Here is a 71,433-nt window from a genome sequence, read left to right on the forward strand (position 1 = left end):
TTCCCCCGCAGTGATCAGGACCTGCCTTTCCACTTTTTGCAACACTCTCCAAGGTAAATCAGAGCATCAGAGTCTAAATACTCAGTTGTATACAGTTAATTATATTATACCCTCCCTGACTACACGCTTCTATTTGACATCCCACTCTAAGGGATATGCAGACCTTCTCTGGCCAGAAGAATAAAAAAAAAAATCATATCTTACCAAAAACCTGCAGATCCCATCCCATGTGCTGAAAGTCATTCCTGGGAGACTAATTTTCCCTCTCACAACTATTCTGCCGACATGAGTTAAGGCAGAATTCATAGTTGCTGCATAGTAGGAAATGTTCGTATTGGAAATTCTGAATTTCACTCTGTTCAGCCACCTGTTAGCTAATCCAGAGATCTGAATGTCTGAGTAGCCCCCCATGGAGGCATTTGACATACGCTGATGTGACACCTGCCCTCTGGGCTGACAACCTGGAGACTGAACTGGGGACCCTCACTGCTAAAATCGTGAGTTGCTACAATTTGAGCTACAGAGCTTTGTTCTCAAGTTAAGAGCGATAACAGACCCATATCCTCTGCAGAACAGGCATGGAGGGGGTCACGTAACATGCCGGCCATTGGGTCACATCTGACATTAAGTATGTTTAAATCTTTTGCTTTATCAGAGCCATAAAGAATAAAGCCACCCATCTGATTATGATTGTTGCCTTCTTGTGAAAATAGGACCAACTGATGCAGGAAAGGCAGTGATTTTCTTTGATCTCTGAGTTTCCATCCACATACAGTTATGTGCTCTCCAGAGTCCCACAAGCATTCAGTTTTTCCCTTGAAATAGCACAATATACATACTGCTTCCACATAACCACCACACAGCTGTGTGTTACTCAAGCCTGGTTTAATAAGTTCTACCTGCAGAACGAGAGAGGCACATACACCAACTTTACAGCAGGAACAAGTCAGGATCTGTGCTGCTTCTCTGGGCTAAGAGACAACGGTCATTTCTAAGGTATGACCTGGCCTAGCCAGCGATGTTCTTGGGATTCTCTTCACAGCTGGAGTTCACTTGGCATACTTTCCTCTTTCAAGCCAGCCAGAAGGTTGTTAGCAGCCAGCACAGACATGGCGCTTCTGGTGGCATAGGTAGCACTTCCAATGTGAGGCAAAATCACTATACAGGGGAGAGAAGACGTATTTCAGAGACTGGTCTGTGCACCAAAGCAGTGTGCTTGTTTACTCTAGCACGTACACTTTCCTTTTGTGGTGGCACCCTTGTGCCACGTCTCTGTAACAAGTACTTGTAACAAGTAACAAGCCAGGATTTCACCCCAGGTTTCCAGAATTACATCATCTCCCCAAACCATAGTCTATTAGCAGCGCTGGCTGTAGCTTCACCCGTGAACAGAAGAGCAAGGTGTTTCTGGTCAAGAGAGCGAGTGAAAGTGAAAGCCAACTCCAGAATGTCCTTGCTTTTGTTGGTGTCACGGCTACATGCCAGATGGGTTTGGTATCTGAGCAGCTCTGTCAATTAAATTAATAATACATTTTAAGCTTAATGCTTTTATAGGGGAGAGGAAAAGCATTTGTGATCTTGTACCCTTTATGTAGTATAAAAGCTACCTCTTTAAAACTAAATATTAGAAAGCGTAAAGTCATGACCTCTTGTTCCTAACACAGAATCACAGAACTGGAAGGGACCTCGACAGGTTATCTAGTCCAGTCCCCTACACTCAAGGCAGGACTAAGTATTATCTAGACCATCCCTGACAGGCGTTTGTCTAGCCTGCTCTTAAAAATCCCCAGTGATGGAGATTCCACCACCTCCCTAGGCAATTTATTCCAGTACTTAACCACCCTGACAGTTAGGAAGTTTTTCCTACCATCCAACCTAAACCACCCTTGCTGCAATTTAAGCCCATTGCTTCTTCTCCTTTCCTTAGAGGTTAAGGAGAACAGTTTTTGTCCCTCCTCCTTGTAACAACCTTTTATGTACTTGAAAACTTATGTTCCCTCTCAGTTTTCTCTTCTCCAGACTAAACAAACCCAATCTAACATCTCACAGTTTGACAAGAACATAGGACTGGAAGGGTCTTCCTGGCTCACTAACTCAAGTCCCCTGCTATCCCATTCCTGAATTTAGGAAGGGTTGTTTTTATATAACATAAAGGAACAAATTATAACCATAAATAGTTTTAATTAGGGCTGTCAAGCGATTAAAAAAATTAAAAAACTGTAACAATAATAGAATACAATTAAATATTTTTGGATGTTTTCTACATTTTCAAATATATTGATTTGAATTACAACACAGAATACAAAGTGTACAGTGCTCGCTTTACATTTAGTTTTGATTACAAGAACTTTCACCGTAAAAAAACCAAAAGAAATAGTATTTTTCAATTCATCTAATACAAGTACTGTAGTGCAATCTCTTTATCATGAAAGTTGAACTTACAAATGTAGAATTATGTAAAAAAAAATAACTGCATTCAAAAATAAAACAATGTGAAGCTTTAGAGCCTGCAAGTCCACTCAGACCTACTTCAGCCAATCGATCAGACAAAGAAGTTTGGTTACAATGTGCAGGAGTTAATGCTGCCCGCTTCTTGTTTACAATGTCACCATCTGAAAGTGAGAGCAGGCGTTCTCATGGCACTGTTGTAGTTGGCGTCACAAGGTATTTACATGCCAGAGGCACTAAAGATTCTTATGTACCTTCATGCTTCAACCACCCTTCCAGGGGACATGCGTCCATGCTGATGATGGGTTCTGCTCGATAATGATCCAAAGCAGAGCGGACCGACCCACGTTCATTTTCATCATCTGAGTCAGATGCCACCAGCAGAAGATTGATTTTCTTTTTTGGTGGTTCGGGTTCTGTAGTTGCTCTTTTAAGACTTCTGAAAGCATGCTCCACACCTCGTCCCTCTCAGTTTTTGGACGGCACTTCAGATTCTTACACCTTGAGTCAAGAGCTGTAGCTATTTTTAGAAATCTCACATTGGTACCTTCTTTGTCAAATCTGCAGTGACAGGGTTTGTAAATCAAACAACGTGTGCTGAGTCAGCATCCGAGACTGCTATAACATGAAATATATGGCAGAATGCGGGTAAAACAGAACAGGAGACATACAATTCTCCCCAAAGGAGTTCAGTCACAAATTTAATTAACGCATTTTTTTTTTAAACGAGCATCACCAGCACGGAAGCCTGTCCTCTGGAATGGTGGCCGAAGCATGAAGGGACATATGAACGTTTAGCATAATTGGCACGTAAGTACCTTGCAATGCTGGTTACAAAAGTGGCATGTGAATGCCTGTTCTCACTTTCAGGTGACATTGTAAATAAGCAGGCAGCAGTATCTCCTGTCAATGTAAACAAACTTGTGTGTCTTAGCAATTGGCTGAACAAGAAGTAGGCCTGAGTGGACTTGTAGGCTCTAAAGTTATAAAGTTTTGTTTCAGTGCAGTTATGCAACAAAAAACAAAAAAAAAAATGTATCTTTGTAAGTTACACTTTCATGATAAAGAGATTGCACTACAGTACTTGTATTAGGTGAATTGAAAAATACTATTTTTTTTTTTTACAGTGCAAATATTTGTAATAAATAAATATAAAGTGAGCACTGTACACTTTGTATTCTGTGTTGTAACTAGAAAAGGAATACTTTTGGCACCTTAGAGACTAACAAATTTATTTGAGCATAAGCTTTCGTGAGCTACAGCTCACTTCATCGGATGCATTCAATGGTTTTTCCACTGAATGCATCCGATGAAGTGAGCTGTAGCTCACGAAAGCTTATGCTCAAATAAATTTGTTAGTCTCTAAGGTGCCACAAGTCCTCCTTTTCTTTTTGCGAATACAGACTAACACGGCTGCTACTCTGAAACCTGTGTTGTAACTGAAATCAGTATATTTGAAAATGTAGAAAACATCCAAAAATATTTAAATAAATGGTATTCTATTATTGTTTAATAGCGCAATTAATTTTTTTAATCACGCAATTAATTTTTTTATTGGCTTGACAGCCCTACTTATAACACGCTCATCACCTCGGTATCTGAGCACTAAGGTCCCAATCCATTGATGTTAATGAGACTACTCATGCTCAAAGCTAGACAATGTGCTTAAGTCCCTTGCTGCAATGCGATCTAAGTTCTCTGATGGAATACTGAGATCAGTCAGTGAGATGTTTGCAAATGAGCAAATACATTTTAATTAACACACACACAGCTGACAAGGTTTTCCCTCCTCAATGCCCCTCATATCACACTGCCTTGCTATGGCTCAATGCTATGAGCAGCTTGCTTAAGGACACATGGTTTGACTTTCCCTCGCCTGTGACTAATTAGCCCCTCATATTAAACCCTTGCTAGACATGAACCATGCCAAGCTCACCAGGACTGAAATTCCTTGTCAGGTCAGTGTGGCAAACAGAATAGCAAGAACTACATGAGCCCCCACCTCTAGCCACTAGAAGCCACTGCCTCCCCATTAGAAGTGCAGGAAGTGGAATGTAAGAGAAGGTGCAAACAGCTGCTGTTTGCAAAGACGGTGGCTTACCACAATTCTTCAGGGAAAGGAGAAGGTGGTCAGTAGGCAGCGGCTCCGGGGTTGTGACATCCAGACCAGCAGCTGCAATCTGGCCACTAACCAAAGCCTGGTATAGATCTTCCTGGTTCACCACCGCTCCCCTAAGAAACATAGTTTAAGCTATACAAGAGCTAGATATTGTTACTAGTAAGCCAGACAAGCATGGGATACAAACACTGCCACGTGCTTAACTTTACACACTCGAGTCATCCCACCGGCTTCAGTGGAATGACTCACCTGCCTGAGCGTTTGCCCCATCAGGGCCTTAGGCATGAATAATCAGCTCTGTATGTCACTCTGTGCCCCCTGTTCCATACCACTAACCATCAGGTTCTGCTTAACTGTTCTCTCCATGCTCTGTACCGGGTTATTGTAACAGTCACTGTACTCAGGTACAAACCTGGCTGTAGACCAGGGGTTCTCAAACTGGGGCTCAGGACCCCTCGGGAGGGTCACAAAGTTATTATATGGGGAGGTCGCGAGCTGTCAGCCTCCACCCCAAACCCCGCTCCGCCTCCAGCATTTATAATGGTGTTAAATATATAAAAAAGTGTTTTTAATATATAAGGGGGGTCGCACTCAGAGATTTGCTTTGTGAAAGGGGTCACCAGTACAAAAGTTTGAGAACCACTGCCGTAGTTGCCCATTGCATTCTAATCCCATTTGGACACACATAATTTGAAGTGTGTTTAAGCACCGTATTAACCCTCAGCTGTAACATCCATGTAGATGGGACCGTAGCATCTGGCCAAACCCAGGCGGCTCCTATCTTCCCTGGTGACAGCCCGCACACCCATTCCTGGGAGAAAGGCGTTTGAGTGTCACCATCAACACACACAAAGCTTTTCCACCCAGGAGAACAGCCGCAGCCACTTCCTCCCAGGAAGGAGAGACTCTAAAATGGCACCCACTTTGCAGTGTTTAGAGCGGCAATAATCCCATGATGTTCGCTGAACTCCACCCTAATGGGGAGAAAAGTTACTTTCTTGTGTACATTAATATAGAATATCCATTTAAAAGATAGTCGCAGCAGGCCAAGCTACAAGGCTAGCAAGCACAAGCTCAGAGCTGGTGCCACAAGCCAATACTTGCCCCCCATGGCTATGGCAATTTCAGCATAATCCCTTGACCTCCATAACACCCGTGTATCAGGTACCTGAATATCACCCGCTTTTCCTTTTGCGCCCACAATCTAGTCTTGTTTAAGATGACAGTGAAGACTTTCACCTGCTTGTGTTGATAAACACAGACGTTTTCTTCATTCGGCTGAAGAAATCCTTGTTGCACACTCCTTTAGTGTCAGGAGTTAAGGAACAGGTAACAACCACAAAGTCTGACTCCTCTGCTAGCTTGGCGAGTGGGACTGGGGGGAAAAAAACCCAAAAAAACCCCACATGTAATGAGTTTCCTGGGGGGAGGGAGGGTCTTGTTTATTTTCACTAGTTTGGGAACTACCCAATGTCCATTAAATAGTCATTTGTGAGGGACTATTGCTTCAGGAAGACCTTGCTAACCTCACCCCATGACTGGGTTGCCAAACCCAAACAAAAACAACATATAAACAAGGTGCCATATTTTAAAGGACCTTTAAAAAGAATAGACCAGGTTTCATCAACCAAAAGAGGAAATTTACCTATGCTTAGCAAGTCCGTCTTCTACCCCAGAGGTGGCTGCATTGTGCATTTCAGGGGTGGTACAGATTAGTTAGCAAAATATTACCATAATATTTTAAACGAACATTTAGAAGTTTAGGGATCTGGGGCAAAAATTGGGGATTGGTCCTGCTTTGAGCAGGGGGTTGGACTAGATGATCTCCTGAGGTCCCTTCCAACCCTGATATTCTATGATTCTAAGTTCTGTAAGGCCTGAAGACAGATTTGACAACTCTTTCAGCTTTCACCCAAGGAAGGGAGGAGAGAAATAGGTAGAGTTCCCTGGATTTACAAACCCAAAGATTGACCCCAACAGAAATTGATTTTTTTGGAACCGTTTATTTTTCAAACACAAGTCACAGCTGGGCAACAGCTTGGGACTTTGCAGGAAAAAGTCTATCAGTGAGTTTGAACATGCAGAAAGGCACAGTACAGAGAATGTGCATTATTATAGGTAGGAAAACAAATACTTGATATAAACGAGACTATATCTGAAGAGAGTCTCATTTGGGAATTGCCAGTTATTTCTAAGAGGTCTGGGATGAAATCTTGGCCCCACTGAAGTCAGTGGGGTCCAGATTTCACTCATGACATTGTCACCACTTTCAATCAACAACATACGAAATGTGGTCGTGCTCTACACTCAAACACCAGCCACTCTTTGGGGCCTTAATAATAATTCAGCACTGCTACACTGCGCTTGAGGAATCCTTCAAGTTTCCAATCACCACACCCAAGGACAAGATCTTCCCTGCATCAACTCATTTGTACGCTTTGTTATTCTGCACTTACGAAGAAAGTTTTGTTTCCAGAGCTGTGTTTCCAGCTTCATTTATGTCTCTTACCAAACTCGGCTTGAAACTCCACGGCGTTCTCCGGTTTTGGGCGACTTCCCGTATACAAAAATTTCTTGACCCCGAATGGCTTTAGACGGCGCGCCACTGCCTGTCCTAAAAACAAGACAAGGTCACGTCTCTGCACACTGAGATCATGCACTGCAGGAGGTATATCACTAACCCTGCAATCTGACAGCCCAAAACCGAGCGTATTGCTTCTGCATCTTTCAGCAAGGCCGCAGAATGCATCCACTATTCACTCAACTGCAATGAAACCTGCCACTTTCATTAAGAGATTACTGTAACTTCCCCAGCTAGGATTGTCACTGAGGTTTCCCATTCATTTTGGAGGGAACATGCTCTCATTCACTCCGTGGGAAGTGAAGGAATTTTTGATTGGTAGGGCGGCTGCAGCAAAGGGAATGATGGGACATTAAATCTGAAGTGACATTTTGGAGAGAAAATTTAAGGGAGATTAAAAACAAAAACAAAAAAAACCACAACTGAACATTGACCAATTCAACAAGCTAATAGACAAGCCAGCACTCCCGTACACCATGGACTTTGTCTGGGATATTTGTTTAACTGAAATAAAGCAAGAGAAAGTCCAGTTTGCTTTAGGAGTCTGATAAGGTGGAAATATGTGCATGTTTTACAAATTAAGGTCTAAGCCTGATTGCAATCGCACGCTAACTGGTAGGATGGAGAGATGCATTCCTGCTTAGTCAGCCTCGGGCTCCTGGCGGGGGGGCAGGTGAATGGGGGAGTGTCCCATCAGCCACTGGTTTGAATGTCCTCAGAATCTTTTGTCCTTCACAGTTCTCTTTATTTATTTTGCAGTTTCTGTGAATGTGCTCAGCACCGCTACCACGGGGCAAAGTTAAACACAAAATTGTTACCATAACCAAAGAATGAAGTAACTTGTGAACTCCCCACCTAATGGGTGAGAGCATAAATGTCTGCTCAGCAAAAGCCTGTGTGAACACAGGGGCTGAAAGCTACACCCAGGATTCATCGGATTCTATGAATAACAAGAAAGAGAACACTTGAGTCATGGGTTGTTCCCTGCAGGAAAGGGGGCTGGAGACAAGTTCACATGCACACAAAAAACAGAGGCAGAGAGAAGAAAGTTTCTGGCGACGATAAAATTGAGTAAAATATTAAAGCTACAGACAGTACACACTGGAGATCTAAACATCAGCTTACTGATCACTGAGTTCGTTATTTTAATCAATCATTCTATTCTATACAGGTAGTTGTACTGTGCTCATCACCACAGTAACTGAGCGCCTTCCACAAGTGCATTAAGTAATGACAGCTGGTCTGTATCTGTTCTCTCATCCTCTCCCCAGAGGGAGAAGTGTGTGCAATGAAGTGTCTTCCTTTGGAAAATTATATCTTACACACACACACACGCGTTGCTATGTCAGTCAACAGTGCTCACATTATTGGGAGATAAATACTAGTATATATCTACACAAAAGAATACACTCACCTATTCTTCCCAGCCCTATGATTCCTACAGTGCTACCGGACAGCCCGTATCCACACATCCACAGAGGCTTCCATGTTGTCCAACCACCACTACAAAAGGAAGTGAAATACAAACAGATGTTAGACCGATTCCATTTTCCAGGTTGGCTTGGAGTCTGGATATGGACCCAACAAATTACAAATGGCACAAATACTTCACAACCCATGTGTCACATACTGGTAGAAATGATTTAACACCCTAGAAACAGGTATGAATGGTGCGAACATGCAGCGACGGGGTCTATAATGTTCCTGCTTTAAGTCACCTTAGCATTAATTAGAGCAGCCTCAAGACTGATCTAACTTTTGTTCCACTCCCCACAACCCCTGGGTGCAGCCTTTGTGCAGTGAACTCTGGCCATACCCACAACGTCCTTCCCATACTGGGAGCAGGTCCAGTGCAGGGCCCTTCTAGCTGCTCTCTTCTGGCCGGGGAGGCCCCATGCACAATCTAGGGGGCTCTTCAGGGGGCCATTTTCACCTCCTTTAAGGCCCCTTTATACTGCTACACACGCTCTAGCTGGATCACTGCCCAAGCACACAGAGTTATGCCTTAGATTTAGGACTTAAAACTGCCTCTTTGTTAAGGTGCAAGATAACTGCATTTAACTCACTGGGCTCATAGAACGATGTTGATCTCAGCTAGTTCAATGCAAATCCAGAGTAACTGTAACTGCATCCACTTAAACTTCCCAAGGCAGGGACTGCCTTTACTTTGGTGTATTCGGGTCCAGGATTGATCAAGCACACAGTCTATGGAGTTACTCCAGACTCACACTGACATCACACAGCTCAGAAGCCAGTCCTAAATTGTAAATACTCACTTCTTCACTTCCTCCACTGACTCCGGCAGCCTGCGACACGTAGCTAAGAGCAAAGCTACCGAGAGCTCAGCCGTGGCATCGGTCAGGATGTCCGGGGTGTATCCCACACGGATTCCACTGTAATTTAAACACAGCATTTCAGTCCTCAAGTGTTAACACATGAAATGCTTGTTTGTTTACATTTGGATGAAATCCTGTTTGTATTACACTGCATTCTGCTGGGCATTTTTTCTACACGTGTTCTTATATCACCATCTTTTCGGAGCATCAACCAAACCATAATTAATCAATCACTGACCCTCACAACCCCGCTGGGAGCTCAGGCAGTACAGATGGGGAACTGAGGCCCAGAGAGACTGAGGGTCACGTTTTAAAAGCTATCTAGGTGCGTAAAGATGTAGACAGGTGCCAAATGGGATCCTGTAAAAATCTGGTCCTTATGCTCAGATCCTCAAAGGTATTTAGGTTCCACTGAAATCAATGGGAGTTAGGAACAGACATACCTTCAAGGATTTGGCCCTAAGTGGCTTTCCCAAAGCTGGGAGCTGAACCAACATTTCCCGAGTCCCAGTGCAATGCCTTACCCCCAAGCCGACCCATCCTCTGTTCCAATTGGTTTCTCTCAATTAACAGTTCGCCATTTCTTTCACCCAAGAGAATGGCAGGGGACATAGAAAATAGCAGAAGAAAATGCATTCCATGGTTACGAGTGAGCACACAAAGGAGCAAACAATACCGCTTTTTAATTTCTTCTAGAGCCAGATGGTCAACACCCACAGACAGCGTGCTGATTGTTTTAAGGTTGGACCCTGCAAAACATGAAGACAGAACCCTCAAAACCTACAGAGCTTAAAAAGACCGAAACACAACAACAGAACAAGGGAAAAATTAAAGGATAAAAATGTCTTACAATTACTGGTTTGTAATTGTCTGAATCTTCGGAATCTATTCTAATGACCAGAAACACCTAACAGGGCTGAAACTGAAGGAGGTCAATACTACTTTCTCAGGCAGCTGACTCTGGACATTTGACAGTGCTTTGTGTCTAGTCAGTTTCATGGTTTCCCCCTCACAGCTGGTCAGTTTCCTCCTTCACTGAGATTCACAGAGTTAGGCCAGAGTGACCATTATGGCCATTTGATCTGATCTCCTGTTAACACAGGCCAGGGAACGTCACCCAGTTATTTCTGCATCAAGCTCATAACTTCTGTTGGATGAGAACAGATTTTTTTACAAGACACCTTGTAAACATTAACTGGGAAGGGAAGCAGAAAATCCCTTTAAAGAATTGAAACCAAAATCAGGAGGATTTGCCAGAAATAGGATTTTTTTTAAATGCCAAAAACATCAAAGAAAGTTGACAGTGTTCCGTCAGCTAAGGAAAAGTCTCTTTAAAGATGCTGTATCTATATTCCTAGCTTCTTCTCCTTGGCTGGGATGGGAACAAGTCATTCTTTAGTGGTCATTTTCTGAGGAACTCTACCCTAGGCAGAGAAGTTTCTTTTTGCAGGGAAAAAACACACACCCAAAAGGGACTGACAGTGAATTCTGGCTAGTGAGGTTCACTGGACCCTGAATTTCTGGCCAGCGGACATCAAGGAGCTAGACACATCTCTTCATGTCTTACAACTCTGTGCCGCCGTGATGGAGGGACACAGTGTGAGGTGGAATTGAAGTGGAAGATTCATATTAATGCATGGCAGCAAAGGAAGGCTCAGCCAATCCGCTTCTCAGGGCTGTGAGGGCGAGACACCGGGACTGAGATCCAGGCAGCACGGACACAATTCTGTATGTCCTCTCTTTCTTCGATGACAAAGGATCAGTTAGAGCCATTCACAAGAGAGCCGCCGCCCATACCCACCTGCTGCATCGAGGACCTCTTTGTCTATCCGGTCAGACAAGACACAGAGCAGTCCATGCTTCCCAGCCACCCCCGCCAGCAATTCTGACCGCGGGATAGGTTCGTCCGAATCCCATTGCTGGATGCTGCAGCTACAAGGATACAGGAAAGTCACAATCACATTAAAGCAAGAGAAAGAGGCCCCCTTCAAGCCAGCACTCCATACTGCCCCAGGTATTCGTACCGTTTTGCCAAGGGAAATCAACAAAATGGAGTGAGAAACACACTCTTATTTTAGGCAGGGAGATTAGGATTCCCTCTTTTCCTCCCTTGTGGATTGCCCTTTCACATCCAGGATGGTGGCACACAGTTGCTAAAATACAGCCACATGGTGTCCTGTGTAGCACACGCAAGCCACCTGTGAACTGGTATATGAAAGGTCCAGCACCTTCTTTCAATAACTGCAGCGGCGGAAGGAGGAAGAATAGTGGCGGGATCTCTTCAGACATAGAGCAAAAAACATTAGTCTTGCAATGACCTGACAACACATGCACGCTGCTCGCTTGGAACACCTTCTGAGCTCTGGCATCACTTTCAGCTTGGTCAAACCTTGCCTCAAGCCTGCATCAGCTGGGATCACTGCATACTGGTCTGGTGTTCTTTACACAGGCTGTCTAACGTGGAAACCTCGGTTTTTAAAGCTCCAAATGGTACAGACATTAGGGCAGGTCAAGAACTTCCCCTTGAGCCTCAGCCTGGACGGTATCTGTGCTCAGAAGTGACCCATCTTTCAGGGATCCTCCCAGCTGGACTGCATCAGCAGCCCTTACTGTGGAGAGTCCTGGGATGCAGAACTGGCTTTCCCTTAACCTTTGCCCCAGTTCATCCTTCCAGTTTTAAACAGCAAATGAAACTTTCCCTGGGTGGCACTTGCCTTTCTAGGTTCTTATATGGCTCTCCCATCACTGGAATATCCGAGCACCTCCTAATCAACAATGAATTTATCTCCACAGCACCCCCATGAGGCAGGGAAGTATTGTCATTGCCATTTTACAGATGGGAAAACTGAGGCACGGACAGACTAAGTGATTTTTCCAAGGTCACATAGGGCAGTCTGCAGCCCTAGCCAACCCCTTAATCACACAAACCTAATTGCCCACTCCTTTCTGAAGGCCTTGTTTTGGATGCTGGTCGATTTGCTCTTTTCATTTTACTGCCCTCGGTGTCCCAACAGTGCTCTGCGAACACACTTCTGCAAATCAGCGTGGGGGCCTACAATTTTACAGAAGGCCTAGAATGCTGCAGGCAATTTAAACGAAGACACCACACAACCACTTACTGCCCAGGCACTAGCGTGGGGGGGGGGGAGGGGCGCCCCAGGGGTCACTGCATTTCCGTAACCCCAGTAACTGATATTTTGTCATATGTGAAAGTTGCTTGTTTTCTTAAAGAACAAAAACAGGCACAAAACACAACGTAACTCATTTTAGCACATTCAATGCACGAAACGACGCTGAGCTGTCGGAACCTATGCGCCAGGAGAAGCATAATCCAATGGCAGCCACAGCAGAGCTGGGGGCGGCAGAGGTTAATTCTTTTAAGGCACTGTTTGCCCTTTGGCTTTGCATAGGCAAAATAATGAAGGGGGAGGAGGGTCAGCTGTAGTTAGGAAAACAACTTTCAATACAAGACGCAGGTTTTGTTTCTGAATGTTTTGCCTGGGAAGTACTGGAAGGTCAGAGATAGTTAAACTGGTGATCTGAGGAAAACGTTCAATGTCAAACTAAGGTTAAAACATTCAGGTAACCCATAGCCAGAGAGAGGGAGGGAGGACACATAACAGGCCTCCTTCTGCTCCCATTGAAGTCAGTGGCAAAACTCCCATTGATTTCCCTGCTGCAAAACATAGGCCCTGATCCTACCAATACCTAGGCATGGCCTTAATTTTACACACGAGTAATTCCACTGATGTCAACTGGATTAACCAGGTGCATAAAATTAAGGATATACACAAGTGTTTACACAATTGGAATTGGGACCTTAGCTAGCTATATTCTATGCACAGCATAGTTATTGTTATTTCAACTTTTTGCTTCCTGGAATCAAAGGCACCAACCAGCATCAGAGATCAATTGTTTACAAAATAGTTTGGCATTTTTAAATTTTTTTTTTTTTTTAAAGCAAAGTCTTTTCAAGTCACAGGAAGGGGGAAAAAAGGATTCTGGGCACATTTTTCAAAAGTGCCATATATCCCAAAATCAAGGGGAGTTAGACCCCCCAGATCCACAGAGATAGTTATACACCTAAGTGATTTAGGAGCCCAAATCTTATCGAAAGTCAGTGGGACTCAGAGGCTTCAAAGGACAACATTTTCAGAAGTGCCTAACACAAGAAGGGCACAGCAGTTTGTTTCTTTCCTTGTAAATAACCACTAGCTCTCTGTCCCCCAGGCCTCAGCCTCTGACGGGTCATTTGCAAGAAAAAAGGAAATTACCACCCTTCTATAAACGCCTCTGATCATCCGAGTTTGCCATGGAAAGGGTCAGAAACGGACGGAACTGCCGTAAAATAGATGGCACCACAATAATCCGCATTGTAAACACCTGCCCTTGCCCTCTGGGACACGGAACACACCGGCGCCCACCCTAGATAATCACTCTGTGTATCTCGCTGTCTGAAACAGGCTGTGAACTCTTCAGGGCTGGGTCTCTTGTCTTTTTACTAGGGCTCCAGGTCCACTTACAGAGCGACAAGTGATGAACTCAGCGACTACATCTGGACCCAAAAACCTTAATTTCCCTTCTGGATCCTTCTCTCTAGAGCAGCATCCGAAGGTTCTTATTCTCGGGCTGGCAGCTCCTGGGGGCAGGGGCGTCTCTGTTCGGTGTTTGTACAGCGCCCAGCGCAAGGGGCCATGGCGGGCGCTGCGGGGCACCATGGCCACACGCAGAGCAGATAACACCGCAACAAGGACCATTTGACAAGGCGTCTTCCGCCTGCCCCTGGCTGTCGGTGGCAGCAATGGGAAGAGGACCCCAGCGCATTTCAGGGGGGCTGTGCGCCCGTCACAGGCGCTGGTGACGGACTCCTCAGCCCCCGGGACGCGGACATGGGGCCTGCCTTTCCAGAAGCAGCGGCTAATCCTGGGTGCCCAGGCTGCCACCCCTCCGAGGCGCTGCCCGGGCCTCCCAGCAGGGCCGGGGCTGCTCAGCACCGCTCAGGATCGAGCCCCGAGTCGGGCAGCCCCCGCCCCCCGCAGAGCCCCACTGGCCACGGCACCCGCCTGCCGCGACGGGCCCAGCAGCCCCCGAGGCCGCCGCACGTGAGGGGAGCCCAGCGCCCGCCCGGCCCCGCCGCCGCCCGCAGACCCCGCCCGGGGGGCCCCGGCCCCGGCCCCGCCGCCGCCCGCAGACCCCGCCCGGGGGGCCCCGGCCCCGGCCCCGCCGCCGCCCGCAGACCCCGCCCGGGGGGCCCCGGCCCCGGCCCCGCCGCCGCCCGCAGACCCCGCCCGGGGGGCCCCGGCCCCGGCCCCGCCGCCGCCCGCAGACCCCGCCCGGGGGGCCCCGGCCCCGGCCCCGCCGCCGCCCGCAGACCCCGCCCGGGGGGCCCCGGCCCCGCCGCCGCCCGCAGACCCCGCCCGGGGGGCCCCGGCCCCGCCGCCGCCCGCAGACCCCGCCCGGGGGGCCCCGGCCCCGCCGCCGCCCGCAGACCCCGCCCGGGGGGCCCCGGCCCCGCCGCCGCCCGCAGACCCCGCCCGGGGGGCCCCGGCCCCGGCACCGCCGCCGCCCGCAGACCCCGCCCGGGGGGCCCCGGCCCCGGCACCGCCGCCTGCAGACCCCGCGCCCCGTCTTACACGCCGGCCTGGCTCAGGGCCGCCAGCCCCTCGCGGGGGATCCGCCGGGTGACAAACGCCTGCATCAGCCCCGCAGCCGGCCGAGCGGAAAGCGGGGGCCGCCCCGGCTTCCCTGAACCCTCGCCTGGCTGCCCCAGCGGCCCCCGCGGCCTCTCTCCGCCTGGGCTGCCGGCCTCCTTCCCCGCCTGCGCGCGGCTCGCTCCGGCCTGTCTGCCCGGCGGACCCCGGGAGCAGCCGGCGGGTGCTTTGCGTGGCCGGGAGCGGCGGGGCCTTTGCCTCTGTCTGGATCGTTCGCTGCACGCTCCGATCACGGGCTCCTCCCCCAGGGCAGGGGCAGGGGCAGGGGCAGGCGTGGCTAGACGGGAGCAGCCTCCCCCGGCAGGTAGTTAACCTGGAAGAGCCATTTTGGGACGCTTCACAGAGTGGCAAAGCACACGTGGGACCTTCCATCCAACTTCTCTTTTCTCTTGTCAGAGGTTCCCTCCCCAGCAGCAGCGAGAGGGAAAGCTCCTGAAGGTGCATCCCTGGTTCATACTAAATTAAAGCGATTCGCCCGCCAAAGGGGTGGCTGGAAGGGTGTGACACCCGGCTCCAGAAGGATCAATGGAAGTGCTGTTGGACACTGCAGTTTCATCAACCTGAGAATTGCACCCTGGCCAGCAATCCATGGAGCGACTGGTCTAGCCTGTTTTAGGAAAGGATCAGCTGTTTACCTCCAAGAATAACATTGTCAGATGCAGAAACTAAGTCATAAAGTTACAAGGGATCCCAGTTCGATAGCTTCAGAGTCCGGAGCATGCACTGATCGGCCGGGGGGTTCAAAAGGAATTTCCCACCACTACAAAGGATTGTAGAGTCCAATAGGTACATTATGGGTTAGTTGTTTGTTCCTTCCTCTGAAATATCAGGGATAGGCCTGTTGGGGACACTGGGGTATGGCCACTAGGTAACTCGAAGGGATGGAAGACCACGAGTGTCGATGAAGCCCCCTCGCACTAGGCCCAAGTGTCCTTGCCCCCTCCTCCCCCCCGCCCAGAGGCACTCGCAGCAGCTCTGTGTACTAGGCCCAAGTGTCCTTGGCCCCCCCGCCTGGAGGCACTCCCAGCAGTTATGCTGAGGATCTGCAACAATATGTTGCAGAGTCAGACTGCCTGAAACTAAACAAGGCCAAACAGGGCGTATATGGAAGAAAAATGCTGAATAAAGCAGCTTTATGTATAGTTTAACAAATGATACAAAAAACAAGGGAACTAGCTGGTAACTGGATTGGCTGGCTGTATGGATACTTAGGGCAGCTTGCTGTTGGATAAGTATGCTGAAGAAAGGATGTATAAAAGCCTGTGTAACTTCCTGCTTTGTGTGCAGGATTTGAGATTCTATTCTCCCTGTACCTTTTTGAAGCTTCAAATAAACTTTTCTGCTTCTCCACCCCATTGTGATTACTGGGTGAAGCACACCGGGTAGCGAACCAACCCCCTGCTGTTGTTTTGCCTCTCGGCACTGGGTGCCGGCAACAGGCCTGAGACAGGTTATCAGACCACTTCAGTGTTTCACACATTAAAGCTGATTTCCCTTGGGCGCTGCAAATAAGTCAAGCGGGAACGGGGAAAAAAATGTATTTCTTTATGGCATCCTCATTTTCAGTAGCACGCTGTGAAAGCTGGCCCGGCTTTCCTAACGCAACAACGATGGGTCAGCAGTTGGTACCTTGGCAGAACGCAGCAGGGATTTCTGAACCCTGTTTCCGGGGCAGTCCCGGGCAATGGCTCTGCGTGTGCGTTAACTTGCATTTATGGCGTCTCTGCTGATATGTGAGCGGAGTGTGCTTCTTCAGCCGGAGTTTGACCCAGAACAGTCCCCTGGAACTCCAAATGATAGGAACTAACTGACTAACTTCTGCCCTGAGCAACCCCACTGTTTACAGAGCCAGGGGTACAAGGCAGGGTAGAATTTGCTTCTCCACAACTAACTAATGAATTAATTCTGCTCTTAGCAGCAGCAACATAATTCCAGAGGTGTCTTCAATGGCTTCCATGGAGTTACTCTGGATTCACACGGTTGTCAGCGAGGTCAGACTCGGTCCCTAACAAACCTATCTAACTAACCAGCAAACAAACAAGCAACAGTATGTTTTGCAGGCAGCCATTCCCCCAGGATGTATGTATGACCTTAGTGAGAGAGGTCTGATTGGATCGCTGAGCTGCCGACTTACATCCTACACAACATGGCCCAGTGCAGAGCTGGCTATTTCACGGAGCATGTTGGCGCTGTCCTATTGATCTGCTGGCACCTCCAGAATCGCAGTCGGGAGCAGCATTTCAGTTGCCCTTAGTGAAAGCAGAACTCTGCATGCCATCAATAAAGGGCAAAACAGCTGAAAGAAAATACATCTGGTTTGGGGAAGGGAGGGGGTGAAACCACCCCAGCCTGCTTTCAGCCCAGAGCGGTTTGAAGACACCAAAAAAGCATGCCTTGAAAGTCAGTGAGAAGAGGATGCTGCTGAGAGAAGAAGGAGCTCCCTGGGGATTTCTCAGCTAACAGGGCCAGCCTTAGGTAGATACCCTAATTGCGCAGCCATACTGTTGCAGGCCTTTGTTTTGTCAGCATTCGTCCCAGCATGCAGTGTAGATCATCCCCCTCTCGATGGCCTGACTCCCCCTACTTTGAACTGTGCAGTCCCAACCCCCTCCCAGGAGTTGAAATCTTCCCTCTCTGTCTGCTCCCTGCTTGTGACACTATCACAGACATGACAAGTGCCGAGCCCTGCCCCTAGGGTGACCAGATGGCAAGTGTGAAAAATCAGGACGGGGGTGGGGGTGGGGGGTAATAGGAGCCTGTATAAGAAAAAGACACAAAAATCGGGACTGTCCCTATAAAATCGGGACATCTGGTCACCCTGCCTGCCCCCCACCCCTTCCTTCCCATCTCCCTAATGAGCATCCTCCTCTTGCCAAGCAGTCCCAATCTGCCCGAGGCTCATTCACACTTTCCTTTGCACAGGGCTCTGCAAAGCCCAGGCCTGGCATGTGAATGTCATTGCTCCTCAGTGCCTGGGAGTTGCAATGTGCTCAGCTCTGATAGCTGATATGGCAGGGCATGGAGACGTGGTATTCAGGGATGGAGACCTTCACAGATTCCAAGGGTTTGGTTTGACATATAAGAATGGCCATACTGGGTCAGACCAAAGGTGCCAGGTGCCCCAGAGGGAATGAACAGAACAGGTAATCATCAAGTGATCCATCCCCTGTCGCTCATTCCCAGCTTCTGGCAAACAGAGGCTAGGGACACCATTCCTGCCCATCCTGGCTAATAGCCATCGATGGACCTATCTTCCATGAACTTATCGAGTTCTTTTTTTGAACCCTGTTATAATCTTGGCCTTCACAACATCCTCTGGCAAGGAGTTCCACAGATTGACTGTGTGTTGTGTGAAAAAATACTTCCTTTTGTTTGTTTTAAACCTGCTGCCTATTAATTTCATTTGGTGACCCCCTAGTTCTTGTGTTATGAGAAGGAGTAAATGATACTTCCTTATTTACTTTCTCCACAGCAGTCATGATTTTATAGACCTCTGTCATATCCCTCCCTTAACCGTCTCTTTTCCAAGCTGAAAAGTCCCAGTCTTATTAATCTCTCCTCATATGGAAGCTGTTCCATATCCCTAATCATTTTTGTTGCCCTTTTCTGAACCTTTTCCAATTCCAATATATCTTTTTTGAGATGGGGTGACCACATCTGCACGCAGTATTCAAGATGTGGGAGTACTATGGATTTATATAGAAGCCATATGATATTTTCTGTCTTATTTATCTATCTATCCCTTTCTTAATGATACCCAACATTCTGTTCGTTTTTTTGACTGCCACTGCACATTGAGTGGATGTTTTCAGAGAACTGTCCACAATGACTCCAGGGTCTCTTTCTTGAGTCTCTTAATCTCTTTCAGCTAATTTAGACCCCATCATTTCATATGTATAGCTGGGATTATGTTTTCCAATGTTCGTTACTTTGCATTTATCAACATTGAATTTCCTCTGCCATTTTGCTGCCCAGTCACCCAGTTTGAGAGATCCTTTTGTAGCTCTTCACAGTCTCCTTGCGACTTAACTATCTTAAATAGTTTTGTATCATCTGCAAATTTTGCCACCTCACCTTTTACCCGTTTTTCCAGATTGTTTATGAATATGTTGAATAGAACTGGTACCAGTACAGACCCCTGGGGAACACCACTGTTTATCTCTCTCCATTTTGAAAACTGACCATTTATTCCTACCCTTTGTTTCCTATCTTTTAACCAGTTACCAGTCCATGAGAGGACTTTCCCTCTTATCCCATGACTGCTTACTTTGCTTAAGAGCCTTTGGTTAGGGACCTTGTCAAAGGCTTTCTGAAAATCTAAGTACAATATATCCACTGGATCCCCCTTGTCCACATGCTTGTTGACCCCCTCAAAGAATTCTAATAGATTGGCGAGGCATGATTTACCATTCCAAAAAAACATGTTAACTCTTCCCCAACAAATTATGTTCATCTATGTGTCTGACAATATTGTTCTTTACTATAGTTTCAACCAGTTTGCCCATTACTGAAGTCAGGCTTACCGACCTGTAATTGTCGGGATCACCTCTGGAGCCCTTTTAAAAATTGGCGTCACATTAGCTATCCTCCAGTCACTTGGTAAAGAAACTGATTTAAATGATAGGTTACAAACTACAGTTAGTAGTTCTGCAATTTCACATTTGAGTTCCTTTAGAACTCTTGGGTGAGTGCCATCTGGCCCTGGTGACTTATTACTGTTTAGTTTATCAGTTTGTTCCAAAACCTCCCCATATGACCCCTCAATCTGGGACAGTTCCTCAGATTTGTCACCTAAAAAGAATGGCTCAGGTTTGGGAATCTCCCTCACATCCTCAGCCGTGAAAACCGATGCAAAGAATTAATTTAGTTTCTCCGCAATGGCCTTATCATCCTTGAGTGCTCCTTTAGCCTCTCAATCGTCCAGTGGCCCAACTGATTGTTTAGCAGACTTCCTGCTTCTGAGGTACTTTAACATTTTTTTGCTATTACTTTGCGAGTCTTTGGCTAGCTGTTCTTCAAATTTTTTTCTGGCCTTCCTAATTATATTTTTATACTTCATCTTCCAGCGTTTATGCTCCTTTCTGTTTTCCTCACTAGGATTTAACTTCTACTTTTTAAAGGATGCCTTTTTGCCTTTCACTGCTTCTTTTACTTTGTTGTTTAGCCACGGTGGCACTTCTTTGGTTCTCTTACTGTATTTTTAAATTTGCTCATATATAAGTATCCCCAGAATGAGATGTGTCTCTGAAGCTTAGCCAGCCTTATCCCACCCCTGAGCCATGTCCCCGGCAACCTGTCTGGCTCCCTTTGCTCCATCCCCCAGCACAGTTCAGACTCCCTCCTGTGTTGACCTGTCTTTCTGCTGCTAGTTCCTCCCTCTCTCTAGCGTCAACAAGCTCCTGACAGACACCTGGCCTTCCCACCATGACACGTCCTCATTGGGGCCCAGACAGTGGAAGAACTCAGTGAAGGTGCACCAAGACTAAGCTGTTGAGCATTTAATAAATCCACTGGACTTCTAGCTTTAGGCCAAGTGTGGTAGAAAGATGCATGTTGCTCTTCATCTGATAATGTTCTGGCTACCACAAACGAACAATAGGCTACCAAAAATGCTGAGAGGTTGGGTGAAACTTCACTGAAGCTGGTGGAAGTAACCGAGGCCCTTCGTTCAGAGTAAATGTAAGAAACAATGAAGCTACTTTATGGAACCAGGTTTCTGAAACAATAGGAGCCACCACCTAAACTAAAGCACAGGCACGTGGCAAGGCTTAAATAGAAGCTGAGCCATGTGGCCCAAGGGGTTTCCCCTAGAGACTGACATAGTGAATGCAGGGGTTGGGGCATTGGTTGGTGCAGGGGTGTGTGGGTGAGAGAGAGAGAGAGAGAGAAACAACCAACAGAAACGTACAGAAGGACCAAAGAAGCTCCAGACACAACCAGAGAAGCCCTGGTAGCAAGACCAAGAGAAAAAGCTAAGGGAGAGCTTTTGGGCTGAGTGCTGACTGAAAGAGGCTCGTAACTGTGTCCTGCTGTTTGATTCTTGCTGTGTTCAGGGAAACGGGACGTTGTACATAAACAGGATTGCATCAAAAAAGCACCTGACTCCATCAGCAGTTTCTCCTCCTAATGGAAATAACCAACTAGACCCTGAAAACTAGCTAACCGGGGCTACTCAAATAAGTTGAGTTGAAAAGAGGTAACACCATACATGCACCAATTTACTACTAGATGTCTCCATTGCACCCATCCCAGCCACTCTTTGTGACGTGTCTACTAGAACTTGATGGAACGTTTTTGACAAAATGTAGCTGTTTCCATAAAGCTTTTGTCAGAGGCAGCGGGTGAGACTTATGCTTTACAGCTGTGGTTTTCAAACTTTTTTCTTTTGTGGACTCCTACAAAATTTCATATGGAGGTTTCAACCAGAAAATGGACACTTTGGCACCATTCCAAGTGGAGACCAACTTTCAAACCTCGAAAGTTGCTGCAAAAGAGAATTGTCATCCTCCTGCTATCTCTCGTGTCTAAATTTTTGGAATTAACATTTGATGTACTGATGGTGCGCAGACTGTGATGGATGCAAACCAGGCAGGTGAATAATACATTACGTTGTCAGCAGGCATGAAAACACAGGCGAATCAAAATCAGCCTGCCTTTGCCCAGAAAGAACCTACGAAGAGGGAATGCACCAATGAGTAATGAGCCAAATTCTGTGCTGATTTATACGCAGCTGAAGTTAACAGGAAGTCAGCAACTGTAAATCTGCACAGAATTAGCATTAGGTCACCTCAGACATGGCTGGACGTTTTAAATAATGAGCCACAAACTGGGACGCGAAGATAAAAAAATCCATCTTCTTTAGAAACTTCTCACTGTTTCAGGCTGATCTGGGGTTAGGTTGCTGGCCTAGAAGCTGGAAGACCCACGAGCAAGTCTCTGCTGTGGGGAGGCTTTGGATCAGGCACTTAGGATCTCCGGGTCTCAATTCTCTATTTGTTCAATGGGGATAACGGCACTGCCCTGCCCCCCAGGGGTGCTGTGAGGTTAAATCATTACAGATTGTGAGGTGCTCAGAGACTACAATGATAGGAGCTGGATAAGTCCCTTAAACAGTCAGTATTTCTCGCTCCAAATATTCCAGGAGCTCCTTTTGGGTCAGGCTTTTCAATGACCGCTTTCCTTGAATGAGCAGTTCTGTTGACGTCCAGGGAGATTCCTCTGGGTTAGCAAAACAGGCAAGAGCTTGGGATTTCCAATAGAACCTAAGGAAGTGAGGCAGCCAATCGGGTTTGGGCACTTAACTGCTTTGAACGTTCCAAGCTATACCTCTTAAGGTAGGTCTCCATTTATGGTGGTGTGTAGAGGACACACACTGCATGCCCAGCTAGCACGGGTATAAACAGCAGTGTAGATGGTGAAGCACTGTGTAGGTGAGTACAGATACGCCAGAAGAACCCTAGGGTTTTGGCCAAAAGAGTTAGGGGACTTGTAAGGAACCTGAATCTCCCCACATGAGTGGTAGATTATTGAGATAACAGCCCATCGAAGGGTTTATCCTACTTGTGGACTGGTCAACAGTGGAACACATCCCGTTCCCTTACTCAGGTGAGTAGCCCCAGTGAAGACAGAGTGATCACTTGCACAAGGAAGGAGAAGCAGGAGTTGGCCACCGTGCTATGCTTGCAAGCACGTCTTAGGAATCGAGTGCATTGAAAAATTGATTTGCCTTGACTTAGCAGTTGAGATGGGCTCTAGGTTCTCCTGTAGGGTTCAGTAAAACTACAACTTGTCCAGTCCACCCTCAGATTTCACAGTGTGTTTGTGATCTCGTTGGAGAACCTCACCTTAAAACTCCAGTGGAGGCATAGCCTGGATGTGCACGAGACATTCATTTTGCACATACATGAATGCCAGACTGGCCCGTGGCTGCACTTTACATTTCCACCACTTTACTCCTTACACTTATTTTCCAGTACACTTAAATCATGCATGGTAAGTTACACCACTGTTTAAAGTCCTTGATTAATTTGCTCCTCCCTCTCCCCCGCCCATATGTGTTCCTCTTCCTCAGACAACAGCTTCATTTTAGTCCTTTTTACACGCTGTGACTGGAAAAAAAAAAGACAATAATAATTTCCAGTCAGAATACGATGAATCACATCTACTGTCAGTAAAATAAATATGCAGCAACCGAGAAAATACACATGGTGACTGGGGACAAATGAAGCACCCAGTATGAAAAATAAAACCCTTGAGAATCTTACTCTTAATGCAACAGATGTAAAGTACTGCACTGAAATAAGACACTAAGATATGAGGAACAGAATACAAGAGGTGGATATAAAGATTTCATTTTGGTTAATTAGGAACATCAAAACTTTTGTCGTTTGGCAACTATCTTTTTTACCGCAGTGGAAGCGGAAAATCTTTTCACGTCGTTAATGGACAGTAGCTTTCAGAGGTTCCAGCATAACGAGGAGAACATAATCTGAATTCACAAAGAAAATTAAACTAAAAAAAAAAAGTGCCAAGGTTGATAACAATGTTATACATTTTATTTCTGGGAATGTGCCCATTCTAAAAATGCAAATTTACTGGAGATCTTCCCCGCTGATTGGCTAATGCACAATAAGACTACAGACAGTTTTAATGAACCCTCTCCCCCTTAGAAAATGTCAAGTTAGCTTTGAGAAAAAAGGTCACATTTGAAAGCGATTGCTTATCTCTTGGTGACATTCATGTCCAGCAACGAGCAGAACACACTCGCTATAACGAGCTGCTAATGTCGGGGGGGGGGGGTCCGTAGATGAGAGCTGTGGGGAGACATGGTGCAATATGTAATACATACGCTGAGCTGCAGCACGTTGGTAATGGGAGGGGAGGGAGGTGGACACAGTACATCTGAAACAGCAGTAGAACTGGCCTATTCTTTCTCTTGGTGAAGAAAACAGTGGTGCTCTCACCCTCCGACAGCTTGTCATGGGACCTCCGCCGCTCAAACAGCGCCCAGCGATGGCAGGCTGCATTCATCCAGGCCAGAGTGGTTTGCAGGAGGGCTTGAGCACAAGGAGAGTGTGTGCTTTGCATCCCCCTCAGAGTGGCACCTCCTTGCCCATGGCTTTTCCCTGCAGACCTGCCAGTAAATTGCTGGCAGCTAAGGCGGCCATGGCGTTCCGGGTAGCGACCGTAGCGCTGGCGATGTGGGGGAGAATAACTGCAAAGAGAAAGGGAACAAAGTCCTGAGAGATCATTTCTTGGTTCTGGAACCTGCAATAGCAATCAAAGGGCCTGGCCCACTGTGAATTTCACCCTTTCATCAGCGTTCATCACCCACTGTGCAGATATCCCCTGACAACGTTTGCCCTGGCCATGGGAGACAATCGGTTCCTGGGACAGACTGCACTCAGCTCCTGAGCCATAGCCCAATGAAGACACTAGGATTGTATTGTCTCTGGATCTTGTTAGGGCCCTCACCTGCACCTCTGCACTTTGGGTGGGAATAAAACAGGCAGGGATGCTGCCTAGCTAAAATGATCCCAGGAGGACATTTAAGGACAGGAGGGGGGGAAGTACAGATTGTTTGACAGAGGTGGGGAATGGGACTCTTCACAGAGGCCTTTTCGCCCCTTGTAATTTAGCCAGATTTGCTAGGGGGACTGCAAGCCCGGAGGATTGAAAGGGCACTGCCAGGAATGGCCGGCTTAAGACTAAACCTATGAGCTGCATTTTGTCTGCATGCGAGTCACATCGACTCTCCGCTCTGCCTGCCTGCTCCATCCGTGTGAGCTGGCAGGGGATTGAAATTTACACGAATTCTGCAGGGGTTTAAAGGGATTTTTAAAGTTAAGATGATGTTTTAGTCAAATCCTGCCGGATTCTTATAAATGTCACTCCCCTGGTGGCTCATAAGACCAGAACAGGCAAAGCGACCAGACGGATAAGAACATAAGAATGGCCCTACTGGATCAGACCAAAGGTCCATCTAGCCCAGTATCCTGTCTTCCAATGGTGGCCAGTGCCAGGTGCCCCAGAGGGAATGAACAGAACAGGTAATCATCAAGTGATCCATCCCCTGTCGCCCATTCCCAGCTTCTGGCAAACAGAGGCTAGGGACACCATCCCTGCCCATCCTGGCTAATAGCCATCAATGGATGTATCCTCCATGAACTTATCTAGTTCTTTTTTTGAACCCTGTTATGGTCTTGGCCTTCACAACATCCTCTGGCAAGGAGTTCCACAGGTTGACCTTGTGTGAAGAAATACTTCCTTTTATTTGTTTTAAACCTGCTGCCTATTAATTTCATTTGGTGACCCCCTAGTTCTTGTGTTATGAGAAGTAGTAAACAACACTTCCTTATCTACACCAGTCATGATTTTATAGACCTCAATCATAACTCCCCTTAGCCGTCTCTCTTCCAAGCTGGAAAGTCCCAGTCTTATTAATCTCTCCTCATACAGAAGCCGTTCCATACCGCTAATCATTTTTGTTGCCCTTTTCTGAATCTTTTCCAATTCCAGTATATCTTTTTTGAGAAGGGGTGACCGCATTTGCACACAGTATTCAATATGTGGGTGTACCATGGATTTATACAGAGGCAACATGATATTTTCTGTCTTATCTCTCCCTTTCTCAATTATTCCCAGCATTCTGTTCACTTTTTTGACTGCTGCTGCACATTGAGTGGATGTTTTCAGAGAACTGTCCACAATAACTCCAAGGTCTCTTTCTTGAGTGGTAACAGCTAATTTAGACCCCATTGTTTTATATGTATAGTTGGGATTATGCTTTCCAATGTGCATTACTTTGCATTTATCAACATTAAATTTCCTCTGCCATTTTGTTGCCCAGTCACCCAATTTTTCGAGATCCTTTTGTAGCTCTTCACAGTCTGCCTGGGTCTTAACTATCTTTAGTAATTTTGTATCATCTGCAAATTTTGCCATCTCACGGTATACCCCTTTTTCCAGATCATTTACGAATACGTTGAATAGGACTGGTCCCAGAACAGGCCCCTGAGGGACACCACTATTTACTTCTCTGCATTCTGAAAACTGATCATTTATACATACCCTTTGTTTCCTATCTTTTAACCAGTTACCAATCCATGAGAGCACCTTCCCTCTTATCCCATGGCAGCTTACTTTGCATAAGAGCCTTTGGTGAGGGACCTTGTCAAAAGCTTTCTGAAAATCTAAGTACACTATATCCACTGGATCCCCTTGGTCCACCTGCTTGTTGACCCCCTCAAAGAATTCTAGTAGATTGGTGGGGCATGATTTCCCTTTACTAAAACTATATTGATTCTTCCTCAACAAATTATGTTCATCTATATGTCTGACAATATTGTTCTTTATTATAGTTTCAGCCAGTTTGCCCGATTCTGAAGTCAGGCTTACCGGCCTGTAATTGCCAGGATCACCTCTGGGGCCCCTTTTTAAAAATTGGCATCACATTAGCTATCCTCCAGTTATCTGGTACAGAAGCTGATTTAAATGATAGGTTACAGACTACAGTTAGTAGTTCTGCAATTTCACATTTAGTTCCTTCAGAACTCTTGGGTGAGTGCCATCTGGCCCTGGTGACTTATACTGTTTAGTTTATCAATTTGTTCCAAAACCTCCCCTAATGATATCTCAATCTGAGACAGTTCCTCAGATCTGTCACCTAAAAAGAATGGCTCAGTTTCGGGAATCTCCCTCACATCCTCAGCCGTGAAGACTGATGCAAAGAAGTCATTTAGTTTCTCCACAATGGCCTTATCGTCCTTGAGTGCTCCTTTGGCACCTTGATCATCCAGTGGCCCCTCTGGTTGGTTAGCAGGCTTCCTGCTTCTGAGGTACTTAACATTTTTTTTGCTATGGGTGGCGTAACATGCACAGGGATGTCCCTGGGCCGCAGGCAGGTACATGCGCCGGTCGGTCTGCACATGAGCCTGGCTCCTGGGGGTGCGCAGGGGAAGTTGACGGCGTGTGTGTTTATTTGTAATGCTCTTGGAAAGTTGCAGCCTAGGAGAATGCATGTCTCTCTTTAGCTACTGTCATGCCAGGAAAGGGCCCCTTTTCAGCTGGGGAGAGCTTTGAGTGAGTTCCGTGGCCCAGCCACTCCTTGGGCTCACTTCTGGAACGATCAGTGAAGGTGCAAACTACTGCTAATTGTTGTTATTAGTTGTATTACTGTAGAGCCTAGAAGCCTAGCCGCAGACCAGGGCCCCATGGTGCTAGGCGCTGTACAAAGACAGGACAAAAAGACAGCCTCTGCCCCAAGGAGCTGACACCTGGCGGTTTGGTATGACGTGAAGCTCCATCCCCTGGACAGGGCAAAACTATTGCGCTTCTTCTGCACAGGCCATCTGACTGTCACCATGTGGTAGTGACTACAGAGGTGGGCTGGTTTAAAATTGGCAACCAAGGCCCTGCCCTTTTAGACATGAATTTACGCCTCCTGTAGACACAGTTCAACACCTTTAAAGGTGGGTTGACGATGGCCAGTTAATGCTATTTGTCACCCGGGATCTACAGACCTGCCTGGCACAGGTCCCGGGGCTCTGTATCCCACTGCCAGTCCAGCCCCCAGCCCCCTGAATGTTAGCAGACGGGGCGGTAGCTGCCATCGCTGTAGGTAAGTTCATATTCCCTGCTAACACGGCATTTCCAGTCTCGCGTATCTCACTCAGAACTTACTGAAGCTTCTGGCTTTGGGGCTACAATGTTTTAGGTTTAGTCTCTTCTTGCATGGGATTTTTTTGTTTTGGTCGTTTGAGCAAACACAGTTCAGCCATTTAAGGAGGGGAGTAAAGCGCACTCAGGGGAGGAGGCAGGGCCGGGGCATGGATTTAGGGAAGGGGGTCCAATGGGGTAGGGAGGGGGGCAGAGTTGGAGCAGGGACTTTGGGGAAGGTGTTGGAATGGGGGTGGGGAAGGGGTGGAGTTGGGGTGGGGTTGGGGGGCGCGAGCAAATACTGCCCCCTCCCCGTGGAGTGTCCTCTTTTTTGAATGTTCAAATATGGTAACCCTAAATAAATTCACTGACGCTACTGTGGGGATGGCATGGGAGAGCTATATCACAGATAGTTAAGTCAGCCTCCTTGTGTGGATGCATTAACAATGTGCTATGCGAGTTGTCAAATAAATGTAACAGCCTAGAGCTTTAGATACACATTTTGTAGTGTTATGTATTACTCTGAGTATGCCAGTCAAGTGAGGCCCATGGAAATACACAGCAAGCCATATTTACACATCCAGTATCTGTCTTAGAGTAAGGGTGAAAATGTATTGGCACATCTAAGCCACCAAATTTGTAGTTAACTGCTTCCTTCCCTGATTTGCCCCTAAAGGACTTTCACTTCTGCTGATTGAAAAGAAAATACACAGTACACTAGTACTGACCAAATTACTAAATTAGAGGGAAGGTACCACATCAAGTCAAAGGATCAAATCCTCATGTGATGTAATTACCTGAGGATCTGACCCTAAGTCAGTACTGATTTACTGGCCCTTTATGACAATGAAATTAGTGGTCATAGAAAAATAATGGGGGAAATGATAAGATTTTCAAGGGTGTATATAGCACAGAAATTTTGTATGACGTTGTACTACTTAAGAAATAAGGTGATCATGTAAGTCAAGGCTGGTTTAATGCATACACTCCGGGGTGGAGTTAAGGTTGTGTCTTTATCCAGGCACCTTAGTGTAAACTGGTGTAACCTTTACCCAGGCACCTTAGTGTAAACTTTATCCAGACACCTTGGTGTAAACTGGTGTAACCTTTACCCAGGCACCTTGGTGTAAACTTTATCCAGACACCTTGGTGTAAACTGGTGTAACCTTTACCCAGGCACCTTGTGACGACAGTGGAGTTATACTGATTTACACCAGCTGAGGGTCTGACCAATTATTTTTTATTCCAGGACACACGTCTTTCAAAGGAGGTTCATTGATATGCAGAATCCCCAGGATTGTAAAGACCATTGGAAAAACAAACACACAGAAATGAACCCCTGAGCTGGCTGGAAACTGGAATTTCTATTTCGTGGGAACTTTTGACATGTTGACATTTGATTTCATTCTGAATTGATCAAAATTTAGAAATTCTGCCACAGAACAGAAATTTAAAAAAAAAACATGTTAATTTGGAAACATCCAAACATTTTGTTTTAATAGGTTTCAGAGTAGCAGCCGTGTTAGTTTGTATCCACAAAAAGAAAAGGAGGACTTGTGGTGCCTTAGAGACAAATTTATTTGAGCATAAGCTTTCGTGAGCTACAGCCCACTTCATCAGATGCTGTAGCTCCCGAAAGCTTATGCTCAAATAAATTTGTTAGTCTCTAAGGTGCCACAAGTCCTCCTTTTCTTTTTGTTTTGATAGTGTCAAACCATTATACTATAACACAAAATATTAATTAGTGTGTATAGTAGTAATTATGAGCTACGAATCCAATATAATATTATAATTGTTATTTTAATATAATATAAAAGTTTCACTGAAATGGATCAAAATGATAAGGTCAAAATGAAACATTTTGACTGTGTTGGAATGAAACATTTCGACCATACTGAAATGAAATGAAAAAAGTCTGAGTGATTACTGTCAACTTCCTCCTGTCAAACGTTGTCAAAATTCACACACTCCCCCGAAACATTTTCATACCCATGCAGCTGCCTTTTCCGAAGGAATACTGCTCCATCGGAACAGCTACACACCAGCGCAAGTAGAGGCTGCCTGGTCTAGAAATCAGGCCACAGGTTTAAATTCCCAAATCACCGTTTTCCGCCCTGCTCTTCAGGTGACGGGGGCAGCTTCCAACACAGACTCACCACACGTTTTAAGTTTAAAAAGAGGATGATCCGTGGGCAGAGGCTCAGGCTCCGTGACATCCAGACCAGCAGCTGCAATCTGACCATTGACCAATGCCTGGTACAGGTCTTCCTGGTTCACTACACCGCCCCTTTTGGGAAAAGAAAAACAAAGTATCCATCAACTTCTGGACATCTCTGTGTAGCTGTTCTCGCAGCTAAGAGCCTTAGTTATCTGGTGAAAGCTTTAACACCGGGGTTGGATAAAGTTGGAGTGCACAGCAGTCTGATCTTAAAGGCTGCTTTATAATAAACTCTGAGGCCAGGGGCTTACAGTTCTGTCCTCCGGCACGATTCATACGGTATTGTGTGTGGGATCAGCTTATCTAATGAGACCGAATCCGCTGGATGGGATTTGCCTGTGTCATGATACATCTCCCACAATCAGCGTGTTGTCGGATTACACCAATGGAAGCCTTTTATTTTTAATAATTGCTTGAAAGTTGATTTTATTTTATTGAGCTGGGATGCTGTTAGAGTTGGGAATATAAATCTTGTCTCCCTCTGTGCCCACAGAAGGATTTGTGTCAGAAGTTTATGTTCTCCAGTGTGACATCTGTGTGTTTATCTTGCTGAGCCTTGGCTCTAAGATGTTTCTTTCCCTCCTGTCCTACCTCACCTGCTGGTGTTGATAAAGATGGCAGTATCCTTCATTCGGGAGAAAAGACTGTTGCCACAGATGCCCTTTGTTTCAGGAGTTAAGGCACAGCACACAACGATGAAGTCCGAATGCCGAGCCAATTCATCCAGTGGCACTATTCAGAACAAAGCAGAAAGGCTGCAGAGATTTTTTAAAAAGGCACATACTATTGGAAATAGCTTGGATTTATCTTTGCACTGAGTTGACCAGAGTCCACAGATAACAGACTGACCTAGGAAGAGGTTTCTGACCAGAGGAGCGAGGCTCTGGAACAGCCTTCCAATGGGAGCGGTGGGGGCAGACAACCAAACTAGTTTTAAGCTGGAGCTTGATACGTTTGTAAACGGGATGATATACGAGGTTGCCAGTGATAGCAGGGACTGGACTTGATGTCCCAGTAGGTCCCTTCTAGTCCTATGACCCTAGTCTGAATATTCTTGGGGGCCCAAAATATTTTATGTTTACTGTAAATTCATGTAAACAATTTCCGCCAAGTGGAACTGGTTAGTCCAGTTTAAGATAGCTATTGACATCCTCCGAGTTCCATAGGCCTGCAGCTGTCTGACGAGCCCTCCCCATCTGCATTCAGCGCACGTAGAGGCAGATTAGGGGTTTGTTGGGCCCTGGGCCAGAGCACGTGGGGGCTCCTCCCCACCCCTTCGGCCTGCAGTCTCCCCCGCTCCTCCCCCGGTGGAGGCAGCTGATCAGCAGGTCACAGTTCAAAATGCCCAGCTGAGAATGGGCATGATGGCTACTCTGGGAGACGTACCTCGAGGCACAGAGCAAGGTATACCAATGAAACGCATTAAAAGTACATTTGCAGAAAGAGCCATTTTAGATTCTGCAGTCACGGCTGTTGGGGGCAAACTCTTTCTGTGTGTATTGTCTGGATAATACGGCATGGGGGTGATTGATCACATTTAATTACATCTGTGCTCAGTGACTTCCCTGGGCTTTGAATCAACCATGTCATTTGCAATATGCTGATGTGACGGGCTACCCCTTGGAAATGATACAAAAAGGCTTGTGGCTAAACAAGTAGGAAGGAAAAGCTTTTTAACAAAACTGCTTAACCAATCTGTTTCTCTGGACTTAAGGGATGTCACCAGCTCTCCTGGTTTGATTTTGAGTCTCACAAAATTGAGTATTCTCTTAAAGCCCCAGCTCCTGGAGTCATGTGTTTCCATGAGAATCTCAGCTTTCACTTAAAAATTTTACAAAAAGCATATTTCTGGGTCTCACGATTGCGGAAAAACATGAAAAGGTGAGACCCTTACAGGCTCAGAAACCACAACGCAAATAAAAAGAATCCATTACTTATGATTTTTAAAATTTCACCATTTCTATGCCAATCTCATATTTTCTGGGGGGGAGGCCTGTCTCCTGGCCTTTAAATGGGGGTGTTCTGCAAGGATGGCCAGGGGAACCTCAGTCTGCCTCTATTTTTAATCTAAACTAAAGCCTCCACTTCACAGCCCATACACAGGCAAGGCAGGAAGCTCCCTAGCTGGGTAGTTAGGAAAACAGGCTTTCCGGCAGTTCAGCCTTTGCTGAGGTGGGATTGCAGCTGGATTTCTCCACGGTCTGAAAAACGCTCTGTTCCATCTTACCAAACTCGGCCGGGATTTTGGTGGCCATGTCAGGTCTCGGGCCAGTGTCGGCATATAGGAATCTCTTGACTCCAAATGGCTTTAACCGGGCCATGACAGCTGCTCCTATAAAGTGGGAATTACACCCATGAGTTCCACCTTATCGCTGCTCATCTGCTGTGCAAATCCTCCCCCTCTGCAGGAGAAACAGTGTGTAGGGGGCTAAGGTGAGTTTCCTTTACATCTTCACATTGTGGAGAGGGACTTTCCAGCCACGTGGGATAAGGTGTCCACCTCCCTACACCTGTGAGGGGTCCCCAAAATCTGCATGGATCTCAGGACATCCATGACAGGTTTCAGAGTAGCAGCCGTATTTGTCTGTATTCGCAAAAAGAAAAGAAGGACTTGTGGCGCCTTGGAGACTAACCAATTTATTTGAGCATAAGCTTTCGTGAGCTACAGCTCACTTCATCGGATGCATTCAGTGGAAAATAGAGTGGGGAGATTTATATACACAGAGAACATGAAACAATGGGTGTTACCATACACACTGTAAGGAGAGTGATCACTTAAGATGAGCTAATACCAGCAGGAGAGCGGGGGGACGGGGGGAAGAAAACCTTTTGTAGTGATAATCAAGGTGGGCCATTCCATGGAGGCCCATGGCAGCAGTCCCCATGAAACACCACCCCTCAGCCCACTCTCTAGGGAAGAGGGACTTGCTGAGTGGAGAGGCCACTGTAGAACAACCGGGTCAGACTTACGGAGTACAGGGGAATAATCTGTTCAGCGCTGAGATGGGATGATGCCCTTAAGAACAGGCATCCACATCCCAGTCTGGGACCTCTTCTTGCCCGAGTGTTTCAGCCATGGGGTTTCTGTGGGACTGGTGGGAGATGAAAGCCTGCTGCTGAGCCCCTACCATAACTTCCAGCCCAAGCGCACCTGGTCTAGGTCGCTTCTGTTTGCCAAGAACACCTCCTGTGTCTTGTTTAGTAACCAAATGGATTTGGTTAGTGTAGTTATTAAATAGTTTGGCAAGTAACCATGCCCCAGAAAGTGCATCCATTATCCTTCTTTGTTGTGGTGACGGTAAAGAAACCTAATATCAATAGGCTTTCTTCCTCCAAGCACTTTACAAACACCAACTCATTCTCATGCTAACCTAATGGGGTGCATAAACAAACAGGATTAGGTCTGCTCTCCACAGTCCAGATGGGGAAACTGAGGCAAAAGGCTACATTTTTAAACCTAGGGACAGAACTCCATATTTAGGTATCTAAAAAGTGGCCCAATTTCAGAGGTGCTGATCCCCTGCTAATCCAGTCGATGCCAATGTGCAAATACAGCAAATACTTTTATTGTAATCCTAACCTGCTCTACACTGTGCCGTGAGGGCAAAATTCTCCCCTGTGGATTTAATAGGGTTTAAGTGGAAAGTAGTGGTTTTTGAAAGGATTGTAGCAGACCAAGAGATGAAATAGCCACAGAAGGCTAAAAGGCTTTCCACGGCCCAACACTTTATGTTGTCACTTAGATGCAGAGCTGAGTGAATAATTGACGTTTTGCTTGGGGGACAGGAGAGCTGAAAAAAAAATTGGCTTGTTTCAAACCACAACTGAATTTTTTTCAGTTTTTCTCATTGTGGGAGGAAAAAAAAAAACCCTGAAAAAATTAGTTTGGGGGGTCACCAAAACATTTTATTTGACCTGAAACAATTTTTTACCAGTTTTTCATTTCATTTGGGTCATTTTCAGGTGCTTTGAATCTTCCTTTTTCGTTGTTTTTAATTAGCTAAGTTTCCAAATGAAACATTGCTTCAAACGAAAAGTCTAAATGTTTAGTTTCAAAATGGCCAAAATGAACCATTTCAATTTTTTCAGGGAAAAAAAATAATCAATTTTTGGTTAAAACTATTTGCCAAATTTGACCAGAATTCTCAAGTAGTTTCAGGGCCTCGCAAAAATGCATTTTCTGTGGCAAATTTATTATTTGCCAAGCAAATTTTGCCCAGCTCTAATGACAAATGTGCAAAGTGTAGAATGCTACATAAGAATTCTTCGTTTGCTTACACCAGCGGTAGGGACATTGCACAGGTATAAACGAGGTCTTACGGTGCAAGGTAGTAGACTATCAGACCTATGCAAAATCAGTGCTTGAAATCTAGATCTGTCCACCATTGTAGCATTAGAACAAGCAACAAAATGGAAGCACTTAATGGTGTTTTTATTAGAACTGAGCCAAAAAGGAAAATTATTCATGAAACGTTTTTTCAACGTGTTTCCTCCTTTCTCAAACTCCAAAACATTTTGCCCAGCTCTGTAGACAGCCAAAACATTGGAGGAGAGGAATTTTGCAAAATTGGTCAACTTTTTAAAAACTGGCAAATTCTAAAATGGTGGCCAGATCTACTCTTTTAAATCTTAACTGATATAAAAACAGAAATGTAAAAAAAAGCAACCTCATGATTTTTTAAATTGCTGACACTTTTCAAAATTACTCAGGGTTTGAGTCTAACTCTGGTTGATTTTTGTGTGCGTCTTTTCATCAATTTGATTTATTAGCAAAAGAAATCAAAATACAGACCATTTTGGCCAGCTCTGTATAAAAACGGATTTTGCAACTTACCTATTCTTCCAAGTCCTAGAATCCCCACAGTGCTGTCTGTCAGACCATAGCCACACATCCACAGAGGCTTCCAGGTTCCCCAGCCACCGCTGTAAAATAACACTGGAAGCTATTTCAGGCATACACAGGACAGCATCAACCCTTCCCCTGCACTTTGGAATGTGGAGACTGTTTCTGTTTAGCTCTGGTCGATCATTTAACAGGAATTGCCAGCCTGGATCAGACCAAGGCTTGAACTAGGCCAGTAGTCTTGTCTCCAACACTGGCCAGGAGGAAGTTGCAAGAATCCTCATTAATTAGTGGTTGATTTTTGCTTTGAGCGATAATGGTTTATATCCCCCACAAATCTTAGACTAGCCATTGTTGAGAGACAAGGTGGGGGAGCTGACATCTTTTATTGGACCAACCTCTATTGGCGAGAGAGACAAGCGTTCTAGCTTACACAGAGCTCTTCAGCTTGTCTCTCTGACTAACAGAAGCTGGTCCGCTCAAAGATATTCCCTCCCCCACCTTGTCTCGCTAAGATCCTGGGACTGACACAGCTACAACAACACAGCATACATGATTAACTCTGAGCATTCCTGTTCTCCGTGTACATTGTGTGAATCCCGTGCAGCTGCATCTTGCACTGCTGGTGTTATTCAAAGGAGCTGGATCAAAGCTAGCTTGGGTATGTGCTCACACACATCTGACTGCAGTGCAGTCATACCCATAGGCTATATTTTCTCTTCTCAGGACATGTGAAGTATCATCTATAAAAATCCTAACCACAGAGAGGAGAATATGCTCCTAAAATACTTGTCCAACACCCCATCTTTTGGTTGTTTACTCACCAACACATTGGTCTTTCACTTCCTGCCGATAAACTCGACATAAACAGTTTTCACTAGGTAGTTTGAATAAAGACAAAAAAAATTTACTTCTTAGCTTCATCCACAGCTTCTAACAGTCGACGGGAAGTTGCCAGAAGAAGAGCAACTGTGAGTTCAGCAACTGCTTCCGTCAATACGTCTGGTGTGTATCCTAACCTGATTCCTCTGCATCCAAAGATACAAAGAACAAATACTCCGTTACATTACTGGAATCTTCTCAATGTAGGAATGGTCACACCTGAACTGTTTCTAGACCATTAGGATATGAAGATTATGCCACATGTCCTCAGAAATAAATTTTTCTCTAGACTTACAGGAAGGGCTTGGATTGAAGCTATGATTAGAGCTGTGCGAAAGTTCAGTATGAAAACCCAGCACATCTGGTTGGGGGTTCGTGATGGACGGGAAACTCGCTGAAAGTAGCTGAGCCTCTACAAAAATATTTTGGTGAACTTTGAGACCACCACTGAGCCAAATTTTGCTATTCCCCACCCCCAGGACATACCTGAGACATCTCCAGGGGTCCGATTATCAGAGAGCGAGCATGCAACACCTTCTGAAAACTGGTCCCTCCCCCCGCAACGTTTCAAGACAGATACCCAAAATCATTAGCCGCTTCTGAAAATGGAGATCTTTCTAGTCATTCCACCTGAGAAGGAGATTTCGGGGTTTAAATATAACAACACTGGGGTGAGGCATCTATTGACTCCTATTGACTCTGTTTCAGGAATTGGGTTTTTCCAAGGAATGTTGCAACTGCATTAAAAAAAAAAACCCTCAGAAGAACCACTTGAGGAGATTGGGGATTGGCATCATGGCAGGGGAAGAGGTGAGGCTAGGGTTTGCAGGCAGGGAAGGGGAGGGTGAGGTGGCTGACTGTGAAAGAGGAAGGATGAGTATGGTGCACAACAGATGCCATGTGGTTCTGTTTAAGATAATATGACTGTGGCTCGTTATTCATTTTTGTGCATTAGATAATCACACACTGAATGGTACTTTCTCTTGTAAAATGCATTTATTGCTCCTGCAAGGTGCTAGTCTATTTAACCTTCAAGAAGGGGGTGGAGCTCCTGGGGAACTAGCAATGACTTCCCCTTCAGGAGATGGGAGGGGCCACAAAGACAAGGAGGTCACCTAAGTATGGGAGACACGCAAATGTGAGGGGGCCAGATGTGGGACTGAGGTCCTTCATTCTACAAAGACCAGGGATTGCATGGCTGCTCTCCTTGCTACCTTCCTGTTGCTGACCTTGCTGAGCCATCAGCCTCCAAGCTCAGGACCTCCTTGGCTGTCTTGCTGACACGGCCAGGAAGGGTGGGGATGGTGACAGGGGTTAGTGCTAAATGAGGTGGTTTCCATGATGTCTGCTTTGGCATCATTTATAATCTTGGCACCATGCTCCTAACAAAGTAGGGAGTGACTGGGATTCCGATATAACAAGGGGCTACTGAGCCAGCCCAAGGGCAGTCAGACCTTTAAACTACCCCCATTTCCCTCCTTGTGGAGACGGGACTGCAGTGACTCTTACATTTGTACAGCTTGTGACTAAACCACACCAGCACATTTTACCTCTTCTTCAGCTCCTCCAGAGACATGTGATCATAGCCCACTGACATCGTGCTGACCACCTGCAGGCTGGGCCCTGTGGTGGGAGGAGAGAACAAACGGACTGACGTTCACATCCAGCCAGAGCTCAGCTCCATGCTCGGTGAGAGCTAGGCCAGATCTACTACTGCACACATTCAATAGCTTGAGTCTTGAGAAGACTGAGGGGGGAATCTGATAACAGCAGAGGTGAAAGTAAGCCGGTAGGCCCCGGTACGGTGTACCGGCAATAGCCAGTGTGCCGTACCAGGGTGGATTGGCTTCTCCAGGTGCAATTTAAAGGGCTTGCGGCACCCAGCAGCAGCTGGAGCCCTTGGCCCTTTAAATTGCTGCCAGAGCCCCGCTGCCGGAGCCCTGGGGTAGCGGCGGTGGGGCTGGGGCGGTAGCGGCGGCTGAAACCTGGGCCCTTTAAATCGTCCCTGGAGCTCCGCTGCTGCTTCCCAGGACTCCGGCAGGCTCCGGGGACGATTTAAAGGGCCCGGAGTGGTAGTGGCGGCCGGAGCCCCGTCCCCGGAGCCCTGCTGCCGGAGCCCTGGGGAAGCGGCGGCGGGGCTCCGGGGACGATTTAAAGGGCCCAGGGCTCTGGCCACTGCTACTGCCCCGGGCCCTTTCAACCGCTGCCAGAGCCCCCTGCTGCCTTTACCCCGGGGCGGGGGAAGGAGGCACTTGCCGGTACAGGGTGGGCCGGGACTGGCTCTGACTTCCCCCAGCCCCGCCCCTTCCGCCCGAGGCCCCACCCCTTCCGGGGGCCAGAGTCGGCCCCAGCCCAGCCCCATACCGGTAAGTCCCTAGACTTACTTTCACCCCTGAATAACAGTCTTCAGCTAGGATAAGGGCGGTTGCAAAGAGGACGGGGATCCATTGTTCTCCATGTCCACTGAAGGTAGGACAAGAAGCAATGGGCTTAATCTGCAACAAGGAAGATTTAGGTTAGATACCAGGAAAAACTTTCTAACTCTAAGGGTAGTTCAGCTCAAGAATAGTCCTACAAGGGAGGCTATAGCATCCCCATCACTGCCGGTTTTTAGGAACAGGTGGGACAAACACCCGTCAGGACTGGTCTAGGTTTACTTGGTCCAGACTCAGCGCAGGGGGCTGGACTTGATGATCTCTTGAGGTCCTTTCCAGCCCTATAGTTCTATTCTATAATTCTAGTAACCTTCTATTACTCCTCCTGGAAACCACTACAGCGACCACTGGGCAGGGCATGGGTGGCTTATCTTAGCTCCATCGCACCCTCCCAGTCCCCTCGCCACACCATGTTCTGCAGACTGCTGTCTCACACTCCCACTGCGTTACACCTGCACAGCGCTCCTCAGAGAGTGAGTTGCATCAGATTCTTGCAACTGAGGATAAAAGCCTACTACTGCTACTTGCTGATGAATTTACTCCTTTAGCTCATAGCATTGGATTACAACAGGATCCTCATTCTTTAAGTGATTTTAAAAATCATTCCTCAGCTACCCAAACAGACCCCCGGCTACCCCCCAGACAAATAGCAGGATGCATGCAGAACCCTAATTCAAATCAGGGAAATGGCCACTCAGAAAGAAATCTGCCTCATGGACTGATTCCAGTGTAGATGCCTCTTTATATGTACACATTGGGAAGCAGAAGGGCCCCTTCAATGCGCATTTCAGCTGCTGAGCCTCCACACCAGACCATCAATAATGTAAAATGGGGACATGTTAGCATGAGTGGACATGAATGCATGATAGTTTGGGGGCATCTTGTTCGTCACTGCTCCTGCCATACTGACAATTTCAAAGTACTTCTGCAGTATTCAATGTCCTACCTGCCGCGTCCAGCACTTCAGCATCTATCTTCTCCGTCAGGAGGCAATACAAGCCTCGAATCCCAGCAACCTTCTCCAGGAGTTCTGAGCGTGGCACTGGCTCATCTGAATCCCACTGCTCAATGTTGCAGCTGCAAGAGGCGAGACGGGGAAATGTACCAGGGTTGTGGCTGTGGCTTGTAAAGCACACAGAGCTAGTTTGCTACAGCCCTTACCAGGCTGCAAAGCCCCCTTGCCCTCCTGCTCAGATTGCAATGCCAGACAATGTCTGGCTAGTCTCCCAACTACCCCTGTGAACAAGAGGCCAGAGGGAGACTGAGCAGAGACCTGGCTACTCACCTTGTCTGACAATCAGAGCAGCTTGCTGGGGCCGTGGGCTGGGCAAAGGTAACCTGCAGTGATATTTTACTCTAGAACATCCCAGATCCAGGGGATAGCAGGGCAGGAAGCAATGGCTCTTGGAGGCACAGTGTGTCCTCTGGCCTGCTCTTGGAACAGCGAGCTCTGTGCCAAGTTACGATGGAGCCCTTTAGAAAGAAGAACGTGTCCCAGAAGTGCTAAGTATCTGCTCAGTGTGTGCTATTTGTGAATTATTTTTTCAGGGCAAGCAATATCTAGTTCGCCAGACAGGTCAGAAAATGAAGAGAACCACTAAAATTAAAAGTCTGGGTTTATCGTATACCTAAAGTCTGGGTTTATCGTATACCTAAAGTCTGCACATGAGGAAATTTCAGAAGAGCTACCATTACCACTGCAGTGTTTGGTGTCAAATCTTGAATCGTCTCTAGCGAAAGGCTTCCTGTCATTGTACTGCAACCAGTTGTATGGTCCTCCTGGGACAATTGTCATCTCAGTTACCTGGATGTAAATACAGCGTAACTCCACTCACGTCCTTGGGGTCAGTCCAGCATTCCAGCATAATTGGAAGCAGAATGTGTCCCTACGTGTTGAAATAGGGACTTCATTCAGTAACACAAGTGGGAAAGGTGTAAAAAGACAAGGTTATGGAGGGTGATATCAGTTACACTGGTGTGAAATGGAAACACTGGGACACTTCATATGGACAAACAGGATGGGCTCAGTAATACTGAGATGTGTGGTCACTTTATGCATGTAAATCCATTAGCTTTGCTGGAGTTACTCCAGGATTACACTGGGGATAAGTGAGCACAGTAGACCCAGTATGGTTCAACTACCGTGGCAGTCAACTACAGTGTATCAGCACACTACAAGTACGCTGCATGGCATGCGATGTGAGCAATGCAACCATGTCGGGAATGTAGTGGGGTAAAGGAGGTTGATAGACACGTGGGGCTTGCTTCTGCTCCTCTTGACTTCAGTGATGGCAGGATTGTGCCCACAAATTCCACCTCCATTCCTATGTTTATTGCAGATCAGGTATTGCCAAGACTTATCTACCTACCTCCCCTTCCATCCCACCATCCTCTGGGTGCTGTAGAACACCCTGATGGTGTGCACATGCCTACACCTGATCTGACACTTCTTTGTGCTCGGTAGCATCTTTGAATGGAGGCTCTCAGAACGCTCTGCAAAGGTGCAAAGGTGCATTCATCACTTTACAGACGATGAAACTAAGGCACAGAGTGAGTAAAGGCCAAATTCTGCAGTCTTAATCAAGCAAAGGTCCCGGTGCACCTTAGCAGGAGTGAGTGAAAGGTGCTTTTTGCTCGATTGCTCCACACCCCCTGCAATGGGCCAGCTGCTCTGAAGTCAGGGAAAGTTTTTCTCCGTAAGACGCAAAGAATTTGGTCTGGTGGACCCTTCCACCAGTTACACAGTGAGCCACGGCTGAGCCTGGACTGGCACCCACATTGCTGGACACCCTGTCTGCTGTTCTACTTATCAGCCCATGCTGCCTTGCACCCTCAGCAGGTCTGCGGATGACACTAAGCTGGGGAGAGAGGTAGATAAGCTGGAGGGTTGGGATAGGGTCCAGAGTAACCTAGACAAATTGGAGGATTGGGCCAAAAGAAATTTGATGAGGTTCAACAAGGACAAGTGCAGCGTCCTGCACTTAGGACGGAAGAATCCAATGCACCTCTACAGACTAGGGACCGACTGGCTAAGCATCAGTTCTGCAGAAAAGGACCTGGGGATTACAGTGGACGAGAAGCTGGATCTGAGTCAGCAGTGTGCCCTTGTTGCCAAGAAGGCTAACGGCATATTGGGCTGCATTAGTAGGATCATTGCCAGCAGATCGAGGGAAGTGATTATTCCCCTCTATTGGGCACTGGTGAGGCCACATCCGGAGTACTGCATCCAGTTTTGGGCCCCCTGCTACAGAAGGGATGTGGACAAATTGGAGAGAGTCCAGCGGAGGGCAACAAAAATGATTAGGGGGCTGGGGCACACGACTTACGAGAAGAGGCAGATGGAACTGGGCTTATTTAGTCTGCAGAAGAGAAGAGTGAGGGGGGATTTGATAGCAGCCTTCAACTACCTGAAGGGGGCTTCCAAAGGGGATGGAGCTCGGCTGTTCTCAGCGGTGGCAGATGACAGAACAAGGAGTAATGGTCTCAAGTTGCAGTGCAGGAGGTCTAGGTTGGATATTAGGAAACACTATAGTACTAGGAGGGTGGTGAAGCACTGGAATGGGTTATCTAGGGAAGTGATAGAATCTCCATCCTTAGAGGTTTTTAAGGCCTGGCTTGACAAAGCCCTGGTGGGGATGATTTAGCTGGGGTTGGTCCTGCTTTGAGCCAGGGATTGTACTAGGTGACCTCCTGAGGTCTCTTCCAACCCTAATCTTCTATGATTCTGTGAATCACCTGTCGTCATTGTATTGTGTTTAACTGCTATAGGAATTGAGACCTAACCCCACTCTCCACCTGAGAGGCCACATTCCTTCCTAGTATGACTCCACAGGAGCCAGTGCACTTACTCTAGGGATGAATTTGGCCCTTAATCCCTGCAATGCTCTAAGACCCCATCAGCAGTAAGAGCAAGAATGCATAACCCAGTTATCCTAGACAGAAGCATATTCCCCTCCTGGCTAGGTCACCGGCCCAGCCAGAGGCCAGGCTTTGAATTTAATTTTGTGTTGAGGGTTTGGTGCCTGTCATCACTCTCAGTTTTGCATTGCTCAGGCATCTACAGGTTCATACCCCACTCACAGCCGTGATTCGTTTCCTTTTGCAGGTTGCACTGCCAGAGATTTTACACGTGGATCAAAAATTGGCACCATTGTTTCAGGTTTTGTGACATTCGGAGTCTGTTAACCAGATGCAAGTCTGTGCTCACTGGAGTGCGAACACATGTGTTTTGGCAGTTATAAAAATAATCTTGCAGGAACAGTCTAAGAATTCGAAGATTTCCTGTAGGGGAGAAAACAACATATTTTCTCCATTAGGGATTTTAACCAGCCCAGTTTATTTAATCCTTCTTAAGGCAGGGGATTTTGTAATTAGTTAGCTGCAACCAAAATCTTTGGGCAATTGTGTTCTAAGGAGCAGCATTTTAATTTTTCTTTATTAAAAGAGCTAATATCACTTAGCATGCGTCTATTGCAGGGGTGCTAAGGAGCTCTAGCCGAGGCCCATGACTCCATTGTGCAGGTGCTGTACGGACACAGAAGCACAAGATGGTCCCTACCCCAAATACCATGTGCTTTAGATTCTAGTGGCGTGATCTCAGGGTGGACACTCACGGTTTGAGTCTTTCCGTACTCTTGCTTCCAGACTGCATATTAAACAGCAGCAGTGAACCGATTAACTCCCTATTTGTCAAAGTGAGCGACTGGACTAAAAGTGGGAGGAAACACCTCTTTCTTTACGCAGGAGGGGGATGTGGTAACGTATGTTTGTGTGAGGCAGTGCAAATTCAAAACACCATTAAAGACACACAGCCCAATTCTTCACTTTGCTCCATCATTCTTAGACCAGGGTAATTCCACCGAAACCAGTAGCTGCGCCAGCTTAAAACCAGGGTCACACCATAGGCGTGGGAACTGGGGTGCGGGGCGTGCTGCAGTGCCCCCAGGTTTTGCATGGGGTTCCGACCGCCAGCCCCGCACCTGGAGCTCCGCTCCTGGCCCCGCACCTGGGCTTTACTCCCGCCCCCAGCTGTGGTCCCAGCCTCAGCCCCCTTACCCCTGTCCGCGTCCCCCCACCTCCCGGAGCCACAGCCCGGTCCTGGCCCCAGCTCTGGGGAGAGGCAGCACCCCACTGTAAAAAGTGTTCCAGCACCACTGGGTCACACAGTGGTGACTTGGGCAAAAACTTTAGTTTGACCTTGATGGCCACTTGCTGCCTCTCTAGTTAGGTCACTATGGGCTCCTTAGCAACCAACACAGCGTATGGGAGGGACAAGCTGTACAACGCCACGTGGCCTCGTGGCCCTGCCCCATTCCGTATTAGCCTGGCACTCAAGGAGGCCAGTGCTTCTGCCGAGCCCTGTGCCTCTAGCAAACTGCCGTGACGCTGTGGGGAGGGCCAAGCTGCTCTCTGCTCTGTTAGGAGAAGCCCTGGGGTGAAGCCTGCCACCTCCAAGGGAAGGATTAGGAGGAATCTCTGCCAGGGAATTGTGCCAATCTTTCCTTTCCCCCTGGTCCCCTGTTATGGTAAATCATACGTCATAGCAGGGCGTGCCTGCCTTGGAGCAGTCCCTGCTGGCCACCCATGGCTCTCCCCGCCTCAGTTCTCCTCAGCCAGATTTCAGGCTCTCCCAGGGTTCATGTGGCTCTCAGATTTCAGTCCCCTGCCAGAGTCACAAATATCCAAACAACTGAAGAGTTCTTTCCCCACTGGGGCTCCTCCTAGCGCTCCCTGAGGGCTCCATTTAAATGTCTCTTACTCGGGGGGGCAGAACACTGAATCTCAGGCACGTTCCCTGGAGTCCTTCCAGGCCCCCCACAGCCCATCCCCTACAATTCCTCTACCCATCTGTCTTTTCTCAGCCCTTTCCTGAGGTCCTGATGTCTCAGGCTGTCACCTCACCCCAATTAGTCCAACCCTCTTAGGCTGGGAGGTAGCTGATCTGGCATGGGCTGGGCTGATTGAACAGGACTGCCTGGCTTGCCTCAGGCCTCCTGGTCCTTGGAAGGGTAGGCCACTCCGTTACAGGGCAATTCCCCCTTATCACCATTTCCATATACAGGCTAGCACGCATTGGAGTCACTGGGAGCCTCTCTAGTGGCTTCAATGCGATTTGGATGGGCAATTTGCAGGGGGAAAACCTCCATATCCATTTGTTTTAACTAAAAAATTCTAATTTCCTATGGGAAACTTTAAAACTGAATGAAAACGTATTTGACCTCAAAATGGTTTGGTTTATTAAACCCTCAAATTCTGTTTTAAAAAAATTGTTTGGGTTTTTCCCCAGCAGTTTTTCCCCTTCCCCCCCATTTCCAAGGGGAAAAAGGGGGGAAGTAGGGAGAAAACCCCCTTTTTACTCTTATTGTTTTTTAATTATAACAATAAAATGGCATGAAGAAGCAGGGTTTCTTTCCAACTTTTGGCAGTTGGAAAACAGTATTGGAAAGTGTGTGTGAGTGTGTGGCAGGGAGCTCCTTAATTTTGAAATGAACAATTGGGTTTTGTTCCCCAAAATATTTCATTATGAAACACTTACGTCTAACAACATTTTTTCTGCAGAAAAATACATTTTGACAAACCCTATTTTCCTATGAGAAAATGGTTTCACGGGAAAATCTTTGACTGGCTCTCCCAGCAGTGGACAGGGTCTTTCCCAGCAGTCCCTTCCTCAGCTTGACATGGGTTAGAAATGGCTGGCATCTCTCTCCTTCATAGGACAAACCATCAGACAAGCTGGCACCTGCTTGGGAGTGGGGTGACCCTGGCTGGGCAGCACCGCAGCCAGGTCAGGACTGCAGGGCATTAGCAGAGCCTGTGTGTTTGAGATGGCACCGTGCCTGCCTTTGTTAGGCCTGTCTTGCCAGCACGGTGAGGCTCTGGCTTTCAGGAATGACACAAAATTGCTTCATTTTCCCAAACATTACCGAATAATGATGCTCAACCCCAGAGCTCCTCTGGGGCAGGATGAGAAGCAGCGCATTGTGTGTGATGGCAGTGATCAGCGGGGCCAGTGACTGTTGAAGTTTACTCACATATCACGGATATTGCTCGTTCCAATGTCAATATCACTTACAATCTGGAGCTGCTGCACAGATAGCTGTCTCCTGCCAGCTAGGGCTGGACAATTCGACAGGTTCCCACTTAGGGTGACCAGATGGCCTGATTTTTTCTTATATAGGTGCCAATTACCCCCTGCCCTCCTGTCCCAATTTTTCACACCTGCTATCTGGTCATCCTATTCCCACGTGTGTGGGGTGCCCAAATTAGACCCTGCAGTTCAAAGGGGGTGACAACAGGCCAAATTTGCACATTTACTTAGAGGTTCAAGTTTTCACATGCTCTTTCCCCAGGACTCCTTCCCACTGACCGTAGCTCTCCTCTGGTGTGTGTGGAGGGAAGGGAGTGACCTGATTTCAGCCTGACTCTCTTCTGAGGCACCTCAACCGCTTTCTCCAGAGCCACTGACTGCTGCTATGCAGTCATGGCCTTGGGATGGGTCAGGCAATGGTTTGAACTCCCCAGTTGCCAGCAAGAGACAGAGAAATACGCCCCCTCCCACAGCCACTGATGCGCTAATAGCAAGCCGAGTAGCAGCCTCTGAAGTTTAATGTGCAGTTGTTAGTGACACCACTGAACACTCCTGGGTCTGGGGTGACATTCATGGGTTTTGCTAGAACTACAAACAGTGCTCCTAACTCACTTAGGCAGCCTTGGAAATACCCCCCTTCGCCGCTACCCTGTTCACTGCTGAATTGCGTGGTGAGGTCTCTCTTTCTCCTTGCCATTCAAACTCCATGTAGATTGTACCCATAGACGTGAACACGTCCGTTGTCAGAAGCATCTCACCATGCGTCAGCTACGGATGCAGTTGTTCATACTCATTAAATAGCTCCTTTAGCTCACTGTGCCTAGTTCCAACAGAGCTGGTCAAAAAATGGTGACTTTTTTCAAGTTTTAAAAAATAGAATTTTAAAAACTGTTTAAAACTTCAAATTTTCAAAACACTTTGACCAGCTCAGAAAAAAAATGGATTTCCCACTCCTCACCCGATTTTGTAACTCAAGAATTCCAACCAGCTTGGATTTCCATATTCCACTCACTTTTTGCATAGACAATGCTTTCTGTTGCCACACAGGGCTGCAATTTCTAGCCTCAGGGCGGGTTGTTTGACTCCTTTGTGCCCCATGACGACCTGGCCCAGAGACAGGTGGACACAGTCCAGTCACCATTCATGGCCTTCTGGGTTTTGACACCACTGAAGGTTGAGTAACTGTACATAGTTCTGAACTAACTCTTTGAAAGTTAAATAATAAAAGAGTCACCTATTAGGCACTCAGCCTATTCATCCATTCAGCATCTAACTCCCACTTGGATCAAACGTTCTTTAATTAAGTCTCGCTATTTTTTCTGCCCTCATTTAACTTGGCTTCTCAAAGCTCAATATTTTGTTTTAGAAAATCCAACAATATCTAATTTTTTCAGAGAGATTTGTCATGTAAAGTCAGGTTACTGTTGGTTCGAGGCATGAAATGTATATTTGGTTAGAATATTAAAATTATAGTTGCAATCATTTGGAACACTGTCTGATTTTTACATTGTAAAGTGACATTGTTGCGGAAGAGAGCTTTATAAATGCCTTAGCCTTTCACTGACTTAAATGTAAAGAATTTTATTGAAATCTTACATTTTTGTACTGTTTTCCCGAGCACATCTAATAAAAACAACAGTAGTCACACATTTTGGGATGCCTGTGAATTCCAGCAGGCATTCTGGTTAAAGGCTACTGCTAAAGACTATGGTAAAATTTCCCTGGATTTCAATGGCAAAATGGCACTTAGAACAGTAGTTTTACAATGCAGGCGAATCGTTGCTAAGGCAAAATGAGTTCCCAATAGCCACATTGCTACGAACTTTGTGATTCCATCTGTATCAAACTCAAACAGCAGCTTTGCAGTGAGATGTCCAAGCCCATGCATACAGTCTCGGAAACAACTCTGCATAATGAATTCATGGATGCCGAACAAATTTTCACCTCACCTGGGGTGAAATCCTGGTCACACTGAAGTCAATGGCGAAGCTTCCATTGACTTCAGTGGGGCCAGGATTTCAGCCTCAGAGACTGCTTCCAAGCTAGTTGCGGGAGTCAGACAAACCTCAAGCATTCAAGAAATGCACCATGGACCTGTTGGAAATCTAGCACCTTCTCCTTCCTTGGAAGTTAATGATTCATTCAGTGCTACAGTCCACATTCAACCCAAATGGACTAACTTCAGAGACATTGACATACTGGGGGCAGGGGGTTCCTTTCAGTTACTCCAGTTTTATGTTACTATTACTCCACAGATTGCAACGTTTGAGAATGGTGTGCGAGGCGTGGGCTTTGCTCTGCCTTTCTTTTCCCAGGGGAGGTTTTGGAATTCAAAGGAATACTCACAGCCCTGACTGGCGCAGGATCTTCATCCCATCCGGTGGAATCCGCCTGGTCACATAGATTCTAGGTAACAGCTTCCCACCTGCATTTGGGGCCTGTAATGTACACCAGCTGTGGAAATCTGACACCAGCCTCGTCTTCAGACGTCTCAAATGACAGAGTGTCCCCATTGCAGAGCAAAGGCACCAACAGCGTCCGAAAGCAGGATTTTGGATGGGATGTTTTCGTGACAGCCAGTTCAGCAAGCTTGTGTGACCAGGGAGTGGGAGGTTGTGTGATAAGATCCCTTGGACCAATGAGTGGTGGGGCCGGCTTCTCTTTACTGAGCTGACCTGTCACCGCTTATGTTTGCACACTCTTCTTTAATCTCGCAGTTTAAATAAGACAAGGACTGTGAGGAGGGAAAACCTAGTTAATAAGAAAACACGCTCACACCAACCTTTGTGACTTGGGGAAAAAACTGAACTTCTGCAGAACAACTGTTGGTTTATGTTTCCTGTTGCATTAAAAAGAGCTTTGGGGGTTCTCCTCAGTTCTATTTGAAATTGAGATCCCATAGCTGTTTAAAAACAATTAGCTTTTGAATTGTGAAGTAACAAAGACTGAGACTGGGGGTTCCAAATATTTACATGGGGCTATGTCAAAAAATATACTGGGTGAGGCATTTTCTCAGCAGTTCCCAAATTGTGGGTTGCAATCCCAAATGGGCTCACACCATCAGCAGATCCAGTGGGTCAGATTTGGCCCATGCAACGATGCTGTTTGCCCCTAAACGTGTCCAGACCTGCTCCACGGATGCCGTGCCAAGAGCATATGGTGTATGCAAAGTCACATTGTGACATTTTGTAAAATGGCAGCCTCCTGGTGCAGTGTTTGTGGAGCAGGTCCAGACACACCGGCCGTGCAGAGGTGGTTGTGAGGACACCAATTTGCCATGCCATTCACTGAGAGACCTGAATGCAAAAGATCCTCCTCGGTGGGCAGCAGCCTTATCAATAGAGCATCCTCTCTGCTTGAGCTGGTAGCAGCCTGTGTTGGCCTTTTCTGAGATGGGAATCTGCTGTGGCTTGTGAGCTCCTTAAGGCAGGGCCCATGTCTACTTTTATGCCCCACTGAGTACCTTGTTGGCACTGAAGGACAAAGAATCATTGCAAGGCACTGTCTCCGTGCTGTCCTGGTGCCTTCCTCCATCCTGGCCTCATTTCTTACCAGTGAATTCCTCCTTCTGATGTGTGATCAGAGGAGCAAGGGAGTCGTTTTTACACAGAGACTCTGCTTCAGCCTCCAGCAGCGAGTCTCACCATGCAGTTATGAATGAAAAACAGGAGCATAAGAAACGTGCTCACAGATATGACGAGGCTTCCTTTGCGCATGGCTTCACCAGTGGGATTTTGTCAAGAATGAAGAAAGGCTGGAGTTCCTGCTGTATCGCAATTAGTTAGCGGAAGCACGAAGCCTCAGACTCTTAAATCCCGCTAGGAAACCCTTCACAAAGAACACCACGGTCATTTTTCCAGCTCTGGAAAGAACTTCCACGTCAACAAGTGCACTTCAAGAGATCCATGTCCATCTCTGACCACTCTTAAAAGGTGACACCTCATCGCACAGGCCAAAAAGCTTCACACCATTGGAGAGATGTTGATTTTTCCAGCTGCAATCGATATGGTGAAGACAATGTGTGGGGAAATTGAGGCAAGCCAACTCAAAGCCACACCGCTCTCCAACACCACGGTGAAGCTAAGGATTGAGGCAATGGCAGCAGACCAGGACAACGCACTGGTGGAGCACCAGAAACACACGGATGCTTTTGCTCTTCAAGTTGACGTGAGCACGGAGGGCCGGGATGCACATTTTATGAAATACACATGAGAGGGTTCAGTTCTTGAAGAAGATATTCTGTTCTCCTGCCTCTTCCCAAACATGAGATGGCACAAGGAATGTTCCACGTGCCACATGCAAGACAAAAATATCCTGTGTGATCACAGAGTGAGATTTTGTGTAGATGGAGTGCTGTCTATGGCAGGCCACAAACCAGGTCTGTTACTCCATCTGCTGTGTGGACTCACTGCATGTTTCACAGAGAACACCCGGCAGCTAAAGCTCTGAGTCCAGGTCTCGTCTATTGTGTACCACATGAAGACTCATCCTCTTTGCGTACAGCTGTTTGCAACAGTGTGTGAAAACCCAGGGTCTGTTCACGACCTGGTTTTGTTCCACACTGAAGCTCATTGGCCCTTGAAAGGGAAAATACTGGGATGATTTTCTGAACTGCGAGACGAACTGGGTGGCGAGGCAAAGGATTGCACAAAGAGCGGATTCATTGATTTCCTGGGTGACCAAAGGAAGATGTGCCGTTTTGCCTATGTCATAGGCATATTTGGGAAAGTGAATGAATGGAGTGCAGATCTCCAAGGAAAGAACACCCACATCTGTCAGCTGAGTGATCAAACCACAGGATTCATGAAGAAAATTGATTTCTGGAAGAATAATCGATTTGAAGACAACAAATGAATCCTTCCTGCAGCTCTGCAAGTTCCTGGCTGACAGTGAAATTATTCAGCCTCCCACGCAGGTGATGGCTGAGCATCTCCACCACACAAAGGAAGAGTTTGCATCCTTTTACTCTGACTAGGACATGACAGAGTCTGACTGGGTGCGAAACTCCTTTCAGTGCGAGCCTGACGCCAAGGATTTGCCAGTAGCTGAAATTGAATAGCTCATCGAAATGTCCTGCAATCGATTCTTGTGAGAAACCTCTGTCCAGCCTTTCCTGTTAGAGTTTTGGTTCACTGTCGAGAATGAATGGCCTGCACTCTCAGCCGGCGCCTTGAAACTGACGGGGCCATTTGTGAGCGTGTATTTGTGCAAAGCTGGATTTGGTGCACTTGGGTCCATCAGTATCAATCTACCGCTGCTCGCATATCAGACATTAGATTTTTACCCTGCCGCCGGACTTCAAGAGGCTGTGTCGCAACAGGCGAGCCCATGTGCCACGTCAAGGAGCATTAAATACTGTATTGAATGTGTAAATTCTTTAGATTTCTTGAGCAGATTGTTGCTTTGTTGCTGTCTGGGGTCACAGGAAACAGTTAGTTTCAAAATGGGGTCACGCAGGCAAAAAGTTTGGGAACTCCTGTAATATCTTTAATTGGACCAACTTCTACTGGTGCAAGAGACAAGTGTTTGAGCTACACGTGAATGCTTGTCCCTTCCACCAAAAGAATTTGGTCCATTAAAAGACATTACCTCACCCACCTTGTCGCGCTCATAGCCTGGGACCAACATGGCTACAACAACTCTGCAGACAAAAAATACCCTAGCAGGGCCTGATTCACTCCTGTGTTGCTCTAATTGTAGGTGAGATCGAAGTAAAACTGGAAACATGCAGTGGTGGAATCGGACCCCTCCCCGCCAGCTCTGGCATTTGGCTTCAGTCCCTCCAGTCCTGACCCTCGGCTTGTTTCCTGGACTCTGCCCTCCCTGGACTCAGCTCTAACCACTAGACCAAACTCTCGCTTCCGTGACCAGGCCCCCACGGCCAGCAGGCTACAGTGACACACCAACTAGTGGTGACGGGGCAGCTGCATTGGCTATTCCCCCTTTCTTTTCCAATGTCTCTGTAATTCTCTCTTCCTACACTTGGTGCATGCACGTGACTATAGCCTGTTTGGCTTCAGTGGTTCCATCCTAGGAACGCTATTTATTTTTGTCTTTGATTTAAATCTTCCCTTATTGGTTTTTCTTATGTGCCCTGTTACTTACAGCTTAGAAAGGGGGCTAGTACCTTTCCTCTCTCCTACAAATGATTCATTTGATCTTGCAACGTCAGATTAACATGGACCTTTCTCTCATCTGGATTCAACATTTTAGAAATGACCAAATGTTTCTCTCTCTCCTCCCCTTTTGATGATTTTCTGATTGTAGTTTGGTTGCTTGGCCTTTCGCTTCTTCTTTAATGTGGGTCACGTGATCATACTGTAGGGCCAACAGTTTATAACGTAGGCAGCTTCTAAACCAGACCTTAGCGCTCCAAGTCCTTGCTCAGCAGCTGCCTGGCTAGCCCAGTTCTGTGTTTCACAAGGAAGTTACAACCTGGTGGACTTACTTCATTAGTGTGTGTGATTCAACTGGTCTGTGATCTCTGCCAGGACAATTGTCCGACTGGATTTGTGTTCTTAGTGTGATTTAGCCTACTGCGAGTTTGTATCTTGGTTTTAGTTAATTGAATCTGCTTTGACCTCACCCTACTGTAAATCGGGAACAACTCCACTGAAGTCAACATAACTACACTGATGTAGCTGAGATGATCATTGGACCCCACTGTACGTGGCTGATCACGTGTGGGCATCTTCCCTTGCGCACGTTCCCTAACCCACCCTGCTTCACACTGATGCAGGAATTGGAATGACATTATTGAAAGTAGGTTTCTATCTGCCCTGAGCAGGAATGAACTTGACTTGTGCAGCAGCAGGGTGTGGAGCAGTGCAGACAATCACCGCCGAGGGCAGGGAACATGCTCCGGGCTCAGCAGAGCTGGAGCTGGCCTCAGTGCTCATCTGCCCTTCTGCATGGATGCACGGTGCCCCGAAAGGGTGCAGCCTGCCTCACGGCATTGCAGCAAGATGAGCAGGTTTCTCGACTTCTGCTCCCTTGACAATTTTCCATCCAAACTGCTTTTCAGCAGAAAACTGGCGTTTTGACCACATTACATGTTCCGTGGGAAGGGTCTGCTCGCTGCGGAAAAATGACTTTTCATCAAAAAACGGAGAGACCCTAAAACTTTTGAGATGAAAATGGACCTTTAGGGTTTCATGGGAAAAATCAAAACTTTCTATGGTGTTAAAACCCATTTTCTGACCACTCTAGCGCAAAGCAACGGCAGTAGGCCATGCGATTAAACGTAAAGGGCCCCTGCAGCAGAGACTCATTGAGCTGCCCACTGATGTTCAGGTTTATTTTCTGAGATCTTTCTTGTGTAACCCACCTGTGAAATCTGTGGCCATCTTTCTTGCATGTGGCTGAGGGCCAGATGCTCTGCTGCTGTAAATCAGCATCACTTCAATGGAGTAACACCAATTTACACCAGGAGAGGATCTGGCTCTAATTGTTTACCAGGGCCAGGCAAAGAATGTGAATCCCAAACAATCTTAATAGGGCAGCTCTTATGTCTTTAGAGCTCCCTCTTCTGGCTTTTTGTCAGCAAGCTTCTCTGTTGTTCTGCTGAAAGGAACTCAGACGCTTTTTAAGATTTAGGGCATGTCTGCACTGGAGCTGGAGGGGTCAATTCCAGCTCGGGGAACCAGACCTGTGTTTGCTTTGATTTCGCTAGTCGCTAAAAATAGCATAGCACAGGGGCCGGATGGGTGAACAATTCTGTCTGACGCATTAGGTCTGGCTAGCCCCTTCTGCTGCCTGCACTGCTGCGGCTACCCTGCTATTTATAATGCACCAGCTCCATCAAAGATAGCATGAGTATGTCGATCCAAGTTGGAAATGCCACCTCCAGTGTAGACGTACCTGGAGACTAACTAGGCTCAGTTGCACCTGTTGCTCCTAGATGTGGAAGCTGGGATACAACTCCACAATTTTCATGCTATTAAAAGCGAGCTCCCATTAGAGGCCCTGTAACGGCGTGAGACTCACCCCTGCAGCGCCTCCTGCTGGTCGTCCAGGAAATTAGCGTTTCCAGCCTCAGAGTGCCCTCTGCAGGCTGGTGTCTCGCTGCTTCTTCAGGCCCCTGTGTCCCTCCCAGACCCCGGTGCCCCTTTCACTTGGTGCTGCCCCCTGGCAGTACCCCCACTGTCTGGGTCTCCCCTTCCAGGGGAACCCTCACTCACTATCCCCACCTCGCCTCAGTCTTTGACTACTGCCAGTCACCATTTAGCCCCTGCACACTGGGGCAGACTGCAGTGTACAAGCCACTCATCACAAGCAAGGGGGGTTTGGACCTGCTGCCTCTGCCTAGCCTTGGGCTGTCCCCTGCAACCCCAGTACCTATTCGGCCTTACACTAGGCTGTGGCCTGTGGGGTTTCCAGGCCAGAGCTCCCCAGCTCCCTTGGCCTTCCCCCAGCCCTGCTCCACTCCAGATACCTTCTCAAGCTCCCCAGCAGCCAGGCCCATCTCCCTGCACAGCTAGAGGAGACTCTGTCTGCTCCTGGCCCACTGCCCTCTTATTGTACAGATAGGGAAACCGAGGCACGGGGGAGGAAGTAACATGGCACATCAGTGTTGGGGCCACGAACAGAACCCGGGGATCCTGACTCCCAGACCCAAGCTGTGGCTACTGGACTGTGCAAGGCTGTCTTTAAAAATAGCCTTTGTTTAAAAAACAATCCATGAGTTAACTCAACTACAGGATATGGGCTTGATGAAGAATTCAAAATGAGGTTGCCTAGCCTGTGCTATAGAGAAGGTCAGACACCAGTAGGTGATCATAATGGTCCCTTTTGGCCTTGGGATCTATGAACTAGCCCTGACTGTTGTAATTTATAGCTCAAACTCTGACAGTGGGTAAAGATCAAACAAACGTATGCTTTCCAAAAGGAATATATATCCATGTCACTTGGCTAAGTGCTGTTTGCTGTGTAAAGTGCCCGATACAAAAAAACAAGCATTCCTAGTTTTAATGCATTTTCAATATAAATGTAACTGTGTGGGCTGCGTTACCGCCCGCAGTAGCATGACCGAAGTAGATGGAACAAATGCAGCAGAAGAAAATAAGCCATGGTTAACAATGGAGCATTTAAAGAAAGGAGAGAAAGGAAGGCAGATGGCATGAATATTAGTGCATGAAAATGACTAACACTCTGAGAATTTCCCAGTGTACTTCTCACTTGTTTTGCCTTGCTTCTATAATTAATTTATGGAAAGCGCCTAAATTGGGAATAAACACAGTCTCACAAATCCCTTCTAATCTCTGCCCGTATTTTGGAAATGATACCCTCAAGGTATAGTTTCTTACCATGATTAAACTGTTTTCTTTTTAAAGCATTAACACGGCCTGATTTATTTATTTTACACAATAGCACAAAGCGTCGGTGGTCAGGGCTGAGCTCAGCACTGGTTCAGAAGCAAGCTATTGTTATCAGTTGCCGTGTACTGCTGTATCGGGCAATATTTTTGTCTCGGATTCACGTACCTGTTCACAAAATGTGACGCCGTGAGCTAAGCCGCACAACGTGAGGGCACAGACAGTTAGACGTTGGCGTGTATTTGGACACTGCTTCATTTTTTAAAAAACATATTTTTTCATCAGGTCATTTCCTCCAATCGAAAATAAAAGCAGAGGTGCTCCCGAGCGTTAGGGTATCGGAACCCTCTCCTTTCGACAGGAAAAGGATGGGGGCAGCTGTACTGCAGGAACAAAGGGAGCTCTGCATTTGCTCCCATCCCGTGTTAGCAATATGGAGATACATGTACAGCAAGCTGCTCCACGGCGTTTGGAACACTAGAACCAGCCTGGAAAAACCTGGGCTTAGCCCTATATTTGTCTGTGGCATGTGCATTGGAGAGAGTTTATCTGATTGCTTCAGCTGATGCCTGCTGGGACACTTGCTGCTGACACAGACCATATATTCCCCCCACGGAGGGGGAATGCATGGAGGGGGCAGATAACCACAAAAGGGCCTGATCCAAAGCCCACTGGGCGTCTTTCCATTGGCCTCAATGGGCTTTGGATCAGGCCTCAAAATGGCGCAGTATGTTGCCACACAGCTTGCCTCCCATTCCCCAGGGAAATGAAGCTGGAGCAATCCACTAGGAAGAGCTATATGGATCCTTCTTTGGGAAGATGCACAGCACAAGGGACCTTCACATGTACTACCTGGCTTGGCAGCAGCCCTGCTAAGAAGGATCTGGGAGTTGTGGTGGATCACAACCTCAACACGAGTCAGCAATGGGATGCTGTTGCAAACAAAGCAAATGCAATGTTAGGTTGTATTAACAGAGGCATAGCATGCAAGTCACAGAGGTGAGAGTACCACTCTACTCGACACTGGGTAGACCTCAGCCACGGGAGCATATGACCCGGACCCACCGGGAGGTCTGTGAAGGAAGAGCAAACAGCAAGAAGCAGCACTGGGCAAGGATGGATTTTTCTATAAAACTGCTCAGATCGTCTCTAGCTCAAACAGGAATTAATGTAGGGAAGTTCTATGGCCTTGGTTATGGAGGAGGTCAGACTCACTAGGTGATCACAATGGTCCCGTCTAGCTTTATTATCCGTGAAGCTATTCCTTGTGACTGAAAGGCAGGGCTTGGGGCTGGATCCTACAATAGGAGCAAGAGAGCAGCTGTAAAGAAACTGGATTTTTATTATACCTCGTGTCACAGTGCAAAGTGGAAATCAAGTTGGGAGTTTGTGGATGACACATGCCATCCCTATGTTTTATCCTTTGTAGATCATGCATGCATAACAGAAAGCTTTGCTTGTTTCCTTCCATGGCATCTTTTTGTAATGTCTGTGGGAGAAATATCACAGCAGTGAATGCACGCTCTCTCTCTGCCCTCGTATAGACAGGGACAGAGCTACTTGTGCCATCTGCAGGGTATACCGGCTAGATAGCTGGGCTGTTGTTCAGATGAATGCTTTCCATTTTGTTGGCAGATTGCTTGTATTTTATGAAGTTCAAGAGTGAGTCGGGGGCTCACAGTGTTTTGCAGGGAGAGGATGTTACTTTCCTCATGTCTAGCCAGCCCTCTGTTTGCGACGTCATTGTGGGGAAATGACCAGAAGAAACCCTCTCGCTCATATTTTAGGAATTAACTGAAATCATGGCTGTCCTGATACAAATAGCCACATCAGCCATAAACACCAAGAGGTCAATAAAACAGATGACAAGCTTGTGCTGGCAACTTTTGGGGGCCTATGATTTGCCCCAGCAGAATCCATGGTTCATAATTCGTATTTACAGTAGGAATTGCTTTTAAAATGGTAATTTTCACTTATGGGTGATCTCATGAGTGAGAGGGAACCTTGTGTTCCCTGGTGTCACAGACAAACGTTTAGGCTGATTTCGATCTCAGCGGGAATGGAGTAGAAGCTCCTTCCGGAGCCACAGTGCCGCCAATGACCTGCCAAGACACTGAATCTCTAGCCCAGTCAGCTCCATTCATGTTAGTGGAGCGCTGGGAATCTCAGTCTTGGGAATCTGGGCACCCCAGTCCCATTTGATTTGAATAGTAACTGGGGCTCAGAGCCTCAAAAGTATGTAGGTGCCAAACTCCCATTGCAATCGAAGCGTCCAAAGGCCTTACGTAGCTTTGAAAATCTCAGCCTAAACTTCTGTTTCCTTCAGGTTTTTATATCGCTCTCCAGATTGGGGGGAGGGATAGCTTGGTGGTTTGAGCATTGGCCTGCTAAACCCATGGTTGTGAGTTCAATGCTTGAGGGGCCATTTAGGGATCTCGGGCAAAAACTGGGGTTTGGTCCTGCTCGCAGGGGGTTGGACTAGATGAGGTCCCTTCCAATCCTATGATTTCTATGAACATTGACTAAGCTTTAGGTAACTGACTGCTGGGCCCTAGGCCTGCAAGGGTTGAAACCACACCTCTTTTTTGCTAGCAGTCTTCATGAAGGTGTCTTGACTGCTCTATGCAGGACGGCTTATTTCTGAGAGCTTTGTGATAACATGCTATGGACTATGTCAGGCGGTTCAGCTATAGTGCAGGCAAGTGCTAGGGTTCAGACTCAGTCAGCTGATTCTGAGGACAGCCAAGCCCAAGGTGAGGGGATCCCAGGGCAGCACACACTTAGCTTGGCTACAGGCCTCTTGTGTTTAAAGGGAACGTAAAGAAGCAGCTTCAAATTCTGCAGTTGATCTTCATTTCTCTTAGTCCCACCGTTCAAGTTCTATGGAGTTCCACCGTAACCCTAGTAAAAAGGACAATCAGGTTCCTGGGCTGGCAATATTTTAATTCTCTCCCACGTGAGACTAGATTGCAGGAGGCAAACATATTGACTTCACCTGGGGGACACATTCTGGTCCTGCAAAGGCGGAGACAGACACAGCCAGCACCATGAAAGAACATTCTGATACAGCTGAGCCCTGAATTCCATGACCCAGCATAGCTGAAGAAAGTCATATTTATTTTGTATATTCAGACTAATTATTTTGATGGCTGTGTTGTGAGCAATTACTGATTACTTCACGTTCCACCAGATGATATATTTTGTTTATTGCATTATATTGTAGATAAATAAAAAGTTCCAGACCACATACTAGCTTTTAATAAGTCTGACCTAGAGTACTTCTGAGGCACCTAGCTACAGAATCATAGACAGGCAGGGCTGGAAGGGACCTCAGGAGGTCACCCCCTCACATGCTGTGGCAGGATTAAGAATACCTAGGCCATCCCTGACAAATCTTTGTCGAACCTGTGTTTAAAAATCACCAGCGATGGGGATTCCACAACTGCCCTGGGTAACCTCTTCCAGTTCTTCACTGTCCTCGTAGCTAGAAAGTTTTACTTGATGTCTGACCCAAATCTCCCTTGCTGCAAACTTAGTGGATTACTTCTTGTCCTCCCATTGGTGGACAAGGGGATCAATTGATCACCATCTTCTTTATAACAACCAGTACAGTCTGTTAGCTGTGTGGCTGCTCAGAAGTCTATCAATTCTGTTTTATTGACTTTTTCTCCCTTTTCAGATTGACTCACCAGGTGTTAGATTCGTTTTTATGATAGGTTTCAGAGTAACAGCCGTGTAGTCTGTATTCGCTAAAAGGAAAGGAGTACTTGTGGCACCTTAGAGACTAACCAATTTATTTGAGCATGAGCTTTCGTGAGCTACAGCTCACTTCATCGGATGCATACTGTGGAAAGTATAGAAGATCTTTTTATACACACAAAGCATGAAAAAATGGGTGTTTACCACTACAAAAGGTTTTCTCTCCCCCCACCCCACTCTCCTGCTGGTAATAGCTTATCTAAAGTGATCACTCTCCTTACAATGTGTATGATAATTAAGGTGGGCCATTTCCAGCACAAATCCAGGGTTTAACAAGAACGTCTGGGGGGGGGGTAAGGAAAAAACAAGGGGAAATAGGTTTCAGAGTAACAGCCGTGTTAGTCTGTATTCGCAAAAAGAAAAGGAGTACTTGTGGCACCTTAGAGACTAACCAATTTAACCGATGAAGTGAGCTGTAGCTCATGAAAGCTCATGCTCAGATAAATTGGTTAGTCTCTAAGGGGCCACAAGTACTCCTTTTCTTTTTGCTTAAGGGGAAATAGGTTACCTTGCAACAATGACTTAGCCACTCCCAGTCTCTATTCAAGCCTAAGTTAATTGTTGTTAATTGTTGAATTGGAATTCATTTGCAAATTGGATACAATTAACTTAGGCTTGAATAGAGACTGGGAGTGGCTAAGTCATTATGCAAGGTAAACTATTTCCCCTTGTTTTTTCCTACCCCCCCCCCCGTCCCCCAGATGTTCTTGTTAAACCTTGGATTTGTGCTGGAAATGGCCCACCTTGATTATCATACACATTGTAAGGAGAGTGATCACTTTAGATAAGCTATTACCAGCAGGAGAGTGGGGTGGGGGGAGAGAAAACCTTTCGTAGTGGTAAACACCCATTTTTTCATGCTTTTTGTGTATAAAAAGATCTTCTATATTTTCCACAGTATGCATTCGATGAAGTGAGCTGTAGCTCACGAAAGCTTATGCTCAAATAAATTGGTTAGTCTCTAAGGTGCCACAAGTACTCCTATTCGTTTTTATGTTGCTTGAAACAGACAACTTCCATCGTTGTTTTTTAGAATATAACAACCAAAGTAATTAAAACACTTTTGCAGATATTCTGTTCCCTTAAGTAATAAGTGGTTTTGAATGTTTTCTCTAATTAATTACACTATTAGTTAAATATGTATTTTGTATAACATGCATATTCACCCAACTACTTACTCAAACAGTTAAAGCGTATTTAAATATGTATTATACACTTTAATGCATATTAATTATTTGGTAGCGAGAGAAAGCTCATTCTGAGATATTCCTATCTGGGGACTAGATATTTACGCATAAAGTATATTACTGACTTGTTAGACGATAGCTGCTTCAGACTTATGGTCTATCGTGCCGTAAATCCATATTTAGTATTGTGTTGATCTGTGCACCTCCACAACAATAGTGTGACAATGTGCAGCATATTGTGTGGTATAAAAAAGAACGCACTGCCCATGTTCCACATTCATTCCTTTCAAAGGCCTTTTAATTGACAAATATACAGTCAGGGCTTAATAGCTCTATGGCCTGATCCAATGGCCATTGAAGTCAATGGGAGTAACATGTTAACACTTTTGATATTTAAACTGTTTAGGTTTCAGAGGAGAGATGTGGCAGGATGGCCTACTGGTTAATGCACTAGACCGGGACTCCAGAGATCAGTCTTCAGCTGTGTCACAGACTTCCTATGCGACCTATGGCAAGTGACATCTCTCTGGCTTTGATTCAGTTAAGTAGGTGCTTAAGTGCTCTGCTGGGTCAAAAGTGCTTAATGGAGCAATTAAGGAGGATAAGGACATTACACAGAAACTAAATGATTTATTGGTACCAGACCCTGCTACAGACGAGATTGGGGCGATACTTATTGTTTCCAAGTAAAAAAAGAGGTGCTGGAATATCAACCCATTAAAACCTCCTGGGCTAGAAGCTCCTGCATCCATGTGTTCTGAAGGAAACCTGAGTTACTGGCTACAACATGCCACCTCTCATTAAATCAGCGACAGTACTAATATAAGGGAACAGGAGGGGAACAAATGTTGCTCTATCTTTAAAACGCTGTGAGGAGTGGCCCTGTAAATTACAGACCAGGGAGCCTTTCTGCCGGGGCTAGCTAAGCTGACTGAAACAATTAAAAATAGAATTCTGCAACACCTCGATGAATGTGAGGTACGAATGAACCAGCCACCTTCTGCCCAGGAAAGCCCCAGCTCCCTAACTTATTCCAGGTCTTTGAGCATGCCCACAAAGTAGTTAATAAGGGGTGATATTGTTTATTTGGCCTTTCAAAAAGCCGGGGACAAAGGCTCACCTGAGGCAGTTAAAGCACGAAGCGGTCTCGGGCTGAGAGGAAGTACCGTCATGGCTCAGAGCCTGTTAAGAGACAGAGAGCAAAGGGTAGAAATGAAGGGTCAGCTTTTCTGCATGGTGGTGCAGTAACGATGGGGTGTCCCAGGGCTCCAGGCTTAGTAAACAGAGTCGTGACCTGGAGAAAGGGGTGAGCTGGCGGTGGCAACATTTGGAGATGACAGATGATTTGGGGCAGTCAAGATAAGGCAGGGGTGGGCAAACTACAGCCTGGGGGCTGCATCCTGCCCTCCAGATGTTTTAGTCCTGCTGTTGAGCTCCCGCTGGGGAGTGGGGTCTGGGACTTGCCCTGCTCCGGTGCTCCAGCTGGGGAGTGGGGTAGGGGGCTTGCTCCGCTCCACACGGCCCCCAGAAGAAGCGGCATGTCCCCCTCTGGCTCCTACACGTAGGGGCAGCCAATGGGCCCCCGCAGCGCCCATTGGCCGGGAACTGTGGCCCATGAGAGCTGCAGGGGCGGTGCCTACAGACAGGGTGGCACACAGAGCCACCTGGCCATGCCTCCGCATAGAAGCCGGAGCGGGGACATGCCGCTCCTTCTTGGAGCTGCTTGAGGTAAGTGCCACCCAGAGCCTGCATCCCTGAACCCCTCCTGAACCCCAACTCCCTGCCCCAGCCCTGATCCCCCTCCCTCCCTCTGAACTCCTTGGTCGCAGCCTGGAGCACCCTCCTGCACCCCCACCCCTCATCTCCAGCCGGAGCCCTCACCTACCCCTGCACCCACCCTCAATTTCATGAGCAGTCATGGCCCACCATACAATTTCCATACCCAGTTGTGGCCCTCGGGCCAAAAAGTTTGCCCACCCCTGAGATAAGGACTGTGATCCTCTGAAGAACCAGACAAAACCAGGTGAATCCCCACCCCCCCATCCCAGATTCTTCTCCCCATGTATTTAAACACATGGCCTGCATGCCACCATGGCCCTTTTTCTTACCTGCATCTCCTTCTGCAGTTCACAAGGGATCCTGCTCCCAGCTGGCTGCAGCTCAGAGGAGTGGGGAGGGAGTGGGCACATGTCTGATTTGATCTAGGCACCTGAGTCCTTCCTGCCAGCTTTGGTGCTTTGCAAGTCAACTGCACAATGCCTTGGCTTAATGAAGGCTCCATCCCAGCCTGCCCCACCCTTGCTCTCTGCTGCTAAGCCTGAGAGATTAGGCCTCTTCACTAGCCTTTCTCCCGTGCCCCGGTCCCAGCTGCTGCCACCAGCCCCCCAGCAATGGAGTTAGAGGAGAATTTTTTCTAGCCCTTCCTCCTGCTTCTCTGCAGCTGCCAAGCCCCACAGGAGCAGGTGCAAGGAAGGAACTGTCCCTCCCTCCAGGGAACAGGTGGGGAGAGAGGGAAACGTCTGAGTGGTGTGTGCGAGATTCCCACAGAGGTGAACCTCTCCCATCAACCAGTTTGTTTCTGTGCTTCAAGTTTCCCACTGGAGCTTGGGTTGCTAGTTTAGTTGTCATGTTAGCTGCCGGCTTGCCCTGCTCCAGAACAGTCACCATGCCACCAAGTCCTATCAGCGTGACCACTGTGGAGACTCACTCCTTGCAGGAGATGCATGACCACGTGCTTACCATGTGATGCTAGAGGCCACTGGAGCTGCCTCTGTAACAAAGAACACAAAGCGAAAAGTCACCCAAGAAACCAGCTGAAACCCCTTGCTCTGCCTCCTTTCAAACGCCACAGGATTCATGGCCAAGAGCTTCAGAAATGAGGGCCTAAAACTAGGCTCCTAAACCCAGATTTAGATTCCTAAATAAGTGGCCTTATTGTCAAAAAAGCTGCTCCCCCCGACATTCCCTTGGAAGGTGTTGGCTGTTTAACACTCCTGTGTAAGGCTTTCTAGGAGAAGGCTGTGGTCTAGTCCTCCTTCAAGCTCTCTTCTGGCCCGTGTGCTTAACACTGCTTTGAAGGTGACTGGTCCCATTCAGCTCAAGTTGTTCATTGAACATGCTGCAATCGGGAGCAGCTTAGCGCTAGCCGTATTGATTTCCTATTGAAACTTAAACTTGCAAGCAGACTGGCTAGCTGTGTGAAGTGGTTTAGCAGGGCAGCTGTCGGGGGGAGGCAGTTCATTCATGCAGCCCTTTCTCCCTTGGAGGTTTACCTGGCTGGCTGGTGTGCTTAGCTGTGCTTTGTAGGGCCATAGGAGCTGCTAGAGTGGATCAGACCAGTGGTCCGAAGTCCAGTGTCCTGACAATGATCAGCACCACTAGGAGTTTATGGAATAACCTGTCCATCAGTAAAGTTTCTTCCAATTCCCAGGTATTTAGGAGTTGATTTATGCCTTGAAGCATGAGGGTTTATATCACTTACAAATATATTTTAATTTAATAGAACTGTGGGTGGTTCTTATTCATATAAGGGTCTAATTCTCTTTTTTCATTGGGGTGCAAATTGTGATTACTGACTGGCTACGAAATGTATACTCAGCTAGTCTATGCTATGAAATCCTAGTTTTGTTACCCTGTCCTGTCTCACTCCCCTCTCCATCATCCACTCGTTTTTTTCCTCTACCACTTATGTCTTGTCTTATAGACTTTACTGGGGTAGGCACTGCCATTTGCTAAATTTTTATATAGTGTCCATCGCAATGATACCTGATAGAGGCCTTTAGGTGCTCCTGAAATAGAAGTGATTAATAAGGTCCTGCTCAATTCATGCCTTCAATAACATCTTGTGGCAATGAGTTACACAAGCTTGGGGCTTTAAAAATCCACTTGCCCAGGTTCTGGAAAGCAAGGGGACCTACCCATGAGATTCCTGCATCTATAGAAGTTGAGTGTCTTGCTCTGGGCTAGGAACAGTTCTGATGGGCTTGGCTGAATGGGGTGAAGTCTAGCTATGCCTGCTCTACATTTGAAACCAACCTAGAATTCAGTGCCAAGTATGCTTAGTAGTCATAGCTCATGCTGATGGTGAGTAATTCCTGTCATAAAAATTATTACCATAGTAATTTGTCATAGCTGAGCCTATTTAACAAGCAGGAGTCAAAGACTTAACTTGAGACCAGATTGTTACTTATTCCCCATTGAGCTTCTGTTAAGATGAGGTCTTGACTTGCCATCCTCTCTCTGGGAGCCCTGAGTCACACTGCCAAGTCATGGCTGCATATTTGCATGCAGGCACGGCGGGTGTTTAGCTTTGTTTTTAACAATGGATCTGGCTGCCGTCTTTTTTGAAACAATGCACTTTTACTGTATAGTACCAGATTGTACATCAAAACTATTATTCCACCATCGCAGGCTTAATTATAAAAGTATAATTCAAATGACATTGGGGGTTTGCTGGAGTTAAATTTTAATGGCAAGCCAGTGCCCTTTTAATGGCATTTTAGACATTTAAATTGGGCATGATCCCTTTGGGAACAGTCATTTTATTCATGGAGATTATGTCTAATTTGAATATAAAAATACCACTCAAAAGATACGGTATAGGCTATTTCTCACTTGCAGGAGCACCACAGGCCAATCTTCCCAACTGATTGGGCATCAGTGGATTAAAAAAAAAACCTTACTCAAGCAAAGCACACTATAGAAATCTATGTGCTCATAAATATGCCCCCAAACCTTTCAGTTTGTTCCCTCAGCATTCTGGGTATGGCATGCAAATGAGAACACCAAGCAACTTACTTCACGGTGAAGATGTCTACTCTCCAGTGTATACATCACATGTAGCTTTGAACATTGGTAAAAGAACTAGCGAGCTGTGGGAAGTAAACAACAACTAGGAGTTGTCAGCCTTATTCTAAAAATCCCAGGCCAGTCCCTCAGCTGGTGTAGATCAAGGTTGCTACTCTGAATGCAATGCAGCTACACCAATTCACACCAGCTGAGAATCTAGCCCCAAGTTTTTCTATCGCAATCCCAAACCTTACCGTTGATCATTGACAATGGACAATGTGTATAACACAAGTATATCTCCCTGTGCATCCCCTTGCTTATAGATATATGGTGCATCTATAAAATTTGTAGCAAATATCTAGGGCCTGATCTTGCAAACACTTGTGGAGTTATTAACTTTACTCAGTGAACTACCTCCATGAAACTCATTGGGCCAACATGTGAGTAAAGTGTTTGAAGGCCAATGGCATTTTGGGATGTATAAGTAGGGGCACAGCGAGCAGATCAAGGGACATGATCGTTCCCCTCTATTTGACATTGGTGAGGCCTCATCTGGAGTACTGTGTCCAGTTTTGGGCCCCGCACTACAAGAAGGATGTGGATAAATTGGAGAGAGTCCAGCGAAGGACAACAAAAATGATTAGGGGTCTGGAACACATGACTTATGAGGAGAGGCTGAGGGAACTGGGATTGTTTAGTCTGCAGAAGAGAAGAATGAGAGGGGATTTGATAGCTGCTTTCAACTACCTGAGAGGTGGTTCCAGAGAGGATGGTTCTAGACTATTCTCAGTGGTAGAAGAGGACAGGACAAGGAGTAATGGTCTCAAGTTGCAGTGGGGGAGGTTTAGGTTGGATATTAGGAAAAACGTCTTCACTAGGAGGGTGGTGAAACACTGGAATGCATTACCTAGGGAGGTGGTAGAATCTCCTTCCTTAGAAGTTTTTAAGGTCAGGCTTGACAAAGCCCTGGCTGGGATGATTTAATTGGGGATTGGTCCTGCTTTGAGCAGGCGGTTGTACTAGATGACCTCCTGAGGTCCCTTCCAACCCTGATATTCTATGATTCTATGATAAGGACTGGCTCCACCTTTCCATCTCTTTAGGTTGAAGCTTTCGATTGTCTATAAATACCCTGAATTTTGGAAGTGGTACAATTCTACCAAGGGTTGTGTATTCCGTTCCTTGGTCCTGCTCCCTTTGAAGTCATTGGGTATGTTGCTACTGACTTGAACAATGCTATAAAGGATGAAATGGCTTGGGCCCCCTGGAGCCCCCTGTTGAGCTACCATCCTACATCGAGCACCACCTATGAATCAATAACTGGCTGGGCGAGAGCTGCCTGGAAAGGAAACAGGCTTCTACCATCCCCAGCCTAGTATCGAGGGCCCCTACGCACGCCTGTTGCCAGTTCTGCACCAGACCCCATGCAGATCGACACCACCAGGAGGTGCTGTACAGACCAAGTGCAGGAATACAGGCACTGCCCTGGCCTCTGCTGTACTGCGGAGAAGGTGGCCACTTTGACTCAGGGCACCCCATAAACCCAGATCCACTACGGTTACTGGAAACCACCCCGCTCAGTTCTGGTAGAACGGATGTGGCTGGACGTAACCTGGAGAGCAATCTCCCAGAAAATCCTCTTGCTACTCACTTGCTGCAAAGGCGGACACCTGCCAACCGCACCTACAATCCCCCCTCCAGCTCCCAGACCCCAACCACAACTGAAGTAAGCTATACCCCACTCGTTGATTGACTCTGGGGCGTCCAGCAACCTTATGGACTGGCCTTTGCCCAAGCCAACCACTTGCCCTTCCAGAGGAAGTTTGTCCCTGAGCAGGTGGAGGCTATTGAGGTGGAGGCCCATTTCCCATGAGACAGCACCTCTCTAGGTCGTGATCTGAGACCACCAGGAGATTATGCAGTTTGACCTGATCGCTTTGCCATGCTTTTACATCATACATTAAACAGTAATAAGTCACCAGGACCAGACGGTATTCACCGAAGAGTTCTGAAGGAACTCAAATATGAAATTGGAGAACTACTAACCCTGGTATACAACCTATCACTAAAATCAACCTTTGATGAATGAAGGATAGCTAATGTGACAACAATTTTTCAAAAAGGATCCAGAGGTGATGCTGGGAATTACAGGCCAGTAAGCCTAACTTCAGTACCAGACAAACTGGTTGAAACTACAGTAAAGAATAGATTTATCAAACACCTAAATGATCATGATTTGTTGGGGAAGAGTCAACACAACTTTTGTAAAGGGAAATTGTGCCTCACCAACCTACTAGAATTCTTTGAGAGGGTCAATAAACATGGGGACACGGGTGACCCGGTGAATATACTGTACTTGGATTTTCAGAAAGCCTTTGATGAGGTCCCTCGTCAAAGGCTCTTAAGCAAACTAAGCTGTCCTGGGTTAAGTGGGAAGGTTCTCTGATGGATTGGTATCTGGTTAAAAGATAGGAAACAAAGGGTAGGTATAAATGGTCAGTTTTCAGAATGGAAAGAGGTAAATAGTGGTGTCCCCCAGGGGTCTGTTCTGGAACCAGTCCTATTCAACATATTCATAAATGATCTAGAAAAAGGGGTAAACAGTGAGGTGGCAAAATTTGCAGATGATACAAAACTACTCAAGATCGTTAAGTCGCAAGCAGTCTGTGAAGAGCTACAAAAGGATCTCATAAAACTGGGTGACTGGGCAACAAAATGGCAGAGGAAATTCAATGTTGATAAATGCAAAGTAATGCACATTGGAAAACATAATCCCAACTATACATATAAAATGATGGGATCTAAATTAGCTGTTACCACTCAAGAAAGAGACCTTGGAGTCATTGTGGATAGTTCTCTGAAAACATCCACTCACTGTGCAGCGGCAGTTAAAAAGGTGAACAGAATGTTGGGAATCATTAAGAAAGGGATAGATAATAAGACAGAAAATATCATATTGCCTCTATATAAATCCATGGTGCGCCCACATCTAGAATGTTGCTTGCAGATGTGGTCGCCCCATCTCAAAAAAGATATACTGGAACTGGAAAAGGTTCAGAAAAGGGCAACAAAAATGATTAGGGGCATGGAATGGCTGCCGTAGGAGGAGAGATTGATAAGACTGGGACTTTTCAGCTTGGAAAAGAGACGACTAAGTGGGGCTATGATAGAGGTCTATAAAATCATGACTGGTGTAGAGAAAGTAGATAAGGAAGTGTTGTTTACTATTTCTCATAACACAAGAACTAGGGGTCACCAAATGAAATTAATAGGCAGCAGGTTTAAAACAAATAAAAGGAAGTATTTCTTCACACAACACAAGGTCAACCTGTGGAACTCCTTGCCAGAGGATGTTGTGAAGGCCAAGACCATAACAGGATTCAAAAAAAGAACTAGATAAGTTCATGGAGGATACATCCATTGATGGCTATTAGCCAGGATGGGCAGGGATGGTGTCCCTTGCCTCTGTTTGCCAGAAGCTGGGAATGGGCGACAGGGGATGGATCACTTGATGATTACCTGTTCTGTTCATTCCCTCTGGGGCACCTGGCATTGGCCACTGTTGGTAGAGAGGATATTGGGCTAGAGGGAACTTGGCCATTCTTATGTTCAAACTCACATAGCCCTGAGTAGGCAGGAGTGGTTAAACAGGTGTATCCTAAACAAAGGAATGTGTGTTTATCTCAATTTACATATAAGTAGTAAACAGGGCCCTGAGACAGCAAGAAGACAAGACAAATCTGCTTGTCAGCATACACAGGTGTCATAAATATAAAGGGAAGGGTAAACCCCTTTAAAATCCCTCCTGGCCAGAGGAAAAATCCTCTCACCTGTAAAGGGTTAAGAAGCTAAAGGTAACCTCGCTGGCACCTGACCAAAATGACCAATGGGGAGACAAGATACTTTCAAAAACTGGGTGGAGGGAGAAAAACAAAGGGTCTGTGTCTGTCTGTGTGATGCTTTTGCCGGGGATAAAACAGGAATGGAGTCTTAGAATTTAGTAAGTAATCTAGCTAGATATGTGTTAGATTATGATTTCTTTAAATGGCTGAGAAAATAGCTGTGCTGAATAGAATGGATATTCCTGTTTTTGTGTCTTTTTTGTAACTTAAGGTTTTGCCTAGAGGGATTCTCTATGTTTTGAATCTAATTACCCTGTAAGGTATTCACCATCCTGATTTTACAGAGGTGATTCTTTTTTTTTTTTTTACTTCTATTAAAAGTCTTCTTGTAAGGAAACTGAATGCTTTTGCATTGTTCTAAGATCCAAGGGTTTGGGTCTGTGGTCACCTATGCAAATTGGTGAGGATTTTTACTAAACCTTCCCCAGGAAGTGGGGTGCAAGGGTTGGGAGGATTTTGGGGGGGAAAGACGTGTCCAAACTCCGTTTTTTCAGGAACCCAGATAAAGTTTGGTGGTGGCAATGGAAATCCAAGGGCAAAAGGTAAAATAATTTGTACCTTGGGGAAGTTTTAACCTAAGCTGGTAAAAGTAAGCTTAGGAGGTTTTCATGCAGGTCCCCACATCTGTACCCTTGAGTTCAGAGTGGGGAAGGAGGGGAGAAGAAAGAGCATGTGCCCACCTTCACTCCCAGACTCTTCACTCTGGTTTGAATAAACTTTTCTTTGAGGGGTAATCTTCAGAACAATCCACTGAGGGGGGTTTCTCTCTCTCTTTCACCTAAGTAGAGAAAGGAAAGAGCCCTGGAACTTTGAGGGTGGGATGGAGAATCCTTGTTGCTGGAATCTGTGGTAAGGATTTTACCTGGGACAAAGTCTAGCTTGTTAAGTTTTAGTTACTATAAAGCCTTTCAGCTCTATTTCTCTTGTAACCATTTCTGACTCTAATGCCTTTTACTTGGACTCACTTAAAATCTCTCTTTGTAGTTAAATAAACTTTTTTATTTTCTTAATCAAAACTTATCCAGTGTTGTGGATAAACTGAGCTGTTTGGTAACTCCAGTTGAAGTAGCAGACCTTTCACAGATGCAAGGGACCTGTAATATCTGAACTGCTCAGGAGTGGGCAGCCAAGTGCAGAATACAGATCTGGGGGCAGGGGGGGGGGGGAATTCAGGTCTGGGAATGTGCTGGGGTCACCCTACAGGTAGTAACCAAGGCTGCAGGAAGCCAGAGTGGTTGGTGTGTTGTGGACAGGCTGCTGGGGTCAGAGTTGCTGGACCAGGGCACATGCAGAGTGTGACCTGCCCGCTGTTTGTGAGCAGCCCAGGTGGGAGCTGCAACAGTAAAGCATTGTGAGGCACCCAAGGTTTCAGGGGCAGGAACTGACACCACCCCTCGCTGGTCTGGACAGCAATGAGTGGAAGACAGCCTTCTGCACCAGGTATGGTCACTCTGAGTAGCTGGTTGTGCCCTTCTGCTTTTCCAATGCCCTGGCTGTATTTCGATTAGTGAGCGATACCTTCAAAGACATCCTAGACCAGTTCACTGGGACCTACTGAGATGACATCTCATCTTTTTGGAGAACCAGTCTCTGTATAACTAGCACATCCGACCAGTGCTGGAATGCCTCAGGAAAAATTGCCAATAAGCCAAACTGGAAAGATATAAGTTGGACTGCACCATTGTCCATTGCGTCATCTAGATCATCTTTCTCGACAGGATCAGGAAGGGTCCACAGAAATTTTTCGTCATTGTGGATGGGGCCCCACCGAAGACTACCTGTGACATTCAGTGCTTTCTGGGATTTGTGAATTTTTATCAGAGATTTATCAAGAAATTCTCCCCAGTAGTGGCTCCAATTACCAAACTCCTCCATAAAAATTCCACCTTTATCTGGGTGTCGGAGACGCCGCGGGCTTTCAAGCAGCTAAAGAAGACCTTCACCTCTGCACCTATATTGAAGCACCCCAACCATCCAAGCCCTTTGTTGTCAACGCAGACACTTCAGATTGTGCCATAGAGGGGTACTGGCAGAATTGCTGGGGTCACCGAGCAGTCTCCACCCAGGCGCATTCTACCCCAGAAAGCAAACTCCCACAGAACGGAACTATGAAATCTACAATAGAGCTGCTCTCCATTGAGACTGCCTTTGGGGGTGGAATCAGCACTTGGAGGGCGCATGTTTCTCAGGTATTCACTGACCATAAAAACTTAGAACACCTGTGATCCCTGAAGACCCTCACCCAATGCCAGAGCCCATGGTCCCTGAGTTCACGTTACATTATCAGCCTGGAGGAACATTCATGGGAGCCAGTGAACCACATCCATGCCCCCTCTGTGAGTTCCACTAGTCCTGTCCCCACAAACCCAGCCCAGGGGCACCAAGTAATGCCTGGGCTACACTAGACAACTAGGGCTAGTCAATTAGCATAGCTACATCACTCAGGGCCTAGTGAAACCGACCTCCACCCTCTGTAGACAGCACTAGGCTGACGCTACCTCCTCTCGGGGAGGTGGATAACCTGCGCTGACGGGAGAGGTGCCGCAGCTGTACCACGAGAGCATTTAAATGTAGCCAAATCCTTAGTCTGGGCAACAGCACGATGTGGCCAGGAACTCTCCTGCTGCCTCGCAATGCTAAAGACTCCCTAGGCTTCCAGCCGGCCTTTGAGCTAATTCCTGTCCCGGCCTGGCCCCACTCTTGTTCCAGCCTGCTCCAGACTTGTCCGTGCCCTACTCTAACCTTGCTCCAGCCCTGTTACTGGCCCGCTCCAGCCCTACACCTAACCCCTGGCCTGACGCCAACCCAGCTTCAACCATGAGCCTGCATCCAGCCTCCGACCCTGATTTGGCTTGTCTACTGACTCTGACCTTGGTTCTGACCCATGGCATGTCCCCCAGCTCTGCTTTTGGCCTGCTCCCAACTCTACAGCCAGCTGTGACCCTTGGAACCTGTTCTAGACCCCAGCTCCATGCCTGACCCCCTGGAACACAAGCCTGACAAACAGAAGCATGATTAGACCTTATGACTGATTTGCTAATCATTAACACATTTCCTCTCACATAGAGCGCTGGTGCAATCATGCTTCATTTTACTCGCTCTCTGGTTTGGGGTAGCTGTGCGACCTTTAACAAAAGAATGTCGTCCACTTTTGGCAAAGGTGTAT

General features: G+C 46.8%; 2 protein-coding genes across 2 annotated transcripts; both read right to left on the reverse strand.

Annotated features, from left to right (window-relative positions):
- Positions 1 to 866: 866 nt before the first annotated feature.
- LOC144264725 (glyoxylate reductase/hydroxypyruvate reductase-like) lies at positions 867 to 15,401 on the reverse strand. The gene is made up of 9 exons (XM_077816511.1): positions 15,118 to 15,401; positions 11,286 to 11,416; positions 10,161 to 10,233; positions 9,425 to 9,541; positions 8,563 to 8,651; positions 7,077 to 7,181; positions 5,807 to 5,942; positions 4,550 to 4,680; positions 867 to 1,158 (listed from the first exon to the last, which is right to left on the reverse strand). Exons 1-9 carry the CDS (start codon positions 15,180 to 15,182, stop codon positions 1,037 to 1,039), a joined length of 969 nt encoding a protein of 322 aa, XP_077672637.1. The 5' UTR covers positions 15,183 to 15,401; the 3' UTR covers positions 867 to 1,036.
- An 8,886-nt stretch (positions 15,402 to 24,287) lies between these two features.
- Positions 24,288 to 47,830, reverse strand: LOC144265303 (glyoxylate reductase/hydroxypyruvate reductase-like). Its single transcript, XM_077817833.1, has 9 exons — positions 47,664 to 47,830; positions 39,177 to 39,307; positions 37,346 to 37,418; positions 35,825 to 35,941; positions 34,905 to 34,993; positions 32,298 to 32,402; positions 30,667 to 30,802; positions 30,009 to 30,139; positions 24,288 to 24,409 (listed from the first exon to the last, which is right to left on the reverse strand). The coding sequence occupies exons 1-9, from the start codon at positions 47,828 to 47,830 to the stop codon at positions 24,288 to 24,290; spliced, it is 1,071 nt and encodes a 356-aa protein (XP_077673959.1).
- Between the last annotated feature and the right edge of the window lie 23,603 nt (positions 47,831 to 71,433).

This window comes from Eretmochelys imbricata, chromosome 5 (assembly GCF_965152235.1).
Source record: "Eretmochelys imbricata isolate rEreImb1 chromosome 5, rEreImb1.hap1, whole genome shotgun sequence".
In the NCBI taxonomy this organism is placed as follows: Eukaryota; Metazoa; Chordata; order Testudines; family Cheloniidae; genus Eretmochelys; species Eretmochelys imbricata.

Coding starts and splice junctions, on each gene's coding strand:
- LOC144264725 (XM_077816511.1), bottom strand. CDS start 15,182: ATGCAGGCGTTTGTCACCCGGCGGATCCCCCGCGAGGGGCTGGCGGCC. Junction 7,182..8,562: donor CATAGGGCTGGGAAGAATAG/GTGAGTGTATTC, acceptor TCTTGTTTTTAG/GACAGGCAGTGGCGCGCCGT. Junction 5,943..7,076: donor GGAGTTTCAAGCCGAGTTTG/GTAAGAGACATA, acceptor TTTTCCCCCCAG/TCCCACTCGCCAAGCTAGCA.
- LOC144265303 (XM_077817833.1), bottom strand. CDS start 47,830: ATGGGGACACTCTGTCATTTGAGACGTCTGAAGACGAGGCTGGTGTCA. Junction 35,942..37,345: donor CTGGAGGAGCTGAAGAAGAG/GTAAAATGTGCT, acceptor CTTTGGATGCAG/AGGAATCAGGTTAGGATACA. Junction 24,410..30,008: donor TTTTAAACTTAAAACGTGTG/GTGAGTCTGTGT, acceptor TTCTCTTTGCAG/TTATTCTCCCCCACATCGCC.